The sequence below is a fragment of the Nelumbo lutea genome, chromosome 1, assembly GCF_056320005.1.
Source record: "Nelumbo lutea isolate HS-2025 chromosome 1, American lotus-T2T, whole genome shotgun sequence".
Taxonomy (NCBI): domain Eukaryota; kingdom Viridiplantae; phylum Streptophyta; class Magnoliopsida; order Proteales; family Nelumbonaceae; genus Nelumbo; species Nelumbo lutea.
The window spans coordinates 97,006,941-97,079,029 of record NC_142684.1 but is presented as its reverse complement, the minus strand read 5'-3'; the positions used below and the strand labels follow the sequence as shown (position 1 = coordinate 97,079,029).

Genomic DNA, 72,089 nt, shown 5'->3' with positions numbered 1-72,089 from the left:
GAGATGGATATATATATATATATATATATATATATATATATTGTTTAGGTTTCCATCAGAGAGAGTGTAAACCTTGATATTTTCATTCTGTCAGAAAAAGAGGTCAATCCTATCACTATGATCACCTACTCAGTCCCAAGCTGCCCCAACATGCCCCCGCGTTTGACCCTTGATGAATCTCACTAAATGGCATATCAAAGAATGCTCAGTTCAAAACCAAGTGTAGTACCATAATCAAGTTTGGGGTAAAGTGTATCTTTTCAGTTTTGCCCATCTATCTCCAATGTCTAGGGAATAACTAGATATTGGTTTGAGTTCAGTGTTTCTTCCAAACACCCACTACCCATGCTTTTGGTCTAACCCTAGCAACTGAGACAAGTTGTTCCAACTATTTGACTGCACAGTAGTGTCAGTCTTTTTAGGATAAACTTCCCAAGTCTGTACAATGGCTGAGAACATACTAAACTAACATGAGTTTCACAAGTATTCAGCTTAAGGGGTAATACACAGAAAACACACAAATATAAACATGAAACAACTATGTATTTTATTCATTTACAAATAAATTTTTGTGTACATCAGTATGATTGGAGCTAAAGGCATACGTTGTCTAACCCCTCTTACATGGGTACTAATCTCACATGGCATTTGAACTCAGGGGTTACAAATCACGTGACTCCTTATGTGAACAATTTATAGTAGTGCGTTGAGTATACTAGTACTAACCAAGTCTAACCCCACCTTCAGAACCCTTCTCTTTAAGGATTTCCCTCATATTTTTTTTTTGTTGTTTCTCCCTCTCTCTTTCTCTATCTCTCTGAAGGGAAGGAAGATCCATCATATGGATAGATGAACCATGCAGGGAGGTTGGGCAAAATTTTAAAAATTTTCTTTCTCCCTTCTAGGAATCCTTTTTCCTAATTTAGAAAACTACATTTTCAAGGTTTGTTCTTGAAACAAACCGGACTAAATCAAAAACCAATAGGAAGCAAGTAGGGATATACCTGATATGGAATAGTAGTAACTCCCATCATAGGTATTCACGCCCAAAGAGGTGACCAAAACCCGCTTCTGCTAAAGATGACACAGTTTATGGTGATGCAGGATTGACAAAGTGGTTCTTTAGCAAGAATCACACAAGGGGCTAGTAAGCATGACTTTAGATTATTTCTTCTAACAAGAAACAATATCAAGAAATATTCTTGATTAGATCTGAAGGTGAAAATCAAACTGGTAGGGGTAGCAAGAACTGGAGGAGGATTCTACAAATTGTTGAGTGCATGAAACTGGTGAATTCGCCCCCTATTTATACCCTTCTTTAGTTCAGCTTCCTAATCAAATTAGGAAAGAGTTTCTTGATCCAAATCTGATATTTGGATCTAAACTCTCAAATGGATAAGACTTATCTTTATCCTTTAGATAATCCTAATCAGATTATAAACCAGAATTCTCCTCTTTTTTAATTAACTCACTTAAGCCCATTTCGAAGGCCCATTTAGTCAAATAGCTCACTTTCCCTTTAAATGCTAGCTAGCTTGGCTCTCTTTGTATGGCACGGGATCCTAGCATTGATCTACACATCAGCTACATGGGTTCAGCCCAACCTTTGTTACAAGGCCCGGCCAAATTCACTACAGAACACAGTGAACCCCTGAGTCCATCAGTATGGGCTCTTAATGGTGAAGGGATGAGAGATCCATCATATTGATGGCTGAACCTTGCAGGAAGGTTGGGCAAAATTTCAAAAATTTCTCTCTCTCTCCCATCTAGGAATCGCATTCCCTATTTTAGGAAGCTGCATTTTTAAGGATCAATCTTGAACCTAAACTAGACCAGATCCAAAACCAAAAGGGAGGAGAGGGATATACTTGATACAGAGTAATAGTAACTCCGAATGAAGGTGTTCATGCCCAAGGAGAATACCAAAAACTGCTCCCACTGAAGATGACACAATGTGAGGTGAAGCAAAATCAACAGGATGGCTTTTCAGCAAGAACCGAATTCTTCAGCAAGAATGTAGTGGAGGGCTGGTAAGCACAACTTCAAATTGCCTCTTCTAGTAAGAAGCAATATCAAGAACGGTTCTTGATCACTCCCACAAGTGGAGATCGTACTGGGTAGGGGTGGCAAGAGCAGGGGAGAAAAGAACAGAAGACAAAAGCAGTTAAACTATGTAGTCTTCTCTTTGTATTCAGTGAACTGTGTGTTTGGAGGTCCACCCTGCTCTCCTATTTATAGCTTTAAAGAGTGAATCTCCTAATCCCATTAGGATTTTCCTAATCCCATTAGGATTTTCCTAATCCTAACATTTTATTTGGATCTGGATTCTCTTTAACAGATAAGGATAATCCCTTATCTTATCTACAGATAAAGATCAACCTTCCTTATCAAATTCGGAGTTCCTTTGATCCAAATATTTATTTGGATCTAGATTCTTTTTAAGTGGATAAGGATAACTCCTTATCTTATCTATTGATCCAAATCCCAGATCCGCCTCTATTTAATTAATCTTATTAATCCAGTTCAAATTGGGCTTTAGGCACATTAAGTTTATGTACTCATTTAACCTCTAACATGTTGCCCAATTGAATCTCCTTGTATGGTGTGGGACCCAAACATTGATCTATGCATCAGCCACATGAGTTCAGCCCAACCTTTGTTATAAGGCCTGGCCAAATTCACTGTAGGAGACAGTGAAACCTTGAGTCTATCACCATGGGCTCTTAATGGGCCCAACATTTACACTAAATGGTCCTTGCGTCTAACCACCTTATGAAAACACAAGGACTATGGGCAGATGCAAGATTAGCCCATCAGGTATTACCCTCAATGGTCTTACACTTAACCTCTCGGCCCATAATGATCAAACACTGCTCGACAAGAGAGGACCTCTCCCTCGGTTGCAAGGTACAGTGCTCCACTCTCTACTCACATGGATCCCGGGAATTAAAACCATTTACAAACATTTTGAAACCATAATATATATATATATATATATATGTATGTATATATGTATGTATGTATGTATGTATGTATATCTTTATATAAATATATTTTGCAAAAACAAATTTCAATGGTTGAAATCAACTACCACCAGTTTAGGTTTCCATCAGAGAGAGTGCATCCCTGATCATTCACTTTGTCCAGCAATGGGGCTGATCTTGTCACTATGATCACCCACTCAGATGAAGTCTTGGACTGTCCCAACATACCCAGGTTTTGACCCCCTCTAAGGATCTCACTGATTGGCATATCAAAGATAGCCCAATCTGACACCTAGTGCAGTACCATAATCGAGTCTAGGGGTTAGGTGTAACATTCCAGTTTTTCCCATCTATCTCCAAGGTCCAGGGCAATATTGGAATTTTGGTTTGGATCAGGGTTTCAAGAAAACCCACACTGCATGTACCTCAGGTCTCACCCTAGCAGTTGAGACAAGCCACCCCAACCAACTTGGTGGTACATCAGTGTCAGCCTTGGCAGGATAAATCTCCCCAAATCTATCCAACGACTGTGAAGATTCTAAACTAACACAAGTCCCATAAGTGTCCAGTTTAAGGGTATTACACAGAAACACACCACAATGACATGAATCAATTATGTACTTTATTCATTTACAATAAATGTCAAAAGGTGCATCAATCAGATTGGAGCTAAGGTAATAACTATCTAACAAATGGGCCCAACATTTACACTAAATGGTCCTTGGGTCTATTCACCTTATGAAGGCCTAAGGACTGTGGGCAGATGCAAGATTAGCCCACTAGGTATAATACTCAATGGTCTTACACTTAACATTTCAGCCTTTAATGATCAAACACTACCCAACAAGAGGGGACCTCTCCCTTGGCTGCAAGGTGCAGTGTCTGCACTCTCTACTCACATGGATCTCGAGAATTAAAACATTTTGCAAACATTTTGTGAAACCATAATATATATGTATATCTCTATATAAATATATTTTGCAAAAAAAATCTCAACACTCTGAATTCAACTACCGGTAGTTTTAGTTTTCCATCAAAGAGAGTACAATCCTTGATCATTCACTTTGTCCAATAAAGGGGTTGATCATGTCACTATGATCACCCACTCAAGTGAATTCTCAGACTGCCCCAACATGCATAGGTTTTGACCGATTAAGGATCTCATTGATTGGCATATCAAAGACATCACAATCTGACACATAGTGTAGTACCATAATTAAGTCTAGGGGTCAGGTGTAACATTCCAGTTTTTCCCATTTGTCTCCAAGCTTCAGGGCAATACTAGAATTTGGTCTGTTTTAGGGTTTAAAGAAAACCCACACTACATGTACCTCAGCTCTCACCCTGGCAGTTGAGACAAGCTACCCAACCCACTTGGCGGAACGAGTTTCATAAGTGTCCAATTTAAGGGTATTATACAGAAACACACCAAAATAACATGAATCAATTATGTACTTTACTCATTTATGGTAAATTTTAGTAAGTACATCAATCTGATTTTAGCTAAGGGCATAACTATCTAACAACTCCCACTTGCACTTAGGCCCAATCGGGTACAAGACAGAGTCCCATACTTTTCACATGTTTCTCAAACACTTTTTGTGTCAGTGGCTTAGTTAATGGATCTTCTACATTCTCCACTAACACTACCTTCTGAATCTGGATGTCCCCTTTACCAACAATCTCCCGCAGTACATGGTACTTCCTCTCGATGTGCTTTGACTTCGAGTGGGCTCATAGCTCCTTAGCCTAAGCAATGGCTCTAGTATTGTCACACAATAGTGGAATGAGTGATGTGTTGGATTGAACTACTCCTAATTCTTGAATGAACTTCTTCATCCAAATGACTTCCTTGGCAAATTCACTTATGGAAATGTATTCGTCCTTGGTTATGGAATCTGTGGTAGACCCCTGTTTGCTGCTCTTCCAACTGACTACACAAGACCCCATCATGAAGATGTATCTAGATGTAGACTTTCTATCATCTAGGTCTGAGTGGAAATCAGCATCAGTATACCCTTGGATCTGTAGTTAACTACCATCGAATACCAGACAAAACTCTTTTGTCCTTCAAAGGTATTTTAGTATATGTTTCATAGTTGTCCAGTGCTCCTGGCCTGGGTTAGATTAAAACCTACTTACCACACTCACTACCTGAGCAATGTCAAGCCAAGTGCACAACCAGGAACGTAACCTTATCTTCCACTGTCTTCTTGTAAACACAAGGCTTATTCGGATTCTACTCAAAGTCAAACAGATTGACAGTAGCATCAAACCGGATGTTTCAGCTCCTAAAAGCTTGCTTAAGTCCATATATGATGAGTTTACACACCATGTGTTCCTAACCTGCAGCAATGAAACCTTGCAGTTGTTGTATATAGATATCTTCAGTAAGATCTTCATTCAAGAATGTGGTTTTGACATCCATTTTCCAAATCTCATAATCACGGTATGTTGCTACAGCTAGCAGGATCCTAATAGACTTAAGCATGGCCACTGGAGAAAAGGTTTCCTCATAGTCGATTCCCTCTTTTTGAGTGTACCCTTTCACCACCAGACAAGCTTTATAGGTCTCAATGTTACCATCTGAGCCCTTCTTCCTCTTGTAAATCCACTTGCAATCAATTACATTCACCCAAAGGGGCGGGTCTACAAGAGTCCAAACCTTGTTGGTCTCCATCCAGTCCATCTCAGATTTCATGGCATCTACCCACTTCAAGGAATCTATGTCCAACATAGCTTCCGTATAAGTCATGGGATCTTCCTCACTGGTCGTGGCTTCCACCAAGTAATTTTCTTGGTCATAGCCATAACAAACTAGAAGCCAGAATACCCGGGTAAACCTTCTAGGTTGGATATTATCTGAAGCTTGTAGGATATCTCCCACTACCCTTGAACTCTCCTCATCAAAAACAACTTACTGATGATGATTGTTCAAGATGTAATCTTTTTCCAAGAAATGGGCATTTCGACTACAAAAAACATTTTCCTCTTTTGGGTCATAGAATAAATATCCTATAGAGCCTTTGGGGTAGGCTACAAATAGGCAACAACTGGTCTTGGATTCCAATTTGTCATCACTTATTCTTTTAACATGTGCTAAACAACCCCAAATCTTCAAGTGTCTTACACTTGGTTTCTTACTGGTCCATAGCTCATATGGAATCTTAGGAATGGATTTGATTGGAACCCGGTTCAGCGCGTATATCACAATCTCTAATGCGTACCCCCAAAATGATATAGGTAGTTTTGAGTGTACGAGAAGTGATTAAACCATATCCAATAAAGTCTAGTTCCTCCTTTCTGACACACTATTTAATTGTGGTGTAGCAGGAGGATCTAACTGTGAAACAATCCCATTGTCCCTTAACTAATCCTTGAATTCATCGGACAGATATTCACCTCCTCGATCTGATCAAAGGGCTTTGATCTGTCTTCCCAATTGTTTCTCGGCCTCTTGCCTAAACTCTTTGAACATTTCAAAGGATTTAGACTTATGTCTCATTAGGTACATGTAACCATACCGTGAATGATCATCGGTAAAAGTTATGAAATAAATGTGTTGGTTACATGTCCCAACATTCAAGGGACCACATACATTAAAAATAATCCTCCCAAAAAATCACAGAAAACATATGAATACCCATAAATAATGAACTGAAATAAAAATCAATTAGATCTCACAATGTTTAAGAATCAAAACTTCCCTAACCTTTCAACCAGAAATCAAAAGCTTACACACACTTCATGTAGAAATCGCAACTTCCAGATGAGGGGGGCGTATTCTGCTTGTTTTCTCCCTTCTTGCTGAATTCTTGTTTCCAAGATTTGATGATCCTTAGGTGCTAGTCCGCCCCCCTTTATATAGCCTTAGGAGGGAGCAATTTTCAGCTCCTCTTAGGAGTTCTCTTTCTCAACAATAGAAAGTCCTATTTCCTAATTCAGATCTAATCTTATCCTTATCTCTAAATAGAAACTCTTAACTAAGTTGGACTCTAACTCTTTTCTTTCTTTAAGATTACAATAAAAATCAGATCTGATTAAGACTCTTGGCTGAATTCTATTAGGAATGATGAGTGGGCCCTACTACTGCATGCTGAATTGGGCTGGTCTTCTCCAATGAACTGGGGCTTCTCTGCAAATTGGGCTTCTCTACGAATTTGCAGAGACTTCGGGCCCGATTTTGACCTCGATGCAGTCCGATTCTATCCAAAATCAAAGCATGAAAGTTGTAGAGCTTTTCCTTTATCTTTCTAATGCATCTTGAATCATCTCAATCGGAGTCCGGATGGGAGAGTTATGCCCAAATTACCATATGGTGCTAAAACTATGCAAAATTACCCAATTAGACTTATTTTTCACCTAACGCCTCCTTTCGTGCCATAAATCAAAATATAATAATAGTGAGTCCAATTAGGCACTAAATAAGTATAAAAGACTGAATATTAAGGAATAAAGATATGATCATTTTCATTCTCATCAAATGGTAGAATTTTTCTTGAGCAATTATAATAGCTAACAGTTCTTTCTCTGTGGTGGTATAATTCAATTGAGCTTTCGAGAGGGTACGGTTTGCATAATAGATTACCACAAGATGCTTATTCACCCTTTGTCCAAGAACAGCTCTGATAGCATAGTCGGAGGCATCACATGTGATTTCAAAGAGTAAAGACTAGTTGGGAGGTTGTAGAATTGGAGCCTTGGTCAGTGCCTCTTTCAGGTACTTGAAAGCCTTAAGACATGCTTCATCAAAACTGAATGGGACATCTTTTTCTAGAAGGTTGCACAATGGCCTAGAGATCTGGAAGAAGTCCTTAATAAATCGTCAGTAGAAGCCGGCGTGTCCAAGAAAAGAATAAATTTGCTTGACAGAAGTGGGGGGTGGAAGTTTAGAGATTAAATCAATTTTTGCTTTATTCACCTCAATATCCCATTCAGAAACTATGTAACCTAAAACAATGCCTTCTTTGCTCTTCTCCCAACTAAGGACCAAGTTTTTCTTGATACATCATTGAAGAACTTTTTGTAAGTATTTGAGACATGTTTCGAAGGAATCCCCAAAGATAGAGAAATCATCCATAAATATTTTCAGGAAACCACCTATCATTTCCGAAAAAATTGTCGTCATACACCTTTGAAAAGTTGCTGGTGCATTACATAATCCAAATGACATTCGTCGGAAATAGAATATTCCATAAGGGCAAGTAAACGTAGTTTTCTCTTGGTCTTCGGGGTAAATGGCTACTTGGTTATACCCAAAATACCCATCTAAGAAGCTAAAATATTTTTGCCCGACAAGTTTTTCTAGAATTTGGTCAATGAAGGGCAAAGGGAAGTGGTCTTTTTTCGTGACTGCATTGAGTTTCCTAAAGTCAATGCACACTTTCCATCCCGTGGTAAGTCGGGTAGGGATTACTTCACCTTGATCATTAGTGAGCATGGTGAGTCCAGCTTTCTTAAACACCACTTGCATAGGACTTACCCAATTGCTATTGGAAATCGGGTAGATAATATCTGCATTTAACCACTTAACTATTTCTTTCTCGACCGTTCTTGACCACCTCTCTCATATTTGGGTTCAACCTTCTTTGCATCTCCCTACTTGATTTGGCACCCTCCTCTATGTAAATATGGTGCATACAAATGGACAGATTAATCTTCTTCATATCAGCTACTGACCAACCAATGACACCCCTATACTCCTTTAATACCTTGATCAATTTCTCTTCCTGTCTAGGGGTTAAGTCCATGGTTATGATCACCGACAGTGTTTGGTCAGGTCCTAAAAACACATACTTAAGGGAGTCTGATAAGTGCTTTAGTTCCAGTTGTGGGGGAGATTCAAGAGAAGGCATAGGTGGCTCACTCTTTAGTTCTGGTAGAGGTTCAATAGTAGGCCAAGATTGAAATGGGTGAGGAGACTTTGTTAAGGCATTAGCTTCTTCCGTCAGGTCATCTACAATGACCAAATTGGTTTCTCTGAGGTTTCTCTTTACATCTAACATACAACATTTCCTATTCTGTTCTAGGTATGTAGAAGGACTCCAGGACTCACATAGGTCTTCAGACTTTCCTTCCCTTTGAAAAGTTGAGAATTCTTCAGCATTTTCTAAGTATGGAACATTAGATGTTGTAAGATCTTGGTATTGGGAGGACCTAGGGATTTGTTTTTGGGGTTGACAACCGGCTGAATAAGCATTGAATCATTCTCCCACTGTAGTTGATAAGGCTGAGGATTGACTGTTGCTGAGCTAAGATCAGCTATTGTAGTTGTAGAAACATATCATCAAGTGAATCGGTTTGATAAGGCTGAGGGGAGGTTTGACATGGCTGAGCTGGTCGAGTCCCTGGATAGTCAATATACTCACAATGAATTTGGGCTTCTAGCCATTGACAGTGCTCATCTAGCAGTGTGGTTTCTTGGGCTTGGGCCCAATAAGCGAAATTGGGCTGGTTTTTCCACCCAGGGTTATATGGACTAAAGGATGGATTAGCATTGGGTTGGAAAAATCCGTTAACTACAAGTACTTACTCTAGATTGACTGGTTGACAATGGCCCACCGTAGGGCACTGGCTAACATGATGGGTCAGGCTTGCACACGTGGAACATGTTGGGCAGGATGACAAGGTCGAGAATGGGCTAAATTGTTGACAAAATGCAACGACTTGGTCAAGTCTTTAGGCCATCCCATTAATCATATACAGTTGTTGAGACACATGGTTCCAATCTATTCATGGCTTAGGTTGAAAGTAGTTTCTTGTTCCCCAAACTACAGTCATTGAATTCATTTTATTTTATTTTGTTTTAACATTTTTTTCAAATGCAATCAATTCAATCACATGACCTACAGGCTGAACTAAGGTTTCCTAAACTAGTGGTTCAACCAATGTGAACCCTCTTAGGTTCACTTGGAATTACACCGCTTCCTTTGGTTAGTGATGCGTCTTGGTGACACTAGCAAGTGCACTAGCCGCTCAAGTAATAGAGTAGTGAGTAGAGTATCGTTCCCACCAGGACTTATGTAGCAACTACTAGTAATAAATCAGTCTACTGTTATCTGATAAGCCGAAATGTAAAATTAATGAAAATCTAAAATTCTAACTACAAAGCTATTTCTAACACATTGGACCAAACACCTTGTATGCAAGTGAGGAGACAAGATAAATTCATGAGGAGACAAAATCTGATTTTATAGAATAGCAGTTCGGATCTCACTAATTCATGATCTGAATTTACAGATCTGAGATTGCAAAATAGCAATTCAAACCTTGTAAATTCATGATCTGAAAGTTCAGATCTGAGATTTCAGAATAGCAGTTCGGCCAACAGTCCACAATTGAATTTCCAAACAAGAAACTTCAAAATTGAATCTACTTTACTCGAATGAACTTAGAAAACAAATTACAGAATTGAATTTACATAATACAAGCTTTAATTACACTAAGAGAGGAAAATTTGATGGAGAAATTACATAAATCTTAGTTGAATTCGATTATCAATTTGTGCAGAAATCAAGTGAGAATGAAACATTGATCTCCAATTGCTTTCTTCCCCTTCGAATTCAGCTTCTTCTTCTCTTGAAGCTGCTCATTTATCCTCTCTTCTCCTTCTCTTGCACCTATCTCTCTCTTCTACTCTCTTTGAATTTGAACTCAAGAACTCAATGAGAGTTTGAGTCAAGTGTTGGACCCTTCTCCCTTCCTAGAGACCTCCTTAAATAGCTCTCCAAGAACTATCTAGAAGCTGCCACGCCAAGCATCTCTTGAAGTTTCTAGAGTTTGTTGCCCCTAACTTTTCTTGGACATTCTAGAAGTAGTTGCCCCTAGCATCTTCTTGAATTCTCTAGAAGCTGCCGCCCCTAGCTTCTCTTGGGCTGCAATTTGGGCTGCTTAGGAGCAGCAAATGGGTTGCACATGGGCCTCCTCATTGCTGGGCCGAATAGGCTCCTTGGAGGGCTGCGGCTAGGCCCTCTCTTTGGGCTCTCCCCAAGAGTACAGCATGGGCTTCATGGGCCGAATGACCCTCTCTTGACTTTTCAGTTGGGTTCTTGTTCTAGATGGGCTGGATTTCCTTCAAATTAGTTCCTTTTTCCTTTGTTTTATGCTCTTTTTCTCCTAAGTTGGTCTCCCTTGATCATTTCCTGAAATTAAGCTGAATTGGGGTAAAACTTTACACAAATCAGCACCAAAATTATGCATAAAACATTAGAATTTATATGTAAATTATGCACACATCAAACACCCCCACACATAAGCTTTTGCTTGTCCTCTAGCAAAGACATCAGCCATAGACTGGTCATCCCCCCTTATTCTCACCATTTACCGGATGAATTTTTAGGAGGATGATGCATTGAGTGGTCGAGAAACTTGTGTAAGTATTCTACTCCACTCCTATGAACTACCATTCTTATCACATACATAAGAGCCAAGGAAGGGAAGAATATGAGATTCTTCGTGCTCCAACATTCACTCCCATTCAATATGTAGATCAGCTCCTTGACCGCCAAAATTAACCATCACTTTGAGCTTTGTCTCAAATCTGTCACTGCACCTCATTGAGTGTTCAACTGCATTTTGTCCCTTTTTCTTTTTTTTCCTCAATTTTTTTGGTGTGAGTGCATTTTATGCTCCATCTCATGAGGTATTTTCTTCTTTCTTCTTTTTCTTTTCCCTTTTTTTTTTGGTGTGAGTGCATTTTATGCTCCATCTCACACTAATCACAGGCTTGAACTTCATGCATTAACAATTCTGAAATGGACTAGCTTGAGTGATCATTAATAATTCAATCAAGTGCATCATACACATGAAGGTAGTTAGGGCTGATCATGATGAAAGTCATATTCAACTCCCTTAACTTCATGCATTGTGCTAAGTCGGACCATTCATAAGAATAAAAACTAACACATACAATGGTCTCCTTCAAGTCATTGTATTTCCTCTTTGAATTCACCTAATAAACAACAATGATCTTAAGGGGATTTCCGGTTTATTTGGCCTATCAATGCATGCATATATGTGCTGGGATGATTGAGATGCATAGCCCCAGCCTAACTCTCCCACACTTAAGATGAACATTGTCCTCAATGTTCCTAGTGTTAGGGAGCAACAATAAATCCAGCAATGAAGGTAATTGCATGAAGAGCATTATCAATCAATGAGAGGGGTTAGAGGACTTCCCTAAAGTTCTTTCTAAATCCTGCAATAGCTCTTGTGATGGGAATCCTCTAGCTGCTAAGAATCACATAAAACTAGAGAGAGAGATCAACAATTTATTTAATTAACATCCTACATAAATACTAATTAAACTCAACTGATATGAATAAGAAAAGCAGAAAACAAAAACAAGAGAGTTTATGACTAAAAATCTGAATTGGGTTGCCTCCCAACAAGCACTTGTTTTTGGTCTAAAGCTTGACCTTCTAGTGAGATGATGACCGTTGGCCTAAAAACATCCACCAACCTCATCATCAATGACACCTTCCGAGCTAAAGTTGTCATGTGTTCCCGAGACACCCTCAACAATTTTTCTCTTTGCAAAGGGCTCAAATCTGCTAATATGATTATTGGTAGTGCTGATGGAGCCTCTAAGAAGGCATATTTTAGATGTGGAGGGGGTTGCTTTAGCTCAAGAGAGGGTGGCTCTTGGGTTGATGGCTTGCTTATTGGTATTGGCGGGGTATCCAAGCCATCTAACTTGAGACACTCTTTCCCTTGAAACTGTGGATTGGCATTCAGGTATGCTGCCATGCATTGCATCTCTTCATTCTCTTCCCTTGCAACTCCTTCCTCTTGTATGCCAAGCTCAAGGTGTTGGCCAACCTGCTAACCTTGTTTTCAGCCTTTGCCTTCTCCTTCACTTCAGTACTCCCTGGTAGAGTGCCCAGTATGCTTGCTGAAATCAATTGTGCCAATTGCCCAACTTGCTTCTCCAAGTTCTTTATTGCTGCTTCATTATTCTAAAATCTGGTTTCAGCATTAGCTATGAACTTGGTCATCAGCTCCTCTAAGTTAGATTTCTGTTCCAGCTGATGGAAGTTTTGGGGAAAGGGCTTCGGCACATACTGATTTGGCCATAACTGATTCGGGTATCCTCCCCATCTGGGGTTAAAGGCACAAGGGTACTGACTGTATTGCTACCTTGGAAAGTGGCCAACAAAGTTTACCTATTCTGGAGGCTACATAAACTAATTGCCAACTTGGCATGCAGTGCTGATGTGGCCTCCCCCACACCAATCACAAGTCATGGACTGCACATGAATGGCTGCCATCTGCGTCTCATCTATTTTCCTGTTGATTGCACCTATTTGCATAGATAAAGCTATATATGTGTCCACATTGTGAAAACCTTGCTGCCTTCTAACTTGTGCTCTTTCGGAATGCCATTGATGGTTCGTTGCTGCCATCTCCTCTATCAAAATAATAAAGAAACTAATGTGCACTAATCAAGGAATGTAAGCTATCGAACAAGCAACAATCCTAAAAAAGAGGAACTGTTAAATACTAAGAGAGCAGAAATCTACAAAGCAAAGAAAGTTGAATGCTACCTAGCAAGAAAAACTTCAAGAAAAATAACAATAAGCCGACTGAAGACAGATCTGAACTCTAATATACAAGACTGAAATCAAGAAGACTACACACTACCAAACTGATATACAAGATTGAAACAAGAATAGCAGCCTAAGATTTCTGATTTTAGCCCTGAAGGTAAATGTGTACAGATCTGAACTGTAATATTTTCAGGGAATATACAGAACTAACAATCAGTTATATTACCAAATCATGACATATCAAATAAAAAAGAACTACATACTAACAAATTTATAACAGCAACTTAAGATAGAGCTACCCGGCAAGAAGAAAGAAAACACCTAAATCAGCAATATAAGCTATCAAGAAATCAGCAACCTAAGAAAGAGAGACTGCTACTATCCACAAAACACAGAGAACAACAATCTACCTAAAAAAAAATCTCAAGAAGAAGAATACTACTGAAATCAAATATGCATAGATCTGAAATATGATATACAAGCTTGAAATCAAAGAAGTAGTCTATCAACTCAAGCAGATTGCACCCTACTGAAGTAAGAATAGCAGCCTAAGATAGGGACAATCGGCAAGAAGGAAAAATTCTGATTTCAGCAATGAAAGTCAATGGATATAGATCTGAACTATTGAAACTACACTACTGAAAGTCAACATACAGAACTGAAATCAGCTATACCACTGCAACTAGAACATCTATATTTTTTTTTTCTGTGTGCTCAGGTCTGATTTCTGAACTCAACACTAAAAGCTATTGTGTACAAATCTGAATTCCACTATTTAAACTAGAAATTTGCTAAACTAGAACAGTAATAAAAAAACTAAGCAAATCAGCAATAGAAAAGGACAAAAAAAACTACTGATATCAGTAATGCAGAATACCATATACAGATCTGAATCCTACTACAAATCAGAAATATATCAGATCTATTAAACCAGAATTGGAAAAGCAAGCTATAGAGTTTTTTTTTTGCATAACACAGATCTGAAATCTGTCAAATCATCAAAGTAACCTTTAAAATTAATAAGCTACATTCTACAGCAACCTAAACTAGATGCATTCGGCAAGATGAAGGAAATCAGTAATGTAGGTGAGTGTGTGCAGATCTAAACTATAAAAACTACTTCTATCGGCTACATTACTAAACTAGAACAGCTCTATTAAAATTTTTTTTTTAGTGTGCTCAGATCTGAATTCTGATTTCAGCAATAATAGTACGTATAAAGATCTGAACCACACTATTTTTATAAAATATGCAGAACTAAAATGTAGCTGTTCTACTAAGTCTAAAACAACAATCAAAGATGAAGCAAATCAGCAATATGGAAGAAGACTACTTATATCAGCAATGAAAGCTACTATATATAGATCTGAATCCTAATTTTCAGAGTTACAAGTTAGATTAACAGTGGGTAATAGTTCTTAATATTGCTGCAATAAGTCCCCAGCAACGACGCCAAAAACTTGATGCGTAATTTGCTACACTAGCAAGTGCACTACCCACTCAAGTAATAGAGTAGTGAGTAGAGTATCGTTCCCACGAGGATTTATATAGCAACTACTAGTAATAAATCAGTCTATTGTTATCTGATCAGTCGAAATGTAAAACTAATGAAGATCTGAAATTCTAACAACAAAGCTATTTCTAACACATTGGACCAAACACCTTGTATGCAAGTGAGGAGACAAGCTAAAGATGCAAAGAAAAATAAATTCAGCAACTAGTTTTCTAGGCAATTCAAGTAGAATGGGATTCAGCCTTGGTTTGGTGAAATCCCAAAGCAATGAACAGCCTCTCTCGAGCGCATGTTCAATTTATGCATGAGTGATGGTCCTTATATCTCTATCAAGGATCTAATCACTATGCATGCGTTTAGATCTACCAATTCTAGGGCTTCATTTCAGCTAGATGATCATCAACTCATCTGAATGAACACCAACCGAATTGTGCAAGTTATCTCTAACCTTGCACTCAATTCGGATCTTAATTGGCAGATCTGAAATCTTAGAGTCTTTTTCAAGTACTCTAAGAATTCCAAGAAAGAGGAACAATTCAGCCAGACTGAATTAAAGCTACCTGAATTCTTTCTCAAGTAATTCAGGTATTACAAGTTCATGATCTGAAATAACAGATCTGATTTTATAGAATAGCAGTTCGGATCTCACTAATTCATGATCTGAATTAACAGATATGAAATTGCAAAATAGCAATTCAAACCTTGTAAATTCATGATCTGAAAGTTCAGATCTGAGATTTTAGAATAGCAGTTCGGCCAACATTCCACAATTGAATTTCCAAACAAGAAACTTCAAGATTGAATCTACTTTACTCGAATGAACTTAGAAAACAAATTACATAATCGAATTTACATAATACAAGCTTTGATTACAACAAGAGAGGAAAATTTGATAGAGAAATTACATAAATCTTAGCTGAATTCGACTACCAATTTGTGCAAAAATCAAGTGAGAATGAAACCTTTATCTCCAATTGCTTTCTCCCCCTTCGAATTCAGCTTCTTCTTCTCTTGAAACTGCTTGTTTCTCCTCTCTTCTCTTTCTCTTGCGCCTATCTCTCTCTTCTACTCTCTTAGAATTCAAACTCAAGAACTCAAGGAGAGTTTGAGATCAAGTGTTGGACCCTTCTCCCTTCCTAGAGACCTCCTTAAATAGCTCTCCAAGAACTCTCTAGAAGTTGCCGCTCCTAGCCTCTCTTGAACCTTCTAGAGTTTGTTGCCCCTAACTTCTCTTGAACATTCTAGAAGTAGCTGCCCCTAGCATCTTCTTGAATTCTCTAGAAGCTGCCGCTCCTAGCTTCTCTTGGGCTGCAATTTGGGCCGCTTAGGAGCTGCAAATGGGTTGCACATGGGCCTCCTCATTGCTGGGCCAAATAGGCTCCTTGGAGGGCTGCGGTTGGGCCCTCTCTTTGGGCTCTCCCCAAGAGTATAGCATGGGCTTCATGGGCCGAATGACCCTCTCTTGACTTCTCAACTGGGTTCTTGTTCTAGCTGGGCTGGATTTCCTTCAAATTAGTTCCTTTTTCCTTTGTTTTATGCTCTTTTTCTCCTAAGTTGGTCTCCCTTGATCATTTCCTGAAATTAAGCTGAATTGGGGTAAAACTTTACACAAATCAGCACCAAAATCATGCATAAAACATCAAGATTTATATGTAAATTATGCACACATTAGTTAGCCAGGTAAGAGGTGGGGATGTGAGAGGCTCCCCTTGCTCTCGCAAGGACCTAATTAAGTAACCACAAAACCCGCTTAGGCTTAGTCGATTAACCTCTTTCCTTAGACACCAACTGCCGGTTATGGAAAGTAATCACAAGCTTCCCTAAAATTCAGCACACTTTTGAACCAAATGCGTGGGGCCCCCAAAAGGATCTTGCTATCCAAATTTTAAATTAAGGTTTTAGAATGAACCGCACGTGAAAGGGTGGTGGTTTTTGCGCCAAGGAAGGGTGATGAAATCCCCACATTATCTTATTTAAATTGGATTGCCCTTAAGTGGATTAATGAAAAAACACGATAAACAAAATAAATGCAACTAATTAAATATTCCTATATGATGCATGCTATAGAACATATCAAACCCTAAATGTTGGAATGCAAATGCAAAAATTTTTAAATATTATTTTTTTAAATTCAAATTCAAATTTAAATTCAAATTCAAATTCAAATTCAAATTCAAATTCAAATATTGAAATTTAAACTCAAATTCGAAATTTTGAATAATTTCCTAATTAACAATCAATTATTTAATTAAACCACTAATTAAGAGAGCAATTCATTACAACAAAAATTAATTACAAAAAATAGAAAAATACAGGAACTAATTTTGCAAAAAGTTAATGCTATAGAAATGAAGATTAAGAAGGGAGTTCGCTACTCTAAAGATTAAATAGAAAATAAAAAAAATAAGAGTGTGCAGCAACAAAAATCCAAGAAATGAAATGAGTTTCTAATCTGAAAATAAAGAAAAAAACAGAACCTAACAATCCTAAAAAAATAAATCGAATCTATCAAGAAATAAAAATAATTAACTAAGAATTTAAAAACACTACTTTACCAAAAAGAATTCAAAAATAAAAACAAAAAAAATACAAGATTAAATTGGGACGACTACACCTGAATCGCAATCCCAATTTCTATTCTCTTCTCTTCTCTTTTCTTCAGCAGTCCGACAACACTCCGATACCCCACCTTTTTCTATTACATCCTACAAAATCAAAGAGAAACAAGAATTAAAATGGGAATACAGATCAAGTAATCAAATGAAAATAAAAAAAATAATGAAATAGATCCAAACAAAGCAAATAATTTTTTTTTTCATTGCTTCCCTGGCAACGGCACCAAAAACTTGTTGTGTCTGAAAACGTGTCGTTAACCACTTCGGAACACCAGTTTCAAATTTTATAAATCTTTCAATTTCAAAATAACTACAAAACATAGTTAGTGGTGAGAAAGGGGTCGTATCCACAGGGAAGCGAGGGAAAATTTGTTACGTACTTCAATCCGAACAAAATAACAAGATTGGATATTGCAAAAACACATAATTTAATTCACTAAACTATAATCAATTAAAATAAATTTCTAACAATGCTGAAAGTAAAAATTTCAGAAAATAAATAAATAAATAAAATCTACAACTCAATCTGAGGTAGTAGTCTTTGGATCTATCCTTTGACTCTCGAACTCCTCGAGCTGGGCCTTCCGTCTTACCTGGTCGAATTTCAGATCTGTAGAAAGGAAGATAAAGATTAAATTTGGTAAAAATAAATTATAGAAATAAAATAAAAACTGAAAATTAAATAACAAAAAATAAAAACATGTGTAAAAAGTAAATCTAAAACTATAGGAAACTAGTTGGGATCCGGACCCAGAGGTGGCAGTAGTGGCTAGGCGAACTGCATGCAGGAACCCCTCCTCTTGCTTGGGTGTTCTCCTCTTCCTCTACCCTTGAAATTCTCATGAACAGCCTTCCGTCTTACTTGGGGGCAGAATCCAATCCCTTCTCAGGACCCCTTGGGTCCTTTTTATGGAAAATGAAGGATAGGTTTGGGACTAGAGAGAAAGAGAGGGGCGGCAATTGGGTTTTTGCATAAATATGGGCGCCCTAGGGTTGAGAATGGAGAGTTATGATTGTTCTAAGTTGATCCTAAGGCTGAGAAGAGAAGGAGAGGGCGCCTAGAATGAAGGGAGTAGATTTGGATGCCTAGAGTTGGAGAAATGTGATTGGTTGGTGTGATGTGGTGCCCTAAAGTGATTGGTTGTGGTTTAAGGAGTGAGGTGTAAGGCTAGGATGTTGTCTAGGTAGAGATCTAAGGGTATGAGGGGTTGCTAAGGCTTGGATAGTTGAGATTAGAGAGAAGTTGTAGTGAAAGGTGGGGATTTGCAGAGCTGGGGGGCGGCCAAGAGAGAAAAAAATGAGGGGGAGGCACCTAGGGTTTCAATGAGAGAGTTATTTCATAGGAAAGGTGCCTATCTGGGTTTAGTAGATAGGAGGCGCCCTCCTATGCTCAAGTTTTCACAAAAACACCCCCTCTCTCAGATGGAATTCACACCAGCTTCCCAAAATCTATAGGAAATTCTGTAATTTTCCCAGTTTTTACCCAGAATTTGCACAAGGACCTTCAAATGTCACAATATTGAATTTAACCAGAAAAATGGTACATATTAGCTAGACTAAGGTCTAAAATGCCCCTAAATTGTGTTAGACAGTGTATGCCCTTAGCTCCAATCAGCATATTGTACATTATGACATTTATTGTAAATGAATAAAGTACATATTTGATTCATTTTATTATGGTGTGTTTCTATGTAATACCCTTAAACTGGACACATATAAGACTTATGTTAGTTTAGAATCTTCATAGTTGTTGGATAGATCTGGGGAGATTTATCCTACCAAAGCTAACACTAATGTACTGCCAAGTTGGTTAGGTGACTTATCTCAGTTGCAATGGTGAGACCTGAGGTACATGCAGTGTGGGTTTTCTTGAAACCCTGAACTTGACCAAAATTCCAATATTGCCTTGGACCTTAGAGATAGATGGGCAAAATTTGAATGTTACACCTAACCCCTAGACTCGATTATGATACTACACTAGGTGTCGGATTGGGCTGTCTTTGATATGCCAATTAGTGAGATCCTTAAAGGGGGTCAAAACCTAGGTATGTTGGGACAGTATGAGAATTCATCTGAGTGGGTGATCATAGTGATAGGATCAGCCCCTTTGTCATACAAAGTGAATGATCAGGGATGCACTTTCTCTGATGGAAACCTAAATTGCTGGCAATTGATTTCAACCATTGAAATTTGTTTTTGCAAAATATATTTATATAGAGATATACATATATATATATATATATATATATATATATATATATATATATATATATTGCGGTTTCAAAATGTTTGCAAAAGATTTTAATTCCCAGGATCTATGTGAGTAGAGAGTGCAGTGTTGTGTAATTTATGCACAGTTAATTTAGGTAAGTGTACCTTAGTAAAATGTACGTATAATGATGAAAAAATGTCAATCCACAGAGACTAAATCACAGTACCAAATCAATTTTAAACTAACCTAAGTTGAACTTGTAAATCTATTGAATGAATAAAAACTAAAAGAATTAATGCAAATCCAAGAACTTAATAAAACTAAATTGATGGATGAATGCAGCTAGGGCTTAGATTTCATTAAATCAATGTTACATAATTACCTATTTAATCCAAATCAAGACCGAAATTACCCTAAGGTATATTAAAGTTATTTGCATGTGATGGTGGATTTCCCTAAATTAATTAATAAGCTTTCTCAAGTCATATTAATCCAATTCTACCATCAAATTTCTAAGTGGTTTTCAAAAGGAAAAATAAGCATTGATTTCTTTGGAAACCTCTAATCGTAGAAGGGGATTTGACTCACTCCTTGGTTCCCATACATGAGCTAATCATCTTTCGATATCATAGTCTATCATGCGATTTTTATTGCCTAGGGATCTAATTCATAACAACCCTTTGGTCAGTTATGCATGAATCATCAAATCATTAAAAGATTGGCCAATTCTATTAAAGCATTAAGCATAGCAATAAAAATTCCTCATGTAAATAATAAAGGTCTTGAATTGAATTAAACAAATAACTATATAATCTTAAGATCAAAATCCATGTAAACCCTAGCTAAGAGAATTTAGCTAGACATCATTAAATTCAACATACTCAAGAAAATTAAAGGGGGAACACAGCAAGAGCACATAAAAGAATGAAAAGAATAACAAGAAAACTTTAGCCTTTGAAGGTAGAAGACAAGTACAGCAACTAAGCCTTTTCTCCCTCTTGAATTCGGTCATTCTCTAGCGTGCTGAAATTGCTTCCTCTTCTCTTCTGATGTGCTAAGACTACTTCCTCTTCTCTTCTCTACTGAATTCTCTCTAAGGACGTGCCTCTTTGCCTTGAGTCTATGGTCCTTTTTATATTGCAGCCTCCCCACAATTTCATCTCAATGCAGACTCCTAATTCAACACAAACTAAAAGGCGATTAAATGGGAGCCGAAACTATAGTCACTACTTTTAAACAATTAAATGATCACCACTTGCATTACACATGATCTCAAAAGGAAAATTCCATATGGGGGCCGAAACTATGGGAGCTTTGATCAATTTCTCTTTTAAACAATTAAATGCATGCAAACAAGCACTATCAATCACAAATGGTGCGTCCTTCACTAAAAGATTAGTTAGAGGCCTAGCAATTTTAGAAAAGTCCTTAATGAACCTTCTATAAAAACCTACATGTCCCAAAAAACCTCTAACTTCTTTCAACGATTTTGAAGGGGGAAGTTATTCAATTTTAGCTCTATTCACTTCAATACCTTTAGAAGATACATTGTGGCCTAAAACAATTCCTTCTCTAACCATAAAATGACATTTTTTCCAATTAAGAATAAGGTTAGATTCCTCACATCTTTTAAGCACCAAAGACAAACTATACAAACATGCGTCAATTGAAGATCCAAAAATAAAGAAGTCATCCATAAATGTCTCTATAAAATCATCAATGAACTCCGAAAATAAAGACATCATGCATATTTGAAAAGTATTAGGGGCATTGCACAAAGCAAAAGACATTCTCCTAAATGCAAATGTTCCATGAGGGTATGTAAAGGTAGTTTTCTCTTGGTCTTCAGGAGCAATGGGAATTTGGTGATAACCAGAATAACCATCAAGAAAACAATAAAATTCCTAACCAGCAAGTTTTTCAATCATTTGATCAAGAAAGGGAAGGGGGAAATGATCTTTTTTAGTAGCATCATTCAATTTCCTATAGTCGATACATACCCTCCAATCAGTTATTGTCCTTGTAGGGATTAATTCATTATTTTCATTTTCGACTACAGTGGTCTCACCCTTTTTTGGCACAACTTGCATAGGACTTACCCAAGAAGAATCAGAGATAGGAAAGATAATACCTGAATCAAGCCATTTTATCACATCTTTCTTTAATATCTCTTTTATATTAGGATTTAACCTCCTTTGGGGCTGCACCATAGGCTTGAATCCTTCTTCCATCATGATTTTGTGCATGCAAACTGATGGACTTATTCCTTGAATGTCGCCAATGCTCCATCCAATCACCCTTTTGTGTTTCCTAAACACCCTTATCAACTTTTCTTCTTCAAGACCTGTCAAGTAAGAAGAAATAATCATAGGTAAGGTAGATGAATTTCCCAAATAAATATATTTTAAATGCGAAGGAAGAGGTTTAGGTTCAAGAGTAGGAGGCTTCTCGATTGATGGCTTAGCTTTTGAAGAAGAGGAAGAAATATCCAAAGGCAAAAATTTTTATCTTTTTGTCACGAATCCTCTTTGCTTTTCTCCCAAAATAGCCTATGACCTCCTTATGCTTCTCATCTAAAATTTGTTCATTCACATCAAAAGAGTTAGCAATGAAATTTTCTATAGGATCATCTAACCTAAATGCATGAAATTTTCTTTCTGCCAAATCATCAATGCAATCTACCATTAAGACTTCTTTTTCATCATTGTAATGTTTTATAGCCTTAAACATATTAAAAATAACTTCCTCATCATTAATTCTAAGGCTAAGTTTTCCTTGTTGGACATCAATTAAAGCTCCTCCTGTGACAAGAAAATGTCTCCCTAAAATTAGGGGCATATCATAATCTTCTTCCATGTCCAAAACAATAAAGTCAATAGGAAAAATAAATTTATTTACTTTTACCAAAACATCTTCCACTACTCCCCTTAGATATTTGATACTTCTGTCAGTCAATTGTAGAGAAACAGTGGTAAGTGTTGGCTCCCTTAATCCAAACTTCCTAAAAGTAGAAAAAATCATCAAATTAATACTTGCACCAAGATCACATAAAGCCTTTTCGAAATTAATTTCGCCAATGGTGCATGGAATAGAAAAGCTCCTTGGATCCTTGAGTTTTGGAGGTAATTTATTTTGTAGGATTGCTGAGCATTCCTCTTTAAGTTCTACCATCTCAAACTCCTCCAATTTTCTTTTGTTTGAAATTATTTCTTTCAAGAATTTGGCATAACTTGGCATCTGAGAAATAGCATCAAGAAGGTGACTGTTAATATGCAACTTTTGAAACACCTCTAGAAATTTAGCAAATTGCTTATCCAAGTTAGCCTTAAGAAAACTTTGACGAAAATGAAGAGGGAGTTTGTAGGATTTTAAATTAAGAGTAGAAGAACTTCCATTTTTCTCCATTAATGACTCGTAGTCTCCTTCTTTGGCTTCAAGGTTTCAGCTTTCTTCCTATTTTACATGCTCATCATCTTTTTCTTATTTTCTAAGTTCTTTTCCACTTCACAGAGTGATGGCCTTTACTTGTTCCCTAGGATTCTTCTTGGTATTGCTAGGTAATCCTCCTTGTGGTCTTATCGAAATTGCCTGAGCAAGTTGTCCAATTTGAGTTTCCAACACTTGAATTCTTGCCTTCATACTGTTGATAAATTTTGCCATCATATCCTCTAAATTTGACTTCCTCTCTTGTGGATTTTTTTGTTGTTGTTGCTGAAAGTTGGGAGGTGATCTTTGTTGGTTATTACTCCAAGAAAAATTTGGATGGCTTCTTCATCCTGGATTGTAAGTGTTGGAGTAGGGATTGAAATTGGACTTGTTGCCACTATAAGAAACAAAATTAGCTTGTTTGGAAGAAGAAGAAAATGGATTTCCTACTTGACAGTCTACACTAGCGTGTCCCCTTTGCCCACAAAGCTCACAAGAAGTAAAGGGAACAGAAGAAACACTCATAACTGAAACCCCCAAATTTTCTAATTTCTTATTTAATGCAACAAGTTGAGCCGATAAAGCAGTGATAGAATCAACATTATAAATTCCAACTCCCTTTTTATTTGCTCTCTCATTGCCCCATTGATAGCTATTGGCCGCCATCTCTTCCAAAAGTTCATATGCTTCTTCGGGAGTTTTTCTCATAAGGGTACCACCTGTAACTGCATCTAACATTGAACGATTAGATTGATTAATTCCACTATAAAAAGTTTTCACTTGCATCCAAACAGGTAGACCATGGTGAGGACACTTCCTAAGCAGTTCCTTAAATCTCTGCCACGACTCATATAAGGTTCCATTATCAAATTGAGAAAAAGTTGTTATGTCATTCCTTAATTTAGTCGTTTTAGCAGGTGGAAAATACTTAGATAAAAACTTTTGTGCCAAGTCATCCCATGTAGTAATCGAACCTGAAGGAAGAGAGTTAAGCCAATCTTTTGCTTTATCCCTTAAGAAGAAAGGAAATAACCTTAGTCTAATGGCATCATCACTAACTCCATTATGCTTAAAAGTATCACATGTTTCAAGAAAATTAGCAATATGAGAGTTAAGGTCATCATTGGGACCAAAAAATTGCACACTCATCTGGATCATCTGAATAATTGCAGGCTTAATGTCAAAACTATTTACTTGCACATTCATCCTCCTAATGCTTGATGTAATACCATCCAGAGTAGGTATAGCGTAGGAGATCAATGTGTTGGATTATTTTGGTATTGAGCCATCTTGTTCTTTCTCTCCCTCGTTCGTTTTTTCAAAGTCCTTTTGATTTCTTGATCAAGGGGTACTAATTCTCCATCCCTAGTGTGTGTCATGCACTAGGAACCTTCAAAGAAAAGAAAAAGAAAGAAAAAAATTAAAAATTTCCTAAAAAATTTTATAAAGTCGAACCCAACAGAAATTAAAATGAAAAATTTTAAATCCAAAAATAAAAACAAATAGATATTCAAATTAAGGCTAATTCAGGTAGTTTTGATATGCAATAAACTAGTCCTCGACAACGACGCCAAAAACTTGTTGTGTAATTTACTCCAGTTAATTCAGGCAAGTGTACCTTAGTCAAATGTACGTATAATGATGAGAAAAGTGTCAATCCCACAGAGACTAGATCACAGTACCAAATCAATTTTAAATTAACCTAAGTTGAACTCATGAATCAATTGAATGAATAAAAACTAAAAGAATTAATGAGAATCTAAGAACTTAATAAAAACTAAATTGATGGATGAATGCAGCTAGGGCTTAGATTTCATTAAATCAATGTTATATAATTACCTATTTAATCCAACTCAAGACTGAAATTACCCTAAGGTAGATTAAAGTTATTTGCATGTGATGGTGAATTTCCCTAAATTAATTAATAAGCTTTCTCAAGTCATATTAATCCAATTCTACCATCAAATTTCTAAGTGGTTTTCAAAAGGAAAAATAAGCATTGATTTCTTTGGAAACCTCTAATCGTAGAAGGGGATTTGACTCACTCCTTGGTTCCCATACATGAGCTAATCATCTTTCGATATCATAGTCTATCATGCGATTTTTATTGCCTAGGGATCTAATTCATAACAACCCTTTGGTCAGTTATGCATGAATCATCAAATCATTAAAAGATTGGCCAATTCTATTAAAGCATTAAGCATAGCAATAAAAATTCCTCATGTAAATAATAAAGGTCTTGAATTGAATTAAACAAATAACTATATAATCTTAAGATCAAAATCCATGTAAACCCTAGCTAAGAGAATTTAGCTAGACATCATTAATTTCAACATACTCAAGAAAATTAAAGGGGGAACACACCAAGAGCACATCAAAGAATGAAAAGAATAACAAGAAAACATTAGCCTTTGAAGGTAGAAGACAAGTGCAGCAACTAAGCCTTTTCTCCCTCTTGAATTCGGATTCTTCCTCTCATTCTCTAACGTGCTGAAATTATCTCATCTTCTCTTCTGATGTACTGAGACTGCTTCCTCTTCTCTTCTTTGCTGAATTCTCTCTAAGGATGTGCTTCTTTGCCTTGAGTCTATGGTAATTTTTATAGTGTAGCCTCCCCTCAATTGTTTCTCAATGCAGACTCCTAATTCAATACAAATTAGGTCTCTTAGTCTTTATCTCAGTTGAATTCCTATATCTTTTGCATTGCCAACTGCTACACCCGAAACTTGTAGCTCCAATTTCACTTGGTTGGCGGCGGAATTATGTTGAGTGATAAATACAAGAGTTATAGCCCTATCTCTTAGGTGTAATTATTTGTTTGAATCACATCAATATGAATTGTAGGTAGAAAGTTAAGCGCAAAATACGGAAACTATATCAAAACAGGAAATTTCCCAATTTCTGTGCATACATATCAAATTCGATTTCAATGGATTCTCTCCTTCATGGCTACATCATGGAGCATCACTGTTGCATGGTCCTTCATCTATGATTATCTTGATCAATTAAATCAAACTCCTCCTTAAAATTGCACAATTAAGCTCCAAATCATCTTGCAAGACAATTTCATCATAATTAGTGCAATACTATGCTAATTCCAAAAACATTATTACCAAAATCATCAAGTTAGAGGTATGAAAATATGTACAAATATAGGTTTATCAAGGTCGATTATGGTAGGGGTCCACAACTAGCATGTCCTCTGGTGTGAACTCCACACTGGTTCAATTGGGCCGGTAAGGTTTTAATGGTCTCCTAAAGACCTCTGCCAGTGCTCTGATGGCCAGTTTTCTTGTCGATATGCTCACCCCTTGTTTAGTAAAAAAGTGTTGGAGTTCCGGGCATTCTTCAAGTTTCTCTATCAGCATGTCGGGTTGGTGTTGACCTGGCACCCCCACTACATTAATGCTCCCCCCTAGGTATGGGTTGGGAGGGGGTTAGTTTCTATCTGCACTGGATCTTTCTTTACGAACTCATCTAGTTTTTACCTTTTGCACAAATAGCCTTCTTAGAGAGAAGCAATCCATCAAATCATGATATGGCAGTTAGTGATAGTTGCACCATCTTCCGCTGCATTTGTCCTTTTCCAGGTCTACTCCTGCTGGTGGCGGTTGAAAGTTGATCACCTTGTCTTTGACTAGTTTATTCATTATCATAATTACCTCTTCCTTTGTGTAGGGGAAGGGAGGAGGGATCGATAGGTCCTTCCTTCTTCCTTGGGCGGTGTTGTGGTAATAAGGCCCTTGCCTGGGCCCTCCATTATTCCAAGGCTTCTGGTCGACTACATAAGCTTCATTTCTCCCATACAGTGTAGGCTGGTTTAAGGTGTTCTTGACTGTGCGCATTTTCTTCTCCACGCACCTCTACAATTGGCTGAACATTTCTATTTCTACGTTCTCAATGCCTATCTTATAGGTAGGTTGCATTCCCTATATGCACTGCTCGACGAAGCTCTTCTTTGCGGCGTGTTCATCAAAGACAGAATGGGTCAATTTTTGAAACCTCATGACATACTCCAAGAGGTCTTCTCCCAAGCTCTGCTCTATTTTCTCAAGTTGGCCATTGTTAGCTTCCTTTCCAAAGTGAACCATTTTGACAAGAATCTTTTTGCCAATTCAGCCCACGAGTCAGTACTTCCTATAGTGAGGTCGACGAACCAAGTATACGTCGGGCCGGTCAGGGATTTTGAGAATTCACGGACTTAGAGATTCCCATCAAGAGCAAAAGATCCCAAGGCATCCTTGAGCTTACTTATGTTCTCTTGTGGGCTTCCCTTCTACCCATCATACTATGGTCATTACTACAAAGGGGCGTAATCGGAGGGATAAGGCTTATACAGGTTTCGATCAGAGTATGACTTCTGTAAGACAACAGAATCTTGTGCTCAGTTACGGCTCTCTACCACTAGCTACTGGACGTACTTTCTCAACTCATCTCGACTGAATGGGGTTTCTGCTACTGGATCTAGTTGGGAAAGAATCCTTAACTGCCCCATAGTGTTCTGTCCTATTTGCACGGGTGCGGGATTAGATATAACAGGTCGCTCTGGTGTGGCGGGGTTGAGATTGGAAGCATGATGACCAAAGTGGACACTCATGGGAGCGGCGGCCAGAGTGAGGCGAGACTGTTCGTCTTGAGCCGATCGCTGGAGGAGAATCTGTAGTGCGTTTCTTGCCTCTTCTTGCATTCGTTCAATTTTTTTCAAATCAAGCTTCAAAATGAGACTCGAACTCGTACACCTTGTTCGAGAGTATTTCGATAACAGCCTAATTGGCCATCTCTATTTCATATTGATTGTCAAGCCTTGGGTTGGTGTTCTCCGGGATGTTGTCCTGCTCTTCGAGGATTGGTGTAAGGTTGATTCTTTGGGTAGCCATCCTCTATGATCAATTGCAAAACCAGAGATTCAAATGTAAGTAAGGTGGTGGTTAGGCTGGGGGTGATGGTCTCCTTGAAAGACAAAGGAAGACCAGGGATGAGGAGTCAAACAGAGGGTTGAGGCAAAGAGGATGAAGAGATGGTTGAGCAGGGAATCCAATGATAGGGTTAATCAATGACTGGATGAATGAATTTTGTTATGGGAAGGATCTCTATTTATAGGGAAGATCCCGAGAGGTGTTTGTTTTTTATTGGGAAATGGAATATTGGATCTGTTGTCGGTCATTAAGGAGCATTGTTAGGGTTTTGTCATGTGTTCCTATAGGGATCTCCTCAATGATTGACTTTCCTTTCACTAAAAATCCTTATAACCCACGCATGCTAATACCCTTTTTGTGCCTTACTTAACTGACATGGCGTTAGTGACATCACTGTCTGGAGGACGACGTCTTATTGGACCCACGTGGCATTTTGTCATGTTCATTACTTCAAAGTTACACATGTAGGTAAGATCTGAGCCTAGCTCTTAATGAATCGGGACCCCGTGGCCATTGAGAGTTTATCGTTGGGCTAGGTACGTGTGCACCTCATCGCAGGTTCAACCTGGGTATGCTTTGCGCTTATGCTAGGAATAAGTTTATCACAAGTGCGTGATGAACCCACGATTCATCGCAGACCTACAATGTGTTGTAGGTTCATTGCAAACCTATGATACATTGTAGGTTCATCGTAGAGGAAAGATTGGCTGCAAGCTGATCACAAACGTCCATGTGGTATCAAACCAGTTTTCATTGTGCTCTAAGGTACTAAGAGGGCACTATGTACCTATAGTTACTAGTGGCATCTAGACGTCCAACCCTTGGGGTATAGGAACTGGATCTACAACCCTTATTGAAAATGTGCATACTATTTCTATAATCAAAATGGGAAGCTAAAGAGAAATTAAATTAGGTGCATGTATTTTGATACTCTTGTCTCTTGTGGATAAGCACATCTTTGTTTTAGATTTAACTTCTATGATGTTGGGCAATATAACAAATTGAAAAGACAAATATTTGTAGGCCTCTTGAGAGTAAACTTTTCCTCCATAATCAATCAGTTTAGATTATCTATCAAATGTGCAAAATTTTCTTGATACCTTTACAAATATTTGATTTATCATTGTTCATATATACAATTTGTTTTAATACATCATAACGACAATTAGATAAGCCAAAACTGCTAGTTAATAATAAAAAAAATGGCTTGATAATATTGAATGATAAGCCTATCATGAACAAAATTCTTGAGATCTTTCAATACAAGCCCAAGTGTTGAAAATTTTAAAGATCATCACATTGAACCTATTGAGCTGAAAATTTTCAAATAGGGGAGGGTCAATAAAGTAGAAATGGAAGCAATGGACAAATCCATGGAAGAAGAAACATAGTTTCTTCATATTCTTGAACCAGTGTCAATTTTGTAATTTCTATGCGTTTTGGATTTTAGTAATTTCAAGATCATTCAAATTTATTTTCTTATTCATTAGTCTTAGGAATAAGATTAGTTATCTTAAAGGAATAAGATTAGGGAAAGCGGTGACTTGAGAATTAAAATAAGTGGAACCTCGTGAATGCTTTAGGTGGACATGCTGAAAAGTAGGACTCAAAACCAAAAAAATAATAATTGAAAGGACTTATTACTAAAACTTAAAATCTTAGGTCAGATGAAAAGTGAACACAGAAAACATGAGGGAAAAAAATACAATAAGTAATAGGAGAAAAAAGCAGAGGTAAGCTAAACACAGGTTCAAAGTGGATACTAAGAAAACTTCACTTACCTATTTAGAAGAAACCAGGCATCAATCTAAGACTGAAATGAGAATCAAGCCATGAGCTAATTTCTCCTTCCACAAACGTCAATCAGAATAGGATGTAGAGTGTGCAGTGACCCATGAAACAAGTAGTCAACAATGGTTGTGTGTGCAAATCATAGTTATATCAAGCACCTTGATATAACTAAGAAAGTAGACAGAGATCAAGAATTGGACATCTAAAGCAAAAAAAAAAAGATTCAGAATGTCCCAGAGATGTCAAATCAACACTAATTATTGTATTCCGAGATCCCAACACCATGGTAATGTTGTGCAAAGCTACGAAATTGAAATTTTGAGTTCAATGGATCGAATGTACCAATGGATTTCAAGTACCATTGTTTTAGCAAGTTTTTGAGCTTAGGTCATTTACTACCATTAATATCATTTTCCCTATTTTCTTATTTGTTTAACGATCAATTGCTACAATCACTACAACCACTAGCTGAATTAGTTCTAGAACTTAGAATAAACAGAGAAAGAGAGAAAGTCTCACTTGTTAATTCCAATTTTGTTCTCTAGTCACCGTTTGGTAGTAAAAAATTCGAAAACGAGATATGACAGAGAGAGACTGAAGAGAGAAAGAGAGAGAGAGAGAGAGAGAGAGAGAGAGAGAGAGAGAGAGAGAGAGAAGAGGAAGAAAAATGAGAAAATAGTTTGTGGAGAGATGAAAAGGGTACATAGCTCAATTTTGGCACCTCATAGAAGCAATTAGGGCTGTTCATAAGAATGCCCAACCCGACCAAACTGACCAACCCAACCCAAGTTGGCCGGGTTTTCATCAGTACCAGTCGGTTTCGGGTTGGGAAAATATATAAACCGATATATCGGGTCGGTTTTGGTTTTCTTGTGTGAAAATCGAAACCAACCCGACCCGAACCGAACTAGTCTTCTACTAGTTCGGTAGTTCCTAGTTTGAGTAGTTTCCTACTTAACTATAACTAGTCTTCTACTAGAACTAGAAGGCCCATTAGGCAATTACAATTAGAATAGACAATCTATCATAGTTTCTAACTTTCTATAATCTTTTACACCAAATAGGCAACCCATTAGGCAATTACAATTAGAATTCAATTAAGTGTCCTTTTGTACAGGAGCAAAACCGAAACTGACCCAACCCAACTCAAACCGACCAGGTCGGTTCGGCCTATCAGTGGGTCGGTTTCGGTTTCCACCTCAGGTAACCCGACTAGGTCGAGTCGGTTGGGAAAACCCCAATAAACCAACACAACCCGACTCGTGAACACCCCTAGAAGCAATCGGTGTTGTTTTTAGTAGAAGTTTCAAATGACTATCACTATATTATTATTATTATTATTATTATTATTATTATTATTATTATTATTATTATTATTATTAGAGGTAGTCGACCTATAATCACCTCTACAGCTGCTTCTAAAAACACTTTTTTTTTGTAGTGTTGCATGAATGCATACACGTATACTTTTAGAACATATTCATTGACCAAATTGAGCCCGACTTGATTGCAAGCCTAACTCAAGTGCATCAAATTACAATGTGGGCTAGGCTCGAGTTGGAAAGATCATGTTGACCTTAGGTCTTAATCTTAGGATTGAGCTTGGATTGACCATAAACTTGTTCTAATCCGCTTGACTTGCACCCCTAGTCATTTTCATTCGTGTTGTTGATGAAAATATAAAATGAAAGTCATTTTAGTTCATTATTATATAGGGTAAAATATAAAAACCTCCTCTTACGTTTTGACAATCATAAAAAACTCTTCTCAAATTTCATTTTAACAAAAACATCCTCTATAGTTTTGAAATATCCTACTATTTATTGTGACGGCCAAAAATATTGGCATTTTGAATTATGTTGAAGCATGCCTTAACACAATTTTGTAACTTCAAAAATAATGTTTGGTAATGAATTGAGACAATAATGAAAGAGGTAACAGGGGAGGTTTTTGTTAAAATGAAACCTCCCCTCAGGTTTTCATGATTGTGAGAAGCCTCCATGAGGTTTTTATATTTTACCCATAATGCAATTCGATTCGGTTCCCATATTTTTTCTGTTTGAATCCGAAAAAAATGCGATGGATAACATATTATTCGAATTCGAATATAAACGAATAACATTTGGATTTATTCATTTAACTATATCCTATATCCTATTCGATTCCATCCGTTTGATTGTCTAATCCACTAATTCGACGATTTGGATCAATAACCGGATTCTGTATCAACGATCGAACGTACGAATAGAACCTTAAATATAATAGTACGGAAGTCCCTAAACTATATAAAGTTCTTCTCCCCAAATTTCTCTGGAAAAAGTTGGGGAATTCTTGCCGGAGGGGTTATTGCTATTCCCGTTCGACCTCCCTCTCTTCTGGTGGAGCTTAGAATCACTCCTTCGAGTTCAGAGCTCCAAATCTCGCTTTCCCCGGTTTCGTATTCTTATCCCTCCCTTTAGGGCTTTTAAATATTCCGAATTCGTCTCATTTTTTCGCTCATAGTTTTTTTTTTCTTTTTTTTTTTCCTTTTTCTTTCGCTGGCATTGCAGGTCTGAATTGACTGAAGCAATGGTGAGTTTCAATTTAGTTCTTTTTTTGCTTCAACAGATTTTGAGTTGCATTATTTTTCCCGGTTCAGTTTGATTGCAACATTTTTTGTGTTGTGGTTTTCTTTGCAGGAAGGAGGAGGTAACCTAGATGCCTCTATAGAGTCTCTGTTGAATGTGGAGAAGCAGATGAGACTTGCTGGGGATGTTGCTGGAACAAAGAAAGCTGTTGTCGACATCCTGGAACTTTGCTTTCAGGCTCGAGCATGGAAGACGCTCAACGACCAGATCGTTCTTCTGTCAAAGCGTAGAGGTCAGCTTAAACAGGTAAAGGAAACTTGAAAAACAGAACTGCATTATGAGATTTTGTAGCTTCTTATGGACGAAGAGACGACGGATAGGTCACAAATTCTTTAACTGTTTTTGCAATTTGAAACTTTGAACCTAACGTCCTTGCCCAAAATTTGACCCATCCTTGAGAAAATTTATGCGCCTGAGTTTAACTCTTTTTATGAATATTATCTGTCTATCTGCAAACTTTAGCATTTTGTCCTTACTGGGTAGAGGAAAAAAGTAACAACTTTGCGACATAAGGAAGATAGTTTGGAATCACAATGACGATACAAAACGGTCAAATTAACAACAGTTTGAATTTTGAAAGGGAGTGGAAAGGTCTCCTTACCTTACATTCTTCAGAGAGGAGAGAGTTAGTAATGCAGGCTGAGTGGTCTTCATTGGTTGTTGTTGTCTCCTTGTTTAACATGATGTTCAGATGCCATGCTAGGATATTGCTATTATCAACTTGTTGAAAGTTGAAAATTGAACCGTATTCAAAGGTTATGTTGAAAAAATCTCTCCAAAATATCAATGTCTTGAATTATACGCGATCAATGATATTTATCCTTGATTGTTCTTTCTTGAGGAGGTTTGGCTAGCATGGTTATTCCAATCTTTGATGCTTAATGATATGCTACAATATATCTTGCCAACTTTTTTATGTTTAGAAATCTTATGTTAGCCATAGTGCTAGGGTCTTGCTTGGTGACAGAAATTGTAAAACATTAGGATAAGAAGCATGAGAATTGAGAACGTGGATTTGTTTTAGGTCGATATCTGGTTCACCTCTCCCAAAACCCTGGGTGGGTAATGCCCCACCCTTTAACATTATATGAAGTGCTATTGTCACAGGAGATCCTTGTTTAGACATGGTTGGTATAATTGGTTTGCTTCAATCATTCACACTATTGTTTTCACACAGGCAGTAACTGCAATGGTCCAGCAGGCAATGCAATATATCGTTGAGACTCCTGATATTAAAACTCGTGTAGAACTCATCAAAACACTAAACAGTGTATCTGCTGGGAAGGTGAACAAATAAAGCTAGAATTTCCTTACTTTGTCTTATCCTTTTTGTGATCCCTCTTTGTTTTTAAGATATATAATTAGTTGTCTGTACTGTTCTCTAGATATATGTAGAAATAGAGAGGGCACGATTGATCAAGAAGCTTGCAAAAATTAAGGAAGAACAAGGACTTATTGCTGAAGCTGCTGATTTGATGCAAGAAATTGCTGTAAGTGTTGTTTGGTACTCCAGGTGGTGTTTGGTGTTTTCTGCTCATTTGAATACATGAATAGACAAGAACTCGATCCATATAGAGCAGCTTGTATTCTCAATCCCCTTACACTTTTAATTTGCATTACAGGTGGAAACATTTGGAGCAATGGCAAAAACAGAGAAGATAGCATTTATCCTTGAGCAAGTACACTAAAAATCATTATGAGAATTTGTTAATATTTTTTGGGCATACCTTGCAAACTGGCTTGCTGAAACTCAAACATTTTCCAGGTCCGTTTATGCTTAGACCGTCAGGATTATGTTCGTGCACAGATCCTCTCAAGGAAGATTAGTCCACGTGTTTTTGATGCAGATATTTCAAAAGAAAAGAAGAAACCCAGGGAAGGTGATAGTGTTGTTGAAGAGGCTCCTGCTGATATACCTTCACTATTGGAATTGAAAAGGATCTACTACCAATTAATGATACGGTAGTTTGATATTTGCATAACTCTTCCGTTCACCTTTTGTTTGTTTTTATTATTTATTTTTTGCAATATAACCTACACAGTTGAAAATTTACCATCAGTTATTCGATTGTTGTGGTTGCCATTCTGATTTGGTCTTCCATTTTCTAAGGTCCCATAGATTCTAAATCCCCTTCCCAATTATCTTAATGGGGATGGTTTTCAAGCTAGACTTGGTTTTGAAGAGTTGAATTAAGCCCCTAACTTTAATGCAATTTCATTCATAGAGGGCCTCTTTATAGAATATAGCTGAGAGAGAAAAGTTATCTTCTATGTTCTGATCAGAAAAAGGTAACATTTTATGTTTATTATATTGGGTATATATTTTGTTCCATGTTGTACTCTTTGGGAGAGAATAGTTGAGCAAAGTGTATGGCATGAAACAAGTATATCAGAGAACCAATTTGGGTTTATGCCAAGGAGATCAACCATGGAAGATGTCTTTATTTTGAGAAGATTGATAGAAAAGTTTGGAGAGAGATCTCCATATGGTGTTTTTTTATCTAGAGAAATCATATGACAAAGTTCTTAGAGAGATAATATGGTGGGTCTGTGAAAAGAAAGGGGTTCAAAATAGCTATATAGACCTAATTAATGATATGTATGATGGTGCGACAACCAATGTTAGAACACATGTGGGAAAGACATCAGATTTTACAAGTAAGTGGGGTTTTCATTAAAGTTCAGCAATTAGTACTTATTTTTTTCCATTGGTCATGGATAAATTGACTAAACATATTCAAGAGGAGGTTCCATGGTGCACGTTGTTTGCTGATGACATTGTTTTAATTGATGAAACTAACAAAGGATTAAATGCAAAATTAAGCTTATGGGCAAATGCCTTAGACACAACAGACACTAAATGATTAGAATAGGACATATGGCATGTAAGTTTAATAACATTGGGAGTGCAAATTGGGTACACTGATTCCTGAACTTATATTCCCTTTCTTTGAAAAAATTTCAAGTCGTTTCTTCTTTTCATGTTTCTAGGGATTCTTGGGATCTAGGCCTAAGGAGAGGTTTGAGGGGCTCAGAAGTCGGTTTGCTAGATGATCTTTTCTCTCTTCTAAGCTCAGTTTTTTTGGACTAGTTTTGTCCTGATAGTAGAATTTGGACTTAATCTTCTTCAGGTTGCTTTTCATGTTCTTCCTTTTTAAATGCTTTGGTGCTTCTTTCTAACCCGGTTACCTCCTTTCCTGTTAAAGAAGTCTGGTGTGCTCTGGTACCTCCAAAGGTAAGGGCTTTTTGTTGGGAAGTGGTTCTCCAAAAAATTAATACCTTGGAAATGCTTTAAAGAAAAAGACCAAATTGGTGCTTGTCCCCACACGTTTATAGTCTTTGCTTGAGGAATAGTGAAACGGTGAATCACCTATTATTTTCTTGTCCTTTTAGTACTCTTATATGGGATTGATTCTCCTCTCTCTTTGGCTACAGGTGGACTCCCCCTCAAGTGTAGTGGAATTTTTTTGACCCTAGCTTTTTTTGACAACCTAAAAGAAGGGAAGGGTGATGTGGAAAACAACAAGGGCAGCTATCTCATGGGTAGTGTGAGAAGAGAGAAACAATTAGATTTTCCAAGGGAAAGAAAAATTAGTGCCTAAACTCATAGAAGGGATCACCGTCAAGACAATACATTGGTTGAAAACTCTTGACCTGTTCAAGGATGTTTCTGTAGATGACTTGATTAGAGGCTGGAGTATTATAGCAAGCTCCTCTTCTTCATCACCTACCATACAAGTGGTTTGGTCCCCTCCGGTGTAGTATAATGTAAAGCTAAACTTTGATGGCAGCTCTGTGGGAACCCTGGACCTTCTGGAATAGGGGGTGTGTTTAGAGATGAGACAGGAAAAATCTTGGCTATGTATTCTGGTCCAATAGGTCTGAGGGACTCGCTTAGAGCTGAAGTGTTAGCCCTCCTCCAAGGGCTCAGATTGGCTAAGCAATTGGGCTTTCAACAGCTAGAAGTGGAAGGGGACTCGGAATTAGTAGTAAGTTGGATGCAATCAATCAGTTTGGAACTTGGTCCGTTAGACAACCTGTAAGGGAGTTGTTGAGCCTTAAAATAGAGCTGGATGCTCAAGTTGTTTGGACTAGGAGGTCAGCAAATGCTTTAGCTGACAATCTAGCAAAGCAAGGGGTGAATCGGGAGTTTTTGTTTTGGGCAGTTTTGTAGTTTGAATTATGTTCAGGGGTCACCTTACACTTTAGTAGGTGATAATTGTATTTCTGGTTTTTTTTTTAGTTAATGAAAGTTATCATTTCCTATAAAAAAAAGTAGTACAAGGCAACCTTGAATCTCACGCATAAAAGTAATCCACATGCTCCATGTTTTGGATGCTATATTTATGAATATATTATTCATGCATTGATTGAAGTGTGATTCTCATCATAAAGCCGAATTTCTTTTTACCAGCATGAGAAATTATTTTATTAGATTTAAAGAAAGCTGTAGCAGTACAACATGATGACAGGGATGTCATCCCCAGGAGCTTATCAAGTTACAGTTACAAAGAAATCCAAAAAGGCTAATTAGTTCCCAGCATCACAATATACATCAGGTTACAATTTAGCCCATAACAAGCCATCTCTAATAGCTCCTTGCTTTGCCAATACATCTTCCATTCCATTTACAGACCTTATCCACCAGAAAGTGGAATTGAATCTCTTTGCCAAGGTGTCAATCTCCCAAAAAGCATGTCTGTATTTTCATGGAGTTGATCTGATATTCTTGGACCAAGATATGACTAAGAATTTCCTTCCACTTCCAATTCCCTTGCTCCAAATTGTACAGCAAGCCTTAATCCATGTAAGAGAGCCATTACATCAGTTTGTACTGAATCTCCATAGCCAATTGGTCCTGAAAATAATGCCACCACCACTCCATGGTTTCTAGGAACACTTCCTATCCCTGCCCTTCCTGAATTACCCAATGAACTACTATCAAAGTGAAGCTTTCAGTTTGTTAGAAGATGGAGGTTTCCAAACCATTCTCACACTTTCTGCAGGTGTAATGTTTGTGCCACTTCAGTCCAGGATCTTATTATGTCATTTGTTGAGAATTCTCGAAAGAGATCCAAAGTTTTTACCCAATGTGCTGTTTGTATTGTTACAGCTTCAAACAGTTCCTCATTTGATTTTCTCTTCTCATTAAAGATTCTTTGATTTCTTTCTTCCCATAAGTCCAAATCAGCACTGCTCTTGATGTCCTCCACATAAGTCTTCCTCTCTTTTTCTGTTGCCTTAAGAAACTGAAATTAATAGACCTATTGCATCCTGTGGAGGATCCCATTTGCAACCAAAGAGAGAACAAATGTATTTCCATAACAAGTAAATGAGGAAGGGTCTCACCACTTTTCTTGCAAAGGATACACACATGAGGAGAAAGGCATTTATTTGGCCTTCTTTTTTGTAGCAAGTCCCAAGTATTGATCTTCCCAAGGAGATTTTCCCAACACAAAGCATGTATTTTAAGAGGGATAGGTTTACACTAAATTCTTTAACCAAGAAAATTTCCCCCAAAGGCTCTGACAAGACCAAAAGGTTAAAGGAAGCACAAGAGAAAAAGCCATCAGGTGAAGGGAACCAAATTCTTCCATTTGGAGAGTTAGAGTCCAAGAACACATTTTCCAACTTTGATAGTAAGAGGACAAGGGAATCAAGCTCAGAATCTCTTAGACCTCTCCTAAACCTAATATCCCAATTTATACCAAGTTGCGATGGTAAACCAAATTTTGAAATGGGTTCAACCTTGTAATTGGATAAAGAAAAAAGGGAAATTGTTGTTTAAGTGGTAGATCCCCAACCCAAAGATCTTCCCAAAATAGGACCCTCTCCCCATTGCCCACATCAAACCAAGTGAAACTGAGAAAGGTTGGTAATATCTCTATTATTGCTTTCCAGGGGATCTTGAAGAACTATGAGTTGCCAAAGTTGCATCCCAGCCATTTTTCTGCTGTATCTTGAATGCTTCCAATGACCTTGTGCCACAATCTATCTCTTTTTAAAGGAAATCTCTAGAGCCATTTTCCTAATAGAGCTGTATTTCTCTTTGTTAGATTCCCAATTCCAAGTTTTCCCAATTCTTTAGGTTTGCATACATGCTCCCATTTTATAAGATGATCTCTTCTTTCACTCCCCGGTTCCCACAATAAATCTCTCATAATTTTCCAAGTTCTTTGCAATCCTGACCGGTATTCTAAAAGTGGAAAGGAAGTAGGCAAGGTGGCTAAGGTGGATCTAATTAGAGTAATTCTTCCTCCCATAGAAATGTAACTCCTCTTCCAAAGAGCTAACTGTTTTGTGAACCTTTCTATTACTGGTTTCCCAAAGCTTTGACATAGGGTTACCCCCAATGGCATACCAAGATACTCTAGAGGCAAACTCCTAATCTCACAACCTAGTATTTTTGCCACCTCCTGAATATCTTGTTCTCCCATATTATTCCTACCACACAACTCTTCCCCAATAAACTTTCAACATTGATACCCTTTGGAATCCTTTAACTATATTTTTTAAGTTCCTCACACTAGATTCACTGCAATCCAATTCTTATTTTTCTTTGTGTTCTTGTGATTTGTCTAAATATTTAGGGTTTTTAATACCCATTCAGGTTTTGTTTTACATTGAGAGATTCCTAATAGTCTTCTAGGATTGGTAAGAATGCAATTAGTTTTTATAAGTTACTAGCACATTATAATCCTTGTTCTTATGGTGGTTGATTCATTTATATATTCTACATATCAATGTTTTAAAAGGCATGGAAGGTATGCGCTTGGAGGCACACCTCCAAGCGAGACACTCCAAAATGCCCTAGGTGCCCCAAACACCCTAAGGTGTATGCCAAAGGCATTGATACCTCTGAGGTGTACATCTCAATACGCCTTTTTCATGAGGCATGCTAGAGGTGTACGCCTCATGTGCCTCACACACACCTCATACAAAAAGACAGAAAAAAAAGAAAAAAAAAGAAAAAAAAAGGAAGAGAAAGGAATGGAATGGAAAGGAAAGGAAAGGGAAGGGAAGGAAAAAGAAAGTAGGAGAAGAAAGAAAATAAAAGAAAGAAGAGAAAACGGAAGGGAAAGGAAGGAAAGAAAAGGGGAAAGAAAAAATAAAGGAAAAAGAGATCCTCCTTCCTTTTCTTCCTCCCCCCCTCCTCCTTCCTCCTTATCCCCCTCCTATTAAGGAGGCTTACACCTCCTTGTGTTTGGGAGGCTTACACCTCTTACATGCTGGACTATGCCTCACGCCTCCAGGTAGTGGAACACCACACCCATAGTTCTATATTTCTAATTCTAGTTTGTGCTTTTGTTTTTTTAGGAACCAAGCCTCACATCTCTAGGCTTACTCCCACATATTGGAGAGCCTAGCATCCCATATAACATTAGGGGTGATCATGGGTTAGGCTCAGACCAGCCTGGCATGGGAAACTGGGTTTTCAATAGGTATGAATAGTCTCAACCAGTTTAAAATGTCTAATGTAGCAGGAGGTATTTAATCCTAGAGTTTAATGACCACTAATAATTTTAGGAACATATCTCCAGAAATGTCTTAACTTCATGCTTCAACCTCTCCCTGGGTATGATTTTCCTCCCCTGAAAAGTTTATCATGTTATCATTCTCCAGCAGTTTGCTTATTTATTACTAGTTATGAGATGAAAATGCCTTTCTTTATCAGATTAAGAATCCTTATTACTGTTTGAGAAAACGACCTTGAAGAACTGAACTGTTTTAAAGTTGTTTCCTCATCAGTGCCTCTATGTCTAGATGAATATTGTTATTGGTGCAATGGTAAAACATGAGGTTGACTGTGTGATTTAGGTATACATCAGTTCACCCCTCCCAAGACTGAACATTGGATAATAACCCTTTAAGCAAACATGAGCAGGATAATCCAGACTGCTAAAACCTATCCCCCTTATAACATGGAGGCCATGGTCCTTGATATTCTATCTGAATGTGTTCACCATGGAAGAAAAGGCTCTAGCATCCTTAATGAAATCCCCAATGTAAATACCTGAAGGCCGAAGTTAAACATAATAAATTTTTATGTTCAAGCCAAGCATTATAATTTTGATTGTGCAATAAGAATTGTTGTACCTATTGATCCAAACTTATATTTGGAGTTGCAAGATGGTAACAGCTGCTTGAATGTTTTTTTGTTCTTTTTTGCCCTTTTGCAGGTATCACTCTCATCACAATGCTTACCTTGAGATTTGTCGTAGCTACAAGGCTATATATGAGATCCCATCTGCGAAAGAAGATCCAGCACAGTGGATACCAGTGAGGACTTTTCCTAAATACATGCCTTTTGAGTGCCTTCTACAGTGTTCCCTGACAATATTCCTTGTTTGCAGGTCCTAAGGAAAATTTGCTGGTACTTAGTGTTGTCTCCACATGATCCAATGCAGACAAGCCTTCTTAATTCCACTTTGGAAGATAAGAATCTATCTGAAATTCCAAAATTTAGGTATATCTTGTGTGATCTTGGTGCTTCTTTTAAAGCCTTCCCTGCCTTGTTTCATAAAATCATTCAGTTTTGTGTCATCTATGGTCTTTCTTATGCCTGACTGCTGTCCTGCTTACCATCTCAGGATGCTCTTGAAACATCTGGTCACAATGGAGGTGATCCAGTGGACAACCCTATGGGAGACATATAGGGTAGAGTTTGAGAACGAGAAGAATATGCTTGGAGGCTCTTTGGGTGACAAAGCAGCAGAAGATCTTAAACAAAGGATTATTGAGCATGTAATTGTTTCTTGCATGTCAAAGTTGCATTATCTAATGTTTTCCCCTTAAAATTTTAGATCTTCAACTATTTGGGTAATGTGTACTTTCAGAACATATTGGTCGTATCAAAGTATTACTCTAGGATCATGTTGAAGAGACTTGCAGAGCTATTATGCCTCTCTATCCAGGTTTGCTATTGATATACTTTCTTCTTGTAAACATTTTTCTTTCATTTATGTTGTGATAAAAATTAACAAGTGTTATACAATCTCCCCTGATACTTCTCTTATGAGACCATTGTGAGCATTATACTTCTTGATAGTTTATGCATCTGCCACTTCTTGGAGTTCATTGTTATTCTACCTGGGGTGTTGTAACTACAGTGGTTGTAGGTAGTGGTGCAACCGAATTGAGCTCTAATCAATTCCTTAAAGCTCAAGTTTGATTAGGCTTGATTCAAGTTCAATTCTAATTGAGTTTGAATCTCAAGGCAAGGTTGGTTGGTTATTCAAGCTCGAGCTCAACCAATAAAAAGTTAGGCTCATGTAAAATATATTTTTATATTTATATATAATACAAGAATGTACTATATATTATAAAAATATATTCATTTTCGAGCTTTCCAGCCAAACTTGAGCTCATCAAATATTTAATCAAACCGAGCTTGAATCGGGAATTACAGTTCGAGTTCACAACTCGAACTTGAACCTAGTATTGTTTTAGTCGAGTCAAACCAAGACATGCCAAAGTTCGGCTCGGCTCGGCTTAATTACTCCCATAGCTACAGGAAGTGTGTATATGGTGAGGTGGTTCTTTTATATTTAAAATTTATATTGTTTTTGGTGTTCACATCTCTCTTTTATGGGATTAAGGGCATGATTGGTCCTCTGCCATCATGAAGTGCTACTGCAAATTCTGTTCTAAGATTTTTATGCAATATGTAAGTAGCATACCTTTTTTTAACTTTTCAGAAAAGTGCTACTAGTAGTTCTTTCCAAGATGTCTCTTAAAAATCGATTGCATATTGTAATTAGATTAAGTATCTGATTAATGGATATATATTTTTATTGTCCCCATAATTTGTTCTTATGTTGTAGACTTGAAAAGGCTCTCTATATCTGTCTTTTGATCTGGCCCAAGTTTGTACAAGGATGAATCAGTGATTTAAAAGGCGCGTTTGAGGCAATTGCTTATGCCACCTACGTGAAGTGTGGAATCAGCTTCATGAATTCCATTCTTACATGTTATTACCAAAAACTAGAATATAGAAGAAAAACAACCTTTTGAAAATAAAAGAATGTTTAAAAAGTTGCAGAAAATCAAAAGGAAGTAGCAGAAATCAAGTTCCAAGAAGAGAGAAGAAGAAGGTGGTGGCAACTTGAGTCCAAAGAGAGATTTTCGAACATAACCTTCTCTCTAACACCCCTAATTCCATTTCATAAGTTAAACTTCAATAATTTACAGAGAGGCCCCTAGTTGGGCAGAAAATTAAAAAACATAACATAAGAACGAATAAAGCTTAGATTAAGGCCCATTACAGCAAAGAGCATAAAGATAAAAAAGGATAAACAGCCTATGGGCCATTCGGCCCATCTTCTCTACACTCCCCCTCAAGTTGACCATAGATGTCAATCATGCCAAGCTTGCCAGTATCATGCTGAAATTTAGCCTTGGGAATACCCTTGGTGAGGAAATCAGTTAACTGTCCTTCAGAAATGATGAAAGGTAGACACACCTCTCCAGAAGCCACTCTTTCTCAAATGAAGTGTTTGTCAACTTCAATATGTTTAGTTCTGTCATGTTGCACTGGATTGTGAACAATGTTGCTGGTAGCCTGATTATCATAGTATAACATCATTTGCTTATCATGCTCAGTACCCAATTCCTCCATCAAGGATCTAAGCCATAGTAGTTTAGAAACTCCATGAGCCATGGCTCTGTATTCAACTTGCTGAAGATCGGGCAACAACTGATTGTTTCTTGCTTCTCCAAGAGACAATATTACCTACCACCAAGCTATAGTACCCAGAGGTAGATCTTTTGTCATCAATGTTTCCAGCCCAATCAGCATTTGTGTAGGCTTCCAGTTTCATTTGGCCATGCTTAGCAAATAGAATTCCCTTTCCAGGGGAACCCTTCAAATAACAAAGAATCTGCTCTGCTGCTACCATGCGAGTATCCCTAGGAGCATGCATGAACTGGCTAATGCAACTGACAGCATATGCAATGTCTGGCCGAGTCATGCATAGATAAAGAAGTTTTCCAAGTAGCCTCTGGAAGACTCCCTTATCTTTCAACAATATTCCATCTGGAGCAGAGAGTTTATGACTCATACCAATAGGAGTAGCAACTGGTCTAGCATCAATATTCCTTGTTTCAGAGAGCAAATCAAGCACATACTTTCTCTGAGAGATAATGATCCCATCTTTGGATCTAGCAACTTCTATGCCAAGAAAGTATCTCAATTCTCCCAGATCTTTGATCTTAAACTCTGTATGAAGGAAAGATTTGAGATCATTAATCTTTGATGCGTCATTACCAATCACAACAATATCATCTACATACACAATCAGGTAAACGACCAAGGATCCTCTCCTCTTCACAAAGAGGGTATGATCAAATTGTTTGTACATAGCCAAAGCTAACAAGGGCAACCTAAACCTTTCGAACCATGTCCTAGGGGACTGTTTAAGTCCATAAAGAGATTTCTTCAGCCTGGAGACATTCCCTTTCATATCTGTTCCATACATCATTGGAGGATGAAACATATAGACCTCCTCATGTAACTCTCCATTTAAAAATGCATTCTTTACATCTAGCTGATAAAGTGGCCAGTTTGAGTGTGCAGTCAGAGATAGCAGAACTCTCATAAAAGTCATCTTGGCAACAAGAGCAAAGGTCTCTAGATAATCAATCCCATATGTTTGTATATAACCTTTTACAACCAGCCTAGCCTTGTACCTTTCAATGGCGCCATCAACATGATATTTGATGGTAAAAACCCACTTACAACCTATTGGATCCTTCCCTTTAGGTAAATCAACCACGTCCCAAGTGTCATTCTTGTGCAGGGCATCAATTTTTGTTCTCATAGCATCTCTTCGTTTTGGAATAGTAAGAGCTTCTGACACAGACTTGGGATTGTACACACTTTTTTTTGCCTCATATATGGTTTTTATGGATACATTTTAATGGTTCTTACCCTAAATGAGCTTAATTTTAGGAAAATAAGAGTTTGGAACAGTTTTGGGGTGATAGAGCATGAAAACATGGCCATATCTTATCAAGGAAGCACTTCGGCCTGAGTAGAAAAAAAGACACAGCCGTATGCTATTTGGAGGGCTCCACTGGGCGACTAAATTAGCAGAGTTTGAGTAAGAGTAGGACTCTAAAGCTACAAGAAAGAGTATAAAAGCGAAGGGAAGGAAGAAAATGGGGCTCTCGATTTCTTTTGACAAGAACCAAAGGGGAAGCGTTGGGAGAAGGACTACTAGGCTTTCGAAGGAGAATTGGAGAGAAGATCGGGACTTCAATGCAAGGAATTTTAGGTTGTCTTCTTTAATTCAAGGATTTCGCAAATCCATGTTCAACTAGGTTTTTCTTTTGTGTAGTTTTCATTCTTTCTTCAATGAAGATTATGATTGATTTTATTTCAGTTATGTAATTACTCTTTTAATTTAATTCGATTGATGATTATTTAGTTATTGGGATTCCTTGATTAGGGTTTTTAATGTTAAGAGTAATTTCGGCCAATTTGCTTTTATTTCATGAGATTACTTAGATTACTTGAGAAAGGGTTTAGGTAATTGGACTAATTGATCAAGGGAACGAATTGAATGTACCTTAGAGATAATTTACATGATTCGTTTGGCATTCATTCAGCAGGAGCTGATGTCATTCGATTTTCTTGTCATTAATGCATCTACATTAATTAAACCCTTGATAGAGATATAGGGGTTATTACATGATAGATAGATGGGCATGTGCTCGAAAGAGGCTGTTCATGACAATAAGGAAATCGCCAACCCATAACTGAAATTCACATCAGTTGGATATTTTAATAAGATAGTTACGGAATTGAATTTGAGATTAATTGAGCTTTCGTGAGTGCTTTCTCTATTTAGTTAGGGTGATTCAATTTGAGAGCAATTAGGATAGTTAGTTAATTAGGAATTAATTAATTAATTTTCAGATTATCAGATAACATAAGGTAGATTAAGTACTAGTAGTTGTTGGATTAATCCTCACGGGAATGATACTTAAATTACTCATTAGTATATTACTTGAGCAACTAGTTCACTTGCTAGTGTAGTTTTAAGCGCATCAATTAGAAGCAACAGAAGAAAGGTAACCAAAATATGAAAGAGAGAGCAAACTATAAGAAAGGTGTTTGGAAATGCAACGTGTACTACACTTCATTTTTCCTTTCCTAATATCAATAGGGATATCAAGGTCTAGAAAGGATGACTCCAAAGGGGTTGTATTAGTATTTGTTGTCTCTTCTGTGACTAGAAGTGTAGGAGGCTCATGTGCTGTAGGGGAAACAATCTGTTCACTTTTGTTCTCTGTTGTTGGTACAACCTAGGATTAAAAAGAGGACGAGGAGGTAAAGGATGAGGGTAGGAACACTGGAATGAGAATGAAATGACTGATCCTCCCTTGACTCATTTGAAGGAGAAAGATTCTCAACAGAAGACTCAATTGAGACAGGAAGGGGGAGAGCAAACAATTGTGACAAATTCTCCCCTTTTGGACAATGCCTCTCCTGAGAAGAATCATAAAAGGAAGAGAGCTCATCAAAGGTGACATCCATTGAGACATACCGAGTGTCAGTCTTCGGATCAAAATAACAATAACCCTTTTGTGTGGGGGAATAACTAAGGAAGATACACTTGTGGGCTTTTGGTTCAATTTATGTCTCTGGACACTTGGGATATGTACATAACAAGTGCAACCAAAGACACGGAGAGGAATAGGAAAAAGATCCTTGCCCGAATGAAGAAGACTGAAGGGAGACTTAAACCCCAAAACTCTGGATGGCATACGGTTGATTAGGTAGGTTGCAGTGAGAATGGCATCACCCCAAAATTTTGTAGGGACATGTAAGGTTACACAACAGTTTAATGACTTCAACAATATGCCAATTTTTTCTTGCAACTTCAACAATATGCCGATTTTTTCTTTCATCAACTCTATTTTGCTCTGGGGTCCTAACACAAGAGCTTTGGTGAATAACCCCCAAATCAGTGAGATAGTAGGTCAAGTTTTTCTCAAAATATTCTTTTGCATTGTTGGATCTGAAAATTTTAATTTTGGTATCAAATTGGGTTAGAACAAATTCATGGAATTGCCTCACAAGTTTGGGAACTTCATCATGGGATTTCATCAAAAATATCCAAGTGAACCGAGAAAAGTCATCGGTGAACAAGATAAAATATTTGTAGCCACCCATGGAAGGTAAGTGGTAAGGCCCCCACACATCAGAGTGCACAATATGAAATGGAGAAGATCTTTTATTACTCAAAGGATAACTGCTTCTACGATGTTTTGACAATTCACACAACTCACAATGAAGACTGGACAAACTAATTCCCTTAAACAGTTTTGGGAATAAATGACTTGATGCAGAAAAAGAAAAAACGAAAATGACATAACATGACTCGACTGATGGACTCTGTAGATGTAGACCCAAAAGCAGCTTTTCCAAGTTGTCCATGGCTCTGTCTAGGAGTGTCCAATAGATATATTCCATTTGCCTCATGACCACTCCCAATCACTTTCTGAGACTCTAGATCCTGAAAAACACAATAGGAAGGAAAGAAGGTTACACAACAGTTTAATGACTTAGTTAGGCTATTTACAGATAACAAATTTGTATTTAGCTTGGGTACATGAAGAGCATAAGGAAGTACCCAAGGAATCTGTAGCCTTGATGGTTCCCTTGTCGGAGATAAGGGCAAGAGAGCCATTGGTTAAGGTGATTTTGTCACGGCTAGGAAGTAAATCATAAGAAACAAACAAAGTGGAAAGGCTGGTCATATGATCAAAAGCACTAGAATCAATAATCCAAGGGATCCTACGATTACCTGAAATAGTTGCATGATTGGCAAAAGCCCGTGTACCTGAATGAGCAAGTGTAGAAGATGTTGAATTTCCTGGAGGGTTGGAAGAAGAGGCCACACCCTCTAGGTGACTGATCATCCTTCCAAACTTTTCATACTCTGCCTTTGTAGCTGCTAACTGCTCACTAGCAGTCATCTCTTCCTCACTAGCAGTCATCTCTTCTTTTGAAACCGAAGAGGAAGAAGCTCGGGATGCAATTTCCAACACTTGTCTGTAGTGTGTTTTGGCTTCTTATAGTACTCGCAAATAATTTCTTTCTTGCATGAGCTACTTGGAGTCCCTACAACTCCCATGGGTTTCACTCCCATATTAGCAAAGTGATCATTTAGACCAGCCACTTGAACTTGGACAAGTCTCTTGCTTTCTTTACTACTTACCAAGGCATAGGCTTGAGACAGTGAAACACTATCCTTGGATAAAATATTTTGCTTTGTGATGTCATACTCTGGATTCAGCCCTGTCAAAAACTCAAACACCCTGTTTCTCTCAACAAATTTCCTATAGGTCTCAGCATCATTAGTGGTGTCCCAGGCTACAACTTCTATCAAATCAATTTCTTGCCATAAAGACTTCAGTATTGAGAAATAAACAGCTAAAGGTTTCTCCCCCTATCTCAAATTCTTCACATCACTCTTCAGCTTGTAAGCCCTGGCCACATTTAATTTCTGGGAATGGGTTTTAGCAACACTATCCCAAATTTCCTTTGCTGAATTCATCCACAAATAGTGTGACTAATCTACGGTTGCATTGAGTTCATAAGCCATCTAATAACAGTATAATTTTCTTGCATCCATTTTTCATATGATGGATCATCTTCCGAATGAGCCTTTTTGCTCCCGGAGATAAAACCCCATTTGCCTCTACTGCATATATGAATTTTTATTGATTGTGACCAAACCAGATAATTATTTCCATCTAACTTGACTGTGGTCATAGCCAGTAGAGAGTCTACAGAGGCTCCCAGAACCTGTCCGGATTCAACAACATGCTTGTTTTCAACTTTTGAAGGGTTCATCTTCTTAAAGTACTTTGAAAATAACTTCTATCAATTTCGAATAACAACAAATGAAGATAGAACAAAAACTGTGTCGTGAGCCAATCTCTATGCAGCCATACCAGCTACCTGCGTCACACTCGGAATGACATCCTAATTGGTTCATATACTCAAATATTAGTCCATCTTGGCCTAACTCCTTTCCTTATACAGCATTGCATGACATCCTAATTGGTGCACTTGCTAGTTTTGAATTGGCATAAGAAACCATCTTACTTGGCTTAGCTAACCTTATTTTATTGAGGCAGTGAGCAAGCCATTTTGCCCCACATTTTCTCTCTCTGATATCATCCAATAACATATAGTAAATTGTCTTCAATAGCATGAGAGAGTACCTTTTATTTTCATCAGTAACATATCAAAGAGGCTGACAGAAGGGTCTTCACCACTGTTTCCTATGAGTCCACATCTCCAACAGGACCAGTAATGGCCAAAAAGACACTACCATCCAAGGTTCAAAATATTGATACAGGGTGATACGCCCTAATGCCAGTATCTGTAATGTTTTCTTTCTTTTATTTTATTTTATTTTTCAAATCTGGTTCAGATGGGCCGGTTTAAGGCCGGTCTACTCCCTGAACCACTCACTGACCCGAAACACCCCCTGTAGGGGTGTATCAGGAAGGTCCCAAAACGATACGTATCTGCTGATATGGCCCAATACATAATGATATTTTGAATCTTGCTACCATCTCCTTTATAGAATAACCCTCCAATACCAGCTAGTTCCAGATTTAGGGTGGGGCTTTTATCAATTTTACCAACTTCAATGTCAATCCTCATCTTTGCTACACTGATTTATGAACATGTGTTTGTTTCATGATTCCCAAATCTGTTCCATAAGGAGTGAAAAGTATTATAGGGATTCCTATAAAATGTTCTCTTATATTATATTTTCCAATCATAGCATATTCCTAAATGCACCTTCTCAAGATAGTTGAAGAGTGTACATGGTGGCCAATAGGTGGTTGTATTGGCCAGTCCCCCTTTTACTTTTTGGACACCTTGTATCTTCTTTTCATTTAACTACAACATTATTTCATTAAAAAAAAGAACCAAGAAAGGAAGGAATATGGATTTGGTACTATAACCTGTTATAACATATTAGTGATTGCATTAGTGAGCATTAGTAATTAAGAGTTCCATAACAGCTTGGTTCATCTTAGAATCTCTTCAACTGCATGTCAGGAAGCTGAGAAGCACCTATCAGATATGGTTGTCTCCAAGTCTCTGGTTGCAAAGATTGATAGGCCAATGGGAACAGTCTGCTTCCAAACAGCAAAGGACAGCAATGACATTCTCAATTCATGGGCAATGAACTTGGAGAAGCTGCTTGATCTTGTTGAGAAGAGTTGCCACCAAATCCACAAGGAAACCATGGTTCACAAAGCTGCTCTGAAAGTCTAAATTCAGAAGTATGAGTCTTTCTCTCTCCATGTGTATGTTTGTGTTTATTTATATGCCATGCATAGAAAAAATATTTGTACTCGTCAAAATTTTTATCCAGGGATGATTAGTTTACATGTTCCTCATTTGTTACAGCAACTCCTATCTGAAAACCTTGACACATGGCATAAAGATCAACTTTAATATATAACATTATTTATACTATGAGATATAAGAATTAAGATCTATTATTAGTATGGCACAAGTTGCAACAAAATTTGGGTAATGGTCTGCTGCTCAACAGGATAAAATGGGTGTGGTTGATTTTTGAGGGTTTATCATTGAATATCTGGATCTATATTCTTATCCTCCTATGCGTCAAGTTTCACATATCATAAGATAAACCTTTCACCAGAAACAAGGTTGAATTTTATGTTCAATTAAATCTTTTATAAGGAATATTGACTTATTAATAAGAAGTCCTGTATCCTTAGAAATACTCTCTCCAGAATATCCAATGTTTTCAATGTTTATAAAATCAATAATGGAATCTTGATTTGGCGCTCCAGGAGATTTGCAGTTTGAGCCCTTTACTGCAAACACAGTTGCTCCGTAATTCATAGTATTGGTTGTGATAGAGTTTTGCATCACGTTGTAAGCTGATTTTGTTTGGTAACTTCGGTTAATCTCCATGGTATGACCCATCAGATGGTGGATCCTGGTCTCTAAATACAAACTGTTGTACAGATCATTTAGCTCTAGACCCAGGTGTTTGCTCATTAAATAAGCAGCGGCCATATATGCTAAGGTCGCTCAAAATTTAAAATTTTTACTTGAAAGTAGCCTAAACTACATGCAAATATTAGCGAAGAGCGTAGAGAGGTTGGGAACTTTGGTTTGGTTTTATTACCGAAGTAGATATGAATAATTAAATGCTAATACTACTTTTTTTATCAGTTTGTACTGAATAATAATCACTCAACTTCATACTGGGTTATATTGGATTATCTACCACAGAATATTAACTGGGACATAACATCAGTTTCAAATTTTCTGCCTTGTAGGTTGCTTCTGATGCTACTTCATATTTTGCCAGACCACTTGTATTGACTAGTGTTGTAACCATGTCTTTTGTTATGGTGCGAGAACAGTGGTTAGGCAACCATAAAGTAGGTCATGCCTCCAGACCATGAATTGGGTTGTCTTGTCTGATGTTGTATGCCCATATCATTAACTAAAAACACCGGGTCCAAAGCTGTTTTTTTGGCCTACGGGCTTTTCCTTCAAAAGAAAAGCTTTTATTTTTTTTATTTTTTTATATATCAGTAGAAGGATCGAGTATCTTGGCTGTGTTTATCATTGTTTGCCTTCTCGTTACAGTTAAAGGTTGATTTCTTCCATGTTTCAATTGTGATGAGCTGCAGATGGTTCTGGCCAATTTTCAATAATTCGCTGGCTGTCGTATGTAACTTCGTTGGTGATACCAGATTTGATGAACTGAATGGGGATTGTGCTTATTTTATGTTTCCGACTTTCCGTTTCTTCGGAGCAATGGGTACCTGAAATGCATACTGATCATGTTACGTTTTTATCAGAAATCATCTTACATTCTTGTTTCATTTGACATTTGCATATTTGAGTCTTACTACATCTCCCTGCCGCATAGAGGCTTTCATAAACCTCCTTTGAGAAAAGGTTCAAAGTATCGATCGGCTGATACATGTTGTGCCAATGGCTTCCTGATACGTTCCTCCAAGGGTTGTATTGGGTCAGACATTGGTTCAGAGGGTAGTCCGGCCTTAAACTGACCCTTCTGAACTGGTTTAACTGGTTTTGGAAAATAAATAAATAAAACCTAAAAAAAAATACTAATACTGTCGATACTTTGAACCTTGCCTTTGAGATTTGCTGCATGGGAGCTTTCAAGCTTTCAAAACTTCCTTTGAGGTTTGAGATAAGGTGTGAAGTATCTATTGGCCATTGGATTTTTGATATTATGGGCACACCACTCATTGGCGCAGTATTATTAGCCTGTATTGCGCAGGTCATTCGGTAACTCTTCTACTATTTTCAGGGTCTGTTTGGTTCGTTGGGATATAGGTCTAGAATTAGAATTGGAATGGTCAGCTATTCTGGTTCCAGCCGTTTGGTCGGGCGGAATGAGATTTTAATTCCCATTCCTGGCAGTATCTGACGCTGACTCTCCTTCAGAGTTGTGCATAGACCTGTTCATGGATGAAGCATTGGGTTCAGGCATCAGATTGGGTCCATGGAAAAAGTCAAGCCTGAGTCTGGCCCATAAACAGGTATAGGTGTGCATATCTTATGGAATCCAATTTCAATTCTTTTCTGACTAAATGGGTATGCCAATATGTGATTCCAATTCCAACTATGAACCAAGGGGGTGTTGATTCCAAACCTAATGGAATCTAAGGTTTTAAAAACTGACTTGGAAATAAAACCGTTTTAGCTATTGGTTTCCAGGTCAGCAGTTTGATCGTCTGGATCGAATGGTTCAGATAGCTTGCCATTAGGGCAAATATTTTACGAGTAATGAGATTTGAGAAAGAAGAGAAAGTGATGTTGTCAGCTGAGAAAGAAAAAATGAAGAAAAGAAAGAAATGAGAGGAAAAAAGAAAAGAATAGAAAGGAAAGGAAGGAGGGAAGGAGAGAAGAAGGAAGAGGAGGGTGGTTCGATGCTCACCGGCAACAGTAATAGACTTTGAGTTCTCAGATCTGAGATCTAAGCTCTTATGTCTGAGTTCTAAGATCTTCTTCTTCAGATCTGAGACAAATTTTCTCCTACAACTTTATACTGCAAACCGCTGTTTGGGTCAAACGAGTCATTGGTTTGACCATTCGGGTCAACGGTTTTTTGACAAAGTTAACGGTTTTTGACCCAGGAATGAATTAGGGGTGAAATGAAACCGGTTGCTTGGATGATTTCTAGGCCAGATAGTCCAATCGCCCGGGTCAACGATGGTTCAATGTTTCTTTAACATATCCTGATATTTCACATTTTATATAAAATACACATTACTCTCATGTGTTTTGCTTCTTATAGTCATTTTAGCTTTAAATTTAGCGGCATTTACGATTTAGAGCCTGTCTAAGTATATTGGTATCTCAAAATTTTCACTATATCTATGATTCTTATTGCAGTTACCAATATACATATACTAATATATCACTCGTTTCTGCTGTTTGTTGCAGTTAGGGCTGTCAATGGGTGGACCCAAACCGATTGGGCCACTTCTGGTCCCAGGATCAATACTGATGGGCCGGTTCTGATTCTTATTCTATTGTCCCGATTATTATCATTTCGGGACCGATTTTATCCAATCCCAACCCAAGCCATATATAATTGGGTCCATCGTATCAGACATGATTGTCCCGAAAATCGATCAATTTAATTTTGGGTTTAAAATAAGATAAACAATTGGCTTTGTGGTTTGATTTACCACACCACTCGTGGAAAAAGAAATGAATGTACTAATGTCAAAGATGTGATCAATTGAACCAGTCGTAGGCGTCAAGGATGATACTAAACTGGCCAATAGCATCTCACTTTACTTATAATAGCTGGTGAGTAGGTACAAAGTCAGACAATCTACCCCCATTAGATAGAGACCCTACCACTTCATTTATGAGGAGAGAGAAAGCAAATAATTAAAAAATAGAACCACGTGTAGAATAGATTGAATAGTTAGTGGTTGTTAAGGTGTACACGTCTGTCTGAGGTCATTACATTTATGACCGTGTTGGTTCACCACCTTTTTTTAGCCGGATATCGAACAGTTGAACACCACTTGGACTTTGGTTTCACATGTGCTTTCCCATAAAAGGAAGGTTTTCCACGTTCAACTATAAAAACCTAGTCAATACGTGGCTGAAGCGTAAACTACAATCTGGAGTAAGCGTGAAGGAGGGAGAACTCATATCTCCTAATAAAATAAATAAATAAATAATGGGTTTGTCTATTTTGGTTTATCTCAATTTCCTTTATCCCTAAACCAATCCCTATCCTTAAAGAAGGGCCCAACCCTCTCCCTACCCAATACCCTAAAATTAATTAATATGTAAAACAATATAAGTCATTTGATTGGACTCGTTCATCCCATTTATTCCCATTAAGTAGGAGTCAATTTTTTTATTAAACTTTATGTTGAGCTAAAATTTAAGGGTTTCTATTGTTCAATCCACCTAATAAATTTTAATACAATTTATTAAATTAAAATAATGATAAGTGGGGGGAATGAATCAAATTCAAGGGGTAATGAATTCACAGGTAGGGGTATTGGTTAATAAAACCCTAAAAATTAATAAAAACCCATGAGATGATGCATTTGTTGTAATAAAAGATTTGATCAATTGAATGTGATGATAAATATATTTTATTAACGGACAAAAATATGAATGTATTTTATGAAATATGAATAGGGGTGAACATTATTCGGTTAAAACTGAAAAATCAAATAAAAAATTTTGGTTTTGGTTTTCTCGGTTTGGTTTTTTTGGTTTGTGGTTAAATTGGTTTGGTTAATTCGGTTTTTGGCTAATTTGATTTTTGATTTCGGTTTTTAAAAATAGAAATTCGATTAATTGAATTAACCAAACTTTTTATTATTATATGTAATGTATATTATATATAGTATATTATATATTTATATATTAATATATAATATACTGAAATTTGATTTTATAATATATAATATATATTATACGTTATAATATATAATAGTGTATATTATTAAGATTCAGTCTAAACTGAAAACGGAACCAAAAATTTCAGTTTTTCTAAATTTCGGTTCCAGTTTGATTTTTATTTTTTAATTCGGTTTTTAAAATTTGATTTATTCGTTTCGGTTTTTAACCAAATAAATCGAATGCTCACCCCTAAATATGAACTAATAAAAAAAAAGTAGACTTTTACTTGAAATCTAGATTTAACGTGCGGCCAATATTAATGAATACACCTTAATTTAAATCTTATATTGGTTTGTGATAATTTATTTTATTCTCCCTCCATGTTCAGACGCATTCATCCGAGAACCTCTTAATTTTAAAGAAAAAGAAAAAGTTATTCTTTTATATATAATTCATAAAAACCAAAAACCTAAATCTTAAGCTATAAATACTAAAATTATGTTGTAATTTATAAAAAAAAAAAAAAAAAAAAACTTTCGGTGGGACGTATTCCTCCGACAGGCAGAAGCCATTTTTTTTCCTCCTCGACCTCATCCACTCAACTTTTATGAGTTTTATCTGTTCAATGTTCTTTATTGTATTATATGCAGAGGAGATTCATCCTGAGCCAAAAGAAAACACCCAGCCCAGGGCCCAGCTAGTTTGGAGCAATAGTAAATTTGTCCCAACAAAATTTAGAAGAAAAAAGAAAACTAAAAGGATGCTCTGGGCCTTCTTGCATATTCTTGGTGTTAATTGAATGCTAGATATGGTACAAGAGCAAGTTTGTCCTCTTACCCGTGATTGGCGGGTCCATAAGCGATGCAGTCACTTTCCCAAACATTCTCACCTATAATGATCTGATCAATGAAAAAGAGCTGGGTCTCGATGCAATGTAGGAGTGATAATAATATCAATTTCCTCATACGTCTCACCTTTGTCAGCTTGGGTTCTTCCATCCAGTGGTTTTGGCCTTCTCTCGCCATTGAGAACGAATTCTTTTCTATATTAATGGATTTCAATACTGAATGGTTTAAATGAGTGAACTGTTATAAAATGAAAAGGTATGATTATCGATAAAAATATTTACATCAATTTTATTGATAATATCTTTACGTCGATTATAGATGTAAAATTCTACTGTGAATAGAGTTTACATCGATTAAAACTACATTCAAAACAAACACCAACAAATATAGATCAAGAGTGAAGTTTTACATCAGTTTGTATTTACATAAAAAACAAACACCAACTTCAATAAAAAAAGGGTAAATTACTCCGTAATTTCGGGTAATGGCAATTACCCTTGAACTTTCTTTTTTTGGTAACGAGTTACCCCTGAAGTTTCAAACTCTAAGAACGATTTCTTTTTCATTTGATACTGTTTTAATTGATATTAATTACATGTTGTGTTTTTTGTCATTCTAGATTTTCATAGAAGTTTTAAGTTTCTATTTTGAAGAGGTTTTCCGGATGGATAATTTGATAAATTAACTAGTCATTCAATGAGAGGGGGTTTTTATCCAAAATGAAAGTTCAAGGTAATTGCTACTACCTAAAATACATACGGGTAAGGATGTAAACAGATTGGACTGGATTTGAATCAAGGTATATTCGAATCCGATCGAATATCACATCAGATTTGGTAGGCCCCAGTTTGAATTTGAATTCTATGGGTAGGTCAGATTTTCTGATCTGATCCAATCTAACTTGTTACCAATTTAAATAGAAAACAAAAAAATATAAATATTTTTAATTATTTTCATCATATATACATATTTTTAATATAACAAATTTATAAATATATAATATTATATATATATATATATATATATATATATATATATATATTTATAAATATATAACATATATCAGATCGGATAGAGGTGATCATAATCCGATCCATTTTTATTATCCGATATGATTCCAAATCGAATGGTAGTCATTCGAATCCAATCCAATTTCTATTATCCGATATGATCCTATCCGACCAAAAATATCCGAACTGACCGTCCCGGATTTGCACCCATATATACAGGGTATAATCTGTAATTTACCATTTTAAAGAAATGATAAAGAATCAAGAAACACCCGGCCTATAATAGTAAATCTTCAGTAAAATTATTAATTAATCTTGTATTGACGAATGACGAAGCCTAGAAAGAGAGTTTTGAATTGATATTTTGATGATGAAAAGAATGTAAATATCAAAAACCCAAGAAGAGAACTACGTCCGAAATCATGTTTATTTCTTTTGCTTTCTAATCAATCCTCTGATCTTTATCCTTTCCTTCTTTGTTTTTTATACGACAGACGAAGTTACAAGGAGATTTCGATAGAGCACATCCGTACAGAACACATCAAGACATGGACAAACAATAAAAAAAAACAATGGGGTAAAGAAAACAAAAGATAGAAAATTAACCAGAGGAAGAGGACGGATAGTAGCCGGAATCCGTCCACGACGGCGTCGGGAAACCTGATCCACCATCACCACCACTACGCTGGTCACGATTTTCTGGCTGCATCATGTAACCCATTTGATGATCCCCGAAAAACAGAGGAAATGCAGTAGAGGATGTCGAAGAAGAAACTGAAGAGGTGAGTGGGGAAGAATAGGAAGAAGAAGAGGAGGGGGAGGAGGATGAACAGTGCATAGGAGCAGCTAAAGACGAGGAATAATACATCTGCTCCAGTAAACTCGTGGGTTGCCTTGAAAAATCTCTGCCGGAGCTCTGAAGTAATTGAGAGTATTCGTAGTAATCTCTTAGGTCAGAGCTGTGCTGCTGCTGTATATGAGATTGTACGAACGGTTGAGACATTTGAGAAGTCGTTGAAAGGGTATTTGGAGAACCGGAAATCGTCAACTGGGTCGTGGCAGGATTGGACAAATATGGCCTGAGTCTGACGTTCTCGGGAAAGTTGAGTTTTGCTCTGTTTCCTCTAAATCTCAGAGCAGCTTCATCGTAAGCCCTGGCAGCAGCTTCAGCTGTATCGAATGTACCAAGCCAAACTCTGGCAGCTTTATGTGGGTCCCTTATCTCTGCTGCCCATTTCCCCCACGGCCTCTGCCTCACCCCTCTGTATCTTCTTCTCCTCTCTCCCGATTCTTCATAGGTTGAAATTTCACCTGTAGCTGATGAAGTTGAAGTTGCAACAGTGGTAGTTGTAATAATGCTCGGACCTTCTTCTTTAAATACTGTAACAGAAAAAAACATGAAAAAATTATCATCCAAATTTTTGTACGAAACGATTATAGATAAATAAAACATTCTTATGCAGAATGCACGGAGAAGATTAAAATGGAAATAAGTTAAAAAAAAGAAAAACGGGATTTTAGTAAATAAAACTCATTGGGTTGTTAATAAAAACGCACTGAGGCCCTGACTGAAAGCATAAACTATGCAACTTCATAGGAAAAAAGCAAGGAAATATGGAAGTAAAGGTGGTAAATAATATCTTAAGAATCGAAGAAAAGAACTGCCCATTGAGGAAAAAATACCTGGCAAAACGGATGAAGACTCTCCTAATGACGTCCTGAATTCACCAAATCCTCTGTAAATCCTCGAAACTGCTTCAGGCAACTGGCCAGAACTCTCTTCCTCACGTCCTCTCTTCTGTCCTACACCGCTCAATGAAGAAGAAGAGGTATAAGAAGAAGGCGAAGCAGCAGCATAGGTCACCGCCACCCCAGAAGAAGCTAAAGTTGGTGCAGCAAAACCAGAAAAATTGGGTCGATAAATCCAATCTCCACTCCTCTCTCCAGACACAACGTGCGTCAGAGCCGAAACCATGGCTGACATCTCTCTTGAACGATTGTAACTCGAGAGAATGGATGCCGCCGATACATCCATGAGCTGCTGCTGTGTGGGTAGTGCCGGTGCTTGCGAGAACCCTTCATTGGTGTCTCCCTCGGTTTCTCGTGGGTTCGCCACCTTCAGAAGGCACATGAAAACCGAGCGAAGACTCAACGGACTTTGACTCCCTTTCCGGCGATTTCTAACAAACAACGCTTTCAGCCGTGATTGATTAGCGATCTATGAACTTATAAAATTCAAACGTGACGCGCCGCCTTATGACCCGTCTGGTTCCGCAACTCTCTCTCCTTCTCTGTCTACGTCTATCGAGATGTTTTTCAGGGGTTTGTTTGATTTTCATTTTTGAATCATAATTTATATATAGATTTCATTTGCAAAAAGAAACGCAAAAGATGCGGTGTGGTTTTAGTTCACACAGTTTTTGACTGACAATCTGGTGAGAAGTAAGTTACGATGGATATGGACGAGAGAGAGAGAGAATGTCGGCGTCAGGACTGAGGAGGAGAGAGAGAGAAAGAGTTCATCTTTGAATTGAAGTTCTCGTGTCGTGGCGACATTGATAGACGCCGTTGGGTGGGCCGTGGCTTCAGGTTCAGGCTCGTGGATTAAATGATTTTGGTGATTTTAGGGCTTAGGGGTTCATCTTTAACTCTTAATTATGTTTGGTTTGAAGGGAAAGGTAAGGAAGGGAAGAGAAAGCTAAGAAAACGTATATAAGATTACTTTTCCCTTACTTTCCCTACTTTTTTTTCTTTTAAACCAAACATGGCCTTAAGTGATGGATAGGCTCCATGGTGGGTAACACAGCTACGTTCTTAATTTGGGAGAATCTTTAGGGTTTTATTGTATGATAATATAAATGATGTGGGCGTGTTGTCCACCGTTTGATGGTCCAATGCCTGTTTGACAGAGGAGCAAATTAAAAGCTGTAGGACTACACCCAACAAAGCCACATCATTCATGTTCATGTCGTTAGAGAAGCTTAAACTACACTGAGCAGAGATCGGATCAGCCCCCACAACGTCACACAGTACATCTCTGCCCGTATATTGAGTATCTTCCGATGTTTCCAATACATGGCGGGAAGGGTCCAATGTACTGTCAGACATTGTGGGGGCAGTCTTGTGGGGTTGATATAACTTACCACAAAATTATAATTTATAACATGGGTAAGGGTTAAGGGCCCGTTTGAGGGCTGAATTCAAGACTCACCTAAGCTGGTTCAATTATTTAAACAATGTTTTTGGTATTTTTTGCATCATTGCATTGTGTGTTTATTTCCTCACATGAGTGTCATATAGAATTAAGATTAGCTGAATGCGATGGTTGTTCAACATACTAGAGAATCAATAAAAATGTTTCATGTCAGTAATAAATTTATGGATTTCACTGTGAAAGGAGCAAGTCTCATATATTTTATTATTGGCATACAAATATTCTGCTTTTACCTCATGTTGTATTAAATAAAACATTTCCAATTTAAGAAGATGTTGTCATTGACATTTTTTTTTGGAGAACAGATCCAATGTAGATTTATGATTTCCACTGCAGAGCTATAAACATTCAAAATGTCAAAAATCCACACTCTATGCACTCATACTTAACTGTGAATTGGCATTAATTCCTAATTGGCAGCTACCCCAATGTATTTTGAACCTACAAATTTTGACACTGGGCTGAACCGTCATTCTCCCTAGCAACATTACATTTATGCATTGACAAATGAAAGACCAATGCATATTTACATTGATAATAAGATGTAAAAGTACATCAATAAAAAAGAAGTAAAAGTGGACTTTTGATAAAAAAAAAAAAAGAAAAAAAAATATATGCTTTATTGAAATTTGTGTTTGCATCCATTACACTAGAAGTCTGAAGATGAATTTATTGGTGCAAAACTAATCCAACTTTATAATTTATATAAACCGTTTTATACTCTACATATTTGCATTCACATTTATTGTCTTATGTGGTGATTAATGACACTTATATATAATAAACAGTGATAAGTAAATTAATATTACATTCATACGATGTATTTTGTATCCAATAGATTTTTTTTCTACATTTCCGATGCTTAAATCAAGTACAAATGCAACACCACAATAGCCTCAAATAGACAATCCTTCCCACGACGAATTGGGATTAGCTGAATGCTTTAGGTGTGTGGCGGCTGTGAGATCAATGATAATGCCCCATTCCATTGATAAAATAGATGGGTCCACACTAATAGGGCGAATGCTTGTGAGTCCCATGTATTAACTGTTGTAAAGTGTTATAATCCTATCCCTCCAACGAGTAACCAAAAGCCAATTTGGGCTATGTGGATTTTCCGCCAATCAATAGGCTATCTTTGTTGGCCCCCCATCTCATAAAGCTATAAGTTGCTTCACTTTAGCCCTCCTACGAGCCCAGGCGGACCTATGCCACGGGTTGAGTCTTGGGCTAGGCTGAGCAATAGACCGGGTCAAGTCATGAGAGGTTTATTTAAAAATAATGAAAAAAAAATAGTGAAAGTTTTAAAGTAAATTAATAAAATAGACAAAAAACAAAAAAAAATATTGAAATTTTATTTTATATGAATTTTGATGTATACAATTGTTTATATATGTAATAATAAAATGAAATAGTATTAAAATTTGAAAATAAAATTTTATAAACTAATATTTTATATATATATATATATATATATATATATATATATATATATATATATATATATATGGATCGTGCTAGCATGCAGGCTACAGATGAAACAACTCGTGTGCTATTGTGCCAAGCCAACCCAATTTCATGTCAGGCCATAGGCAGCACAGCCTGCATGCCATCATATTGGGCCGGGCCGGGTAGGGGTCTCACAGTTCGTTACCCGAACCGTGAGCCTTTTTTTTTAATCGAACCGGTAGCAGCGATTTTTGGAAAACCGATAATCGGAACTGAACCAAAACCAGTCAGTTAATTGGTTGACCGTTTCGATTAACTGTTGGTTCGGTTCGCCAATTTTTTGGTTTTTTAGTTTTTATAATATATATTATAAAAATATATAATAAAAAATTATAAAAAATATAAAAATATATATAATATACATAAATATATAGAAAAACATGTATACTGGTCAGTTCAGTTAACTACCGATTTTTATATTGGTTAACCGAAACCGAATCAAAGTTTTTAAAGCACCAAACCAGCCGGTTTGATTAACCGATTTTTGATTCGATTTCAATCAATTCGATCTTTCAGTTTTTTTTTTTTTTTTTTTTTTTTCTCTCACCCCTAGCCACAGGCGACACTCGCACACTAGTAGCTTATAAGTTATGTTTGGTGAAAAATCTTAACCGCCCAAATCGGCTGTATCATTTAAAAGGTTGCCTACATCAACAGCCTAAAACTATGCTTAGTGAAAAATAGAAGCAACCAAATCAGCTATGGACCAGCAAATGGAAGAGCGGTCCAGTTCGGCTTCTTTGAATATCATATCCGGAATGCTTGCCAAGATAATCCGAATTCTCTAATTCTTAGACAGCTAAGTTTATCTTCAGATCAGTCCTAGCAAACAGGGGCCCAAAGAAGTAAAGGTGAAGGAGGTAATCATGGTGCATAACATAGCCACGTGGCTTATAATTTTAGGCCTGATTTTTAAGGAAAGACTAAAAATGAAGTATGAAATCATGTGGGGTGTGGCAGTTCCAACAAGGTGGTTAAAAACTCTTTTAAAAGAAAAAAAAATAAAAAAGAGCCTCGAAGAATACAGGGTAAGAAGAGGAACACAGAGAGCACTTTCCAACTATATTCCTTCTTAACTCATTATTCATTATTCTTGTATTGTAAATGAAAGATTCCATTTTAATGGCTATAAAAGTATCATGAAGCTTTGAAAACATAAAAGCATTCGAGTGGCTGAATCATTTGCCTCATTCGCTTGTTGGGAGTCTAAACTTTAAAAGAAGACCGAATCTGCTACAGCCCGAGTTGAAACAATTTGCCAAGTCATGAAAGGAGGCCCAGCGAGTCCAATCTATCGAATAATTTGAATGTACCCACAGTACCATAGGTCCTGAACTGAACTGACCCTATTATAAAGCGTGGAATTGGTCTTCTCTCTAAAGGGTGGGTTCTGGTCCTAAAATCAGGCCAGGGGGGAACCCGTGTTAGGGTTAACGTGGACTTGTGTAAATCAGGCTACATGAACATGAACAACCCAGCGTTGGCAGCACAGATCTTTGGTCTTCTCTTCACTCAAATTAATAGCGACGAGCTTACAAAGAAAAAGAAAAGTTGATGAGGACGAGGTGGAATAGTGGAAACTCCGAAAAAGGCTTAATCTTAAGGAAAATTCCCGAGTGCCGATTTAGTATCTGTACTTTAAATTGTGATAATATAATACTCGAACTTTCAATTTGCAACAATTTGGTACCAGTATTAAATTTCTATAAGTTAGAAGACCAAAAAGTCTTGAATACCCCCAGCTCTTCTTCTTCCTCCTGCCTAGTCGTAGATCCTCTACCACTTCTGCTTCTGCCTTCATCACCACGTACCCTTCGAGCGAGTCCCAGGAATTTGGTCCTCTTCAAGTACTTGTTCGACTCCACATGAGCTCTTCGCGGTGGTTCCAGGAGCACATCCTCGAGTCCATCTAATGCGGCCTTCTTGGCTTCTGAAGGGAACGCGCAGAGGCGCCTCTTATTTGGCCAAAACACTCCAAACACTCCAAAACCTCTGTAAACCCTTTTCTTTTGTATAGATTTGTACAGAAGGAGAAGTCTAATTTGTTGGGCGAAATTTCAATCGCCATGTCTCAAACTTCGCCGGAAAACTATGACCGTATCCTTCATCAGTATCTCAACAACTCATCATCCATTCGAGATGCTTTACTTGAACCCCTCCCCCAACCGTCGTCTCTCGAATCAGCATTTGTCCGTCTAAATCTCTCCGGAAACCCTTCTCTCCAATCTTCGTTCCTTCCATTGGCACCCCCACGCTTACGACGATGCACCGATGCTAGGAAATCAATCCATTAGCAATCGAACTTCTACAAACGAAGGCTTACTGTCTTTCTCTTTTCATCAGATGCAACAAGCCACGTTCGAGTTGCAGCAATTAAAGCTACAAGACGCGGTCTTAGGCCAGATCGCTGCGTTTATGCGGAACCATGACCGTAATCCTACTCTTCCTGACACTTCGGATTGTTTCTCCCCAACTGCTTTCAGCAACAATCCACGTATGAAGTTATTGAACCGTAGAGAAGGATTAGATGTAATGGCATCTCAGAATGGATATGGGGGATCTTGTTGTAATAGCCATTCTAGGAATCAATCTTGCTTTCAGCGGAGGACACCATCTACACGAGAGTCCATGAAGCGGAGGCCCTCTTCTTGTGCAAACGGGTTCCACTTAGACTCTGGCGCGCATTGCAGAACAGAAAAGATAGATGGTCCGGCGTTAGAGCTGGAGAATTCGAATATGGTGAGGGCCCTGTCATGTAGTCGCCATCTTCATCATGAGTACTCGTCTTTGGAAGAATTAAGGGGCCGGATAATGGAGGTGGCCAAGGATCAAAATGGGTGTCGTTTCTTGCAGAAGAAATTCGAGGAGGGAAGCGAAGAGGAGATAGAGATGATCTCGGAGGTGAAGGACCATGTGAGCCAGTTAATGGTGGACCCTTTTGGGAATTACCTTGTTCAGAAGCTTATAGAAGTATGCAATGAAAATCAGAGAACAGAAATTCTTCACGTTGTTACGAAAGAGAAATTTGAACTTGTTGCCATATGCCTTAATCCTCATGGGTACCGTTGGTTACTCTGTTATTGTTTGAGAGAAATGTGAACAAATAGATCCATATGTTTGGTGGACGAACTGTTGTTGGAGTGCAAACACGGACGACTAGGCGGGAGGAAGAAGAAGGGCTGGGGGTATTTTAGGACTTTTTCATCTTCTAACTGACAGAAATTTAACATCGGTAGTAAATTATTGCAAATTGAAAGTTCGTCTATTAAATTGTCACTATTTAAAGTACGAATACTAAATTGACACTCTACTAAAGTATATACCTATGGCGAATTTTTCCTAATCTTAATGTCAACTATGACTTCAGTCAAACCTATCAAACGTGGAACCAGACCCTTCAAGTTTTACGTTCCCGGCTCACCTCGAACAAAGATCGGGGAGCACCGACCCGGTAATATAATTGTACAGTGAGCATCCCTTTTTAATGGCCAAAGAATTTGGACCATGGGGGTTGAGCCGCTCTAGGCTGCCAATCCTGTCCATACTTCTCCATAAAATTTGTATCTCATTAATAATTATATCAGATGCAGATTTAAATTCATTGATTTGATTAAAATTCAAGTCTAATAAAAAATTATTATATATAATATATATAGATATTATACATAAATATAAAGTTTATAAACAATAAAAATTAATATTTTATATGTATCAGTTAATGGTTGTTTAGTTTGTATCTTCATCTTTTAATTTGAATTTTCATTATTCAAACAGCTCAAAAGTAAAAATACTAAAAATAAGTAAACAGCGTCTAAAGTCTAGACGTTAGACAGTTAGAGACTCAGAAAGGCAGAGACTTTCTAGTTTAGTAGTTCTAGCAATTTCGACTTTCCAAGGCATATAGGAAATACAAGGTCACTAATGGACCTGTGTGAGACCAGAGCTGGCTTATTCTTCTGTCTTTCATTTATTGAGAATTTAAGTATATATATACATAAATACAACCACCGAACCTCCTAAGCTAGAACTCCTAAGTTTACAGGGACTTAAATATATCTTTCCTATCTTATCTGAACTATTCATGACAAGGAAATGATACAAATAAGATAATACTGAATGGACTCCTAATCCTAACACCCCCCCCTCAAGTTGGAGCATGCAGATTGTGAATGTCCAACTTGCGGAGAAAGTACTCAAATTCTCTACGATTCAGTGCTTTTGTAAAAATGTCTGCCAGCTAAATAGTAGTCGACACATAAGCAGGACGAATGCAACCATTTTGAATCTCATCACGTACAAAATGGCAATCAACTTCAATATGTTTCGTACACTCATGAAACACTGGGTTTGCTGCAATATTCAAGGCTGCCTAACTATCACAATATAATCGCATTGGGTTTGAATGCGTAACTCCAAGAGCCAATAACAATCCCTTCAGCCATTTTAATTCACACGTGGTTGTGGCCATAGAACGATACTTTGCTTCCGCCGAAGAATGAGTCACTGTGTGTTGCTTCTTAGTTTTTCAGGAAATAGGCGATTTCCCAAGTAGAATAAACCATCCAGACAGAGAACGTCGGGACAAAGGACAACTCGCCCAGTCTGAATCACACCATGCATATAACTGCAAGTCACAATCTGAATGCAAGAGAATTCCTTGACCAGGATTTCCTTTCAAGTAGCGCACCACTCGCAATGCAACCTCCCAATGTCTTTTTTGCGGTTACTGCATGAATTGGGACAGAACGTGCACACAATAAGACAACTCAGGACGAGTTGCTAAGAGATAAATAAGCCTGCCCACCAAGCGCCCGTATCGCTCAAGATCAGATAAGAGAGGCCCATCTGTCAATGCCAGATTGTGATTCTGCTCCATAGGAAAAGGAGCAGGTTTTACACCAAGTAATCCAACTTCAGCGATAATATCCAGAGCATACTTTTGTTGAGACAGAAAAATTCCCATTGAGTTTCGGGCAACTTCAATGCCCAGAAAATATTTCAATGGTCCAAAGTCTTTCATATGAAAGCAGTCACTCAAATATTTTTTGAAGACTTGAATTGCCATATGATCATTACCTAACACGATAATGTCGTTCACATACACGAGGACAAGCACATGTACTTGTCTCGACGAAAGGTGAATAGGGAGTAATCTGAACCTGATTGTTGAAACCTATATGTCTTCAAGGCTGCGGTTAATTTAGCAAACCAACATCTCGGCGCTTGTTTCAAACCATACAAAGATTTTCGCAACCGACACACCATACCTGGTTTATCTGACTGAAAACCAGGAGGCATTCGCATGTAGACTTCCTCATGAAGGTCATCGTGCAAGAATGCATTATGTACGTCCATTTGATGAAACTCCCAATTTCTATCTGCTGCAACTGCAAGAAAGGTACGAATAATAACTATTTTTGCAACTGGGGCAAAAGTTTCATTATAATCAATTCCCTCAACTTGCTTGTTCCCAAAGATCACGAGACGGGCTTTGTATCTTTCCACTGTCCCATCAGTGTTGTACTTGATTCGATATACCCATTTTCATCTTATGGCTCATTTTCCGGATGGCAAAGGCTCTACGGTCCATGTCTGATTATTCTCAAGTGCCTGTATTTCTTTCTGCATTGCATCCCTCCATTTTTCATCCTTTATGGCCTCAGCAAAAGAAGTAGGTTCAACTCCTGCAGCAATAGCTGCTAAGAAAGCACGACGTCGATAAGAAAAATTGTTACAATTCACATAGTTATCTATGGGATAAGGATTACTTGTAGGATGCGATTGGCTGAGTGAGCTTGCAAAGGGACGCAGAGAAGGACTCAAACATTGTGTGGTGTGAAGCACATAGTCTCTTAACCTTGTGGACAGTTGTTTCTATTGATGCCCACGCCCTAAATGAAAATCAGAGTGCTATTGTTGCTCAATATTGCCACCCCCTGACGTCAGAACTGTCTTCGCTTATATTTTCTGTGGTGGCATCAGAAGAATGCATGGGTTCACTAGCATTGGCATTTGGATCTACGTGGGTTCCTTCTTCTACACTGACTCCTTCTTCTGCAAGTTCACCTCGCTGGTTAGTCTCCATCTCGCCATTTGCTTGTCTTGGTAAATAAGTGGATGGCACCAATACCTCATCTGTCCCACCTATTCCACAATGAAATTGGCATTGTGCTTTGTTTGGTTGCTTATCCTCCTTGCGTGTATAAGGGAATTCATGCTCTAAAAATGTAGCATCTCTTGATGCAAAGAATATGCTGGACTCTAAATCATACAGGCTCCATCCTTTCTTTCCAAAAGGATACCCAACAAAAACACACCGTCTGCTTCAACTAACAAATTTATCCCCTCCATGTCCATGATTGTGCGCATATGCTAAGCAACCAAAAACTCGCACATTATCATAAGAAGGAGGTCGCCCAAATAACATTTCATAGGGAGTCTTTCCCTTCAACAGAATGGACGGTGTCCGACTGATCAAATAACATGCGGTCAGGACACATTCCCCCAAAAACTCAATAGGCAAGCTAGCTTGAAAGCGCAAAGCTTGGGCAACATTGAGTATGTGGTGGTGCTTGCGTTTAACCCTCCCGTTTTGTTGAGAGGTCCCGACACAAGTGGTTTGATGAATAATACCACTTCAGCAAAATAACTAGCCAAGCATACAAACTCAGTCCCATTATCAGTATGGATCACCTTTACAGGTTTGTTAAATTGCCTTTGAACCATAGCAAAAAAATTTCGAAGAACCCGTCCCACTTCCGTCTTATCAACCAGAAGATAAATCCAAATGTCTCTAGAAAAATCGTCTACTATGGTCAAGAAATAATGAGCACCACAAGAAGTTGTAGTTCTATAAGGACCCCACAAATCACAATGAATTAACTCAAAAATGTCGGATGCTTTGTTATTATTAGAAACAAACTCTTCTCGACATTGTTTAGCTCGGAAGCATGCATCACAACCCTTAATATTGTCATCATTACTATTCTTAGTACTAATAAAAGGCAGCAACTTAACAATTCTATAAGAAGGATGCCCTAACCTTTGATGCCAAATATCGCCATTCGTCCTGCTTTCTGTAGTCTTCATTGCTCTTGTTGATGCAATGCTCCGGAAATAATAGAGTCCCTCTCGCTGTTCACCCGCTCCAATCAGCATTCTCGTAGTGTAGTCATGTATCACACAGAATTTATTAGTGAACTGGACAATACAATTCGATTCCTCAATCAATTGCGATTCGGAAAGCAAATTGCAATTCAAACTAGGCACATATAAAACACTAGTCAGTTTCAAATGATCGTCTAGTGCAACTGTGCCTTCTTTCTCTGCTATTGTCGCTTTCCCATCTGGTAGCCCGATAGATCACGGAATGACATTCTTTATGTCTCTCATCGACTCGAGGCTTCTTGTCATATGATGAGAGGCCCCTATGTCTATTATCCATTCTGTCAATTTTTGCTTACCACTTAGTCGTTGACTCTCCTTTTTTTGTGTGTTCAAAAGTTTGAGTAACATGTTCCACTGCTCACTACTCAGTCCATTTAACCCAGTCTTGGCTGCATCAATTGATTCTCCTTGAGACGCATTGCCTTGCGCAGAGGCTTTGGCTGTATGGGCCTTGACTTGGCTGCCACGACCTTTTCCTCCTACCCCTGCTTCTTGTTTCTGTTCACCCTATTCTTTTTCTTTGTTTTCAGCCATACCGACTATTGTGTCTGAAAACCCACAATCGATGGCAGAATCGCCACAAATGATAAAGAGCCGATCTCCGCTGCCGCAGAATGTTGACTCGCCGGAGACTTGAGCCCTTGTTAGGATGGTTGTCCGATCAATAGTCTCGGCCAAACGGAACTTCTACAAAAGGAGAAGAATTTCCTTCTCTATTCTTCTGTATGAATGGCCTCCCGTCTTCTCATCGCCTCTCTTCTTGCCTTTACGTTCTGCTTATTAGCAGAGTCATGAAACTGTTCTCTTCTGTTCTCTTCAACGAACTCTTGTTGTCATTGCTTCACCCATCAACCAATAAAAGACCGTGGGTGGAGGAAGACCCAAGACGAGCTTAGCAAAGACAAGACCTGTCAATTCGATATCGCCAGTCTCTCTGTTGTGAAGATCATCAATCTCTCTCTGCCACAAGACGACCAGAGCCCATCGACGAAGTTCAGAACCCCAGATAGACTAACAGTGCTCCAAAGCTATTACTTCCTCTGTCATTGTGACTCCTCTATCTCTAAGCTTTCCTTCTTCCAATCTGAAAGATCAAGCGAATAGTCGACATCTTCCACGACGATCACCGATTTGTTGGAAGTCGAGATCCAGAGCTTCCTCAGCTGTGAATTACTAGATACAGCTGTTAATTCGAGGTCATAGATGAGGAAATTCACAATGGCAGTGAACAGGCTTGTCTTTCCAGTTCCCGGCGGGCCGTATTGTGAAACCAGAGCTTACGACTCCAACCAGCAAAGCTTCGATTGGACAATCGAGAGAGATGTTCCCATGGCAACTTACTTCATGAGGGCCTATGCTTACAACTCGGACAACCAACAGGTGGCTTTTGGACAATCTATGGACGGTCAAAAGAAGGCCGAAGAGCTCTGCGAAAAACTCGAATGGACGACCGCCGGTCGCAGCCTTGGTAAGACGAAGGCAAAGTATGTCCTTTGTCGGCGCCGAACAACGTCGCTTCCGCCACTGACCTCCAGAGGTCTTGGAACGCAGACCTCTAGCTTCTGTTTAGTGGCTCTAATACCATGTGAGACCAGAGCTGGCTTATTCTTCTCTATCTTTCATTCATTGAGAATTTAAGTATATATATACATGAATACAACCACCGAACCTCCTAAGCTAGAACTCCTAAGTTTACAGGGACTCAAATATATCTTTCCTATCCTATATGAACTATTCATGATAAGGAAAGGATACAAATAAGATAATACTGAACGGACTCCTAATCCTAACAACCTGACACCTTAGTTATGGAAAAATTGAAGTATAAAACTCTATTTGAGTTTGTAGTTCATGGGCTCAACCAAACATATGCAGGCTTGTAGTAGTTTGTGGGCTTTTAATGGGCTCAACCGAACCGAATTCAGTTTGGTTTGGTTATATAGTATATTTCAGTTCGGTTCATTTGGATCAAATGGTTAAATTGAAATGTCAGTTAGGTCTTCGGTTTGAACTGAACTGAACCGAGTCAACCGAATGTACACCCCTACAACCTATACATCACATGGATCTCTTCTAGTTTCATCTAATGTGGATTCTTTAAAAACCATAATAATAATAATAATAATAATAATAATAATAATAATCTAGAAAGTTGTTATTATAATTATTATTATTATTATTATTATTATTATTATTATTATTATTATTAATCTAGAAAGTTAGTAATATAGTTTGGGAAGAAGGAGAGTGCCTCAAACATGATAACCATTGTTTTAGAGCTATAAATCGGTTCATGCCGCCCATGGCTTAGCATGGCCCGACACAACCCGTCATTATAGCACACGGTCGTGCCAGACTTGGGTTTTTAGGCCCATGGGCTGACACAGCATGCATGACATGACAATGCAGACCATTTTGGCATGGGCCCGTAGCGAGTCAATGTCGCCCGCCTGCATCACATAGCCTTTGGGGGGTCCCCAACGGCTAGTTTTTGCTTTTGGGATTTTTGGACTGCAATCCCCCTCAGAGGTTGAATTTGCAGCTCCCCTATAAACCACATCCTGCCCGTGAATTTGGCATCAATCCTCGGGTAGGATTCAATCACCCCTAGTCTAGTAGTAGCTCCACCTAAGGGTGGACTGAACGGTAAAAATGCTTTTGCTTTTTGGGGAGTTTTTACATAACAACTATATAATAGCTAGTTCCGGGGGCATTTAGGTAAAGTAATAATTAGCTTTATAAGGACCAAAATAATACCCCTCCCAACAACTAAAAAAGGCTAGCTTTTTAGGTATTTTGGGCAACTGAATTAATTCCTACTCCCATAAATACCCTTATTCTCCGCCATTGTCATCACACCAATTTTTATACCCTCTCATATTCTCATATACTCTCTTGTACACACTCCAATACTCTCTCTCTACTCTCTACTCTCTACTCTCTAATTTTCAATTTTGTTCAAGTTTCAACAAGAAGAAGGCTTACTCAAATATCTCAACTTAGTAATTTGGGAGGCTTGAAGGCTTCAATAGTTAAAATCAAGTTGAGATTCTGAACCGGTAAATCGGGTAAGTTGCAATTAAATTAATTTTTATTGTTTTAGAGTTTAATACTATAACTTTTTAAAAAATGGCTAACTCCTCTCAAAACTATTTCAACATGTTCAACTTCAACGATATTCAGTCATAGTACAATAGTGTCAACAATGATATGGATGTTATTGATGCTGTCGGAGTTCTCACCCCTAGTATTGTTACTAGGGGAAAAAAGGAAAATAAGTTGACTAGCTTGGTCTAGAAATTATTTAGCACAAAAGAGGTTAAAGGGAAGGGGAAAAGAGTTGTTTGTTGTAAATATATGAGTGATTTTAGTTATAGTAGTAAGAGTGGTACTAGCCATTTGGGTAGACATATGGCCGCTCATGAGAAAAATGAAGAAGAAGAAGAAAAAGGTAAACAATTATTACAAACACAATTTGGGCATGAGTTTTCTTTTCTTTTCTTTTTGTAGTCTTAGATATTGTCAAGAAAAAAATTAGACAAGAATTAACAAAATATATTGTAGATACTGAAGAATCATTTTTATTAGTGAGGACACTAAGCTTGAAAGATTTTCACAACATTCTATAAAACCCCAATTTAAAAAAGTTTCTGAAAATAATATTAGATCATATACTTAAAAATTTTTATTCATGCAAACAAAACTTAATTTCTACCTTATCAGCACTTAATTTTAAAGTTGCAATTACTTCTAATATTTGGACTTCTAAATAT

The 72,089-nt window shown here is 37.7% G+C and overlaps 2 protein-coding genes and 1 non-coding gene across 4 annotated transcripts; 2 read left to right on the top strand and 1 right to left on the bottom strand.

The window, feature by feature from the left end:
* The first annotated feature begins 24,093 nt into the window (after positions 1 to 24,093).
* Positions 24,094 to 24,200, top strand: LOC148876299 (small nucleolar RNA R71). The gene has a single exon (XR_016106109.1). It is a non-coding gene; the product is annotated as a small nucleolar RNA R71 (small nucleolar RNA).
* Positions 24,201 to 32,043: 7,843 nt separating this feature from the next.
* On the top strand, positions 32,044 to 51,540 carry LOC148876298 (26S proteasome non-ATPase regulatory subunit 12 homolog A-like). 2 transcript variants are annotated; one of them, XM_088966519.1, is made up of 13 exons: positions 32,044 to 32,436; positions 32,554 to 32,575; positions 32,683 to 32,877; positions 33,809 to 33,916; positions 34,017 to 34,121; positions 34,254 to 34,310; positions 34,397 to 34,593; positions 40,812 to 40,911; positions 40,986 to 41,098; positions 41,223 to 41,376; positions 41,469 to 41,546; positions 49,724 to 49,950; positions 51,346 to 51,540. In XM_088966519.1, exons 2-12 carry the CDS (start codon positions 32,573 to 32,575, stop codon positions 49,940 to 49,942), a joined length of 1,329 nt encoding a protein of 442 aa, XP_088822645.1. In that variant the 5' UTR covers positions 32,044 to 32,436; positions 32,554 to 32,572; the 3' UTR covers positions 49,943 to 49,950; positions 51,346 to 51,540. The 2 variants fall into 2 exon arrangements, with proteins under 2 accessions (XP_088822645.1, XP_088822644.1); XM_088966518.1 differs by lacking the exon at positions 51,346 to 51,540 and adding an exon at positions 50,986 to 51,329.
* A 5,295-nt stretch (positions 51,541 to 56,835) lies between these two features.
* LOC148876297 (uncharacterized) lies at positions 56,836 to 58,855 on the bottom strand. The gene is made up of 2 exons (XM_088946367.1): positions 58,110 to 58,855; positions 56,836 to 57,806 (listed from the first exon to the last, which is right to left on the bottom strand). Exons 1-2 carry the CDS (start codon positions 58,555 to 58,557, stop codon positions 57,028 to 57,030), a joined length of 1,227 nt encoding a protein of 408 aa, XP_088802493.1. The 5' UTR covers positions 58,558 to 58,855; the 3' UTR covers positions 56,836 to 57,027.
* Positions 58,856 to 72,089: the final 13,234 nt, after the last annotated feature.

What these genes read in the sequence shown, in the direction of transcription:
- LOC148876298 (XM_088966519.1), top strand. An exon ending in ACAGTGTATCTGCTGGGAAG is followed by an intron (nt 33,917 to 34,016) that starts GTGAACAAATAA and finishes ACTGTTCTCTAG; the next exon opens with ATATATGTAGAAATAGAGAG. An exon ending in ATTTGATGCAAGAAATTGCT is followed by an intron (nt 34,122 to 34,253) that starts GTAAGTGTTGTT and finishes TTTGCATTACAG; the next exon opens with GTGGAAACATTTGGAGCAAT.
- LOC148876297 (XM_088946367.1), bottom strand. Translation starts at nt 58,557, where the DNA reads ATGTGCCTTCTGAAGGTGGCGAACCCACGAGAAACCGAGGGAGACACC. An exon ending in GTCTTCATCCGTTTTGCCAG is followed by an intron (nt 57,807 to 58,109) that starts GTATTTTTTCCT and finishes TTTCTGTTACAG; the next exon opens with TATTTAAAGAAGAAGGTCCG.